Source organism: Vicia villosa, unplaced genomic scaffold (assembly GCF_029867415.1).
Source record: "Vicia villosa cultivar HV-30 ecotype Madison, WI unplaced genomic scaffold, Vvil1.0 ctg.001489F_1_1, whole genome shotgun sequence".
NCBI lineage: Eukaryota > Viridiplantae > Streptophyta > Magnoliopsida > Fabales > Fabaceae > Vicia > Vicia villosa.
In genome coordinates, this window is record NW_026705639.1 from 404,184 (window position 1) to 476,272 (window position 72,089).

Sequence of the window (72,089 nt, forward strand, 5' to 3'; positions counted from 1 at the left end):
ACATAAATTTGGAAAATTAAAATATCCTTTTTAAAGGTTTTACAAAAGAGAGTTGTGTCTACTTTTCCTCTTGTGAAACCATTATCCAGAAGGAAAGACCTTAATCTTTCATACCAAGCTCTGGGAGCTTGCTTCAATCCGTATAATGATTTCTTTAGTTTAAAAACATGTTCTGGAGACTTAGAGTCTTAAAAACCAGGAGGTTGGTGGACATAAACTTCTTCATCTATATAACCATTTAAAAAGGCACTCTTAACATCCATCTGATACAGAGTGATGTTATTCTGAGTGGCAAATGAAATTAATAAATGAATAGATTCTAACCTTGCCACTGGTGCAAAGGTTTCTGTATAGTCAATACCTTCTTGCTGACTATAGCCCTGAGAAACTAGTCTGGCTTTGTTTCTGATGACTTCACCTTTCTCACTTAGCTTGTTTCTGAAGACCCATTTTGTTCCAATGATATTAAATCCTTTAGGTCTTGGAACCAAATCCCAAACATACTTGAAACATGTACTTGAACCCCAGGGTACAGGGTTCGATTCCCACGAAAGGCTAAAACTCTACTAGTGAGGGGGGGTAGAGAAGATCGTGAGGTGACAGTGCCGGGAACGCCGAAGGCTCGGGCTGTTACATAAAAAGGCACTATTCTAACACCCTTCTAAACCCCGCGGAAATTAATAAAATAATTCAGAGTAAAACATGAAAACAAGGGTGCCACAATTCAATTTAAAACAAATTATCATAAATCAATTGTCATGCTTCACTTAGGGGCAAATCATCCATTTAACAAAATCATGTTTCTATACAGCGGAACATTAATCAACAGATAAGCATAACATCATCTATGCAATATCTCACAAAATTACTCCAATAACAACAAAATAGAGTATCATCATCAAATATAAGCTACCGTTCCCCCAGTGTTACAATACCAGAGAATGACACCGACGCTATACTAAACAAACTGACTCATGAGCTAATCCTCACCGAGCCAAAAGCCGCTATCCTCAATCTGAAAATATCAACAGTAAGGGTGAGTCTCATTCACAATTAACAAATGTTATCGAATCATAAACAATAACACATCATAGTCACATTATTCATCCAATTTCATTATATTCAGATTGTCAGGAAGTACTCATCAACACACAACAACAAATAGAATACATTACCAAGAGATAACACCATAATTCATCCAAACAAATCATAACCATTACACAATCATCACATATTATAACATTGGACAATCTTCCATTCATGTTATAATAACACAAGTAGAGTAATGCAAATGCAACTATATGCATGTGGTACCAAAATCTGGGATAACCCAACTCACCGATCCACCATCGTCAAGGATACGGCAACACCCACTCACTAATTCCATACAATGGGAATTATCTACCACTGATCCACCATCGTCAAGGATCAGCCACATAATGATTATGAAATGCATGTATCAACCATAACATGCTCATCATCCACATAAACCATCCAAATGTCATAATCATCAACCAACACAATAATCAATAGCCACACACAATTATGCTATTTCTCAACCATAATAAAATACATATTTTACACCAACAATATATGTATAACAAACACCAATTACAACCACAACATCATAGCAGGTAAATCATTCATTAATGTGTTTGTACGCATAAACCACCACACAGTGCAACAACAATAGCACCTCTCACCATCGCGTACCAAGTACAACAAATCAACCCAACAACAACAGAGCATTTACATCATCGTTCATCAAAACACATGATAACCATATTTACCATGAACAACATCCATTTGCATAACAAGCAGAAGCAACCACATTATCACAGCACACATCATTGCACCTATTCAATTATGCAAACAACAATCATTGCACCTCATCAACTATGCAAAACCAGAATAAACCACATTTGGAGAAAACGATAATTTTCAAAATAAACTCAAGTTATTGTTGTTTTATTTATTTCATATGGTAGAGTATTCAATTTAAGGAACAACGTCCAAAACGGCGTCTAAAACAGACTTACGGTTTGAAAGTTACACATCTTTAACTTTTTACAAGAAAACAATTATCGCTACAGCACGCGGCGCCACACCCAGTCCGCAGCGCGTAACGAATAGAAACACGCCTTCGCGGCGCAAACAAAGGTTCGCGGCGCGGAACGAGAAAATCACTACGCCTTCGCGGCGCGCACCTACCTTCGCGGCGCGAACTGGCAAAAGTCAGAGCTTTCATCGCATTTTACAGCATTACGGGATTTACCCCAAAATCCCCAAAAACCAAACCAAGTTATGTCATGAACCTCAAATACCACCATATCAGCCACATACATGTTATAACACAAATATAACACATAAAGAGGATCATTTAATCATCATAACAATCATATAATCATACAATTCATCAAATCATACAATTCCTCTCAAAATCATCCCAAAACCCCAATCCATCATATAACCAATTGACACAAACAATGCATCTAAATCAGTCCTATTATCTATGATACGATAAAAGATATTAACCGGAAGAGTCCCCCCTTACCTTAGCCAAGGATCTTGATTAGCCCTCTTCCTCTTCTGTTCCTCTTTCACGTATCAGCACTTCTACTCTTCTGCTCCTCTTCCACATCTATTTTCCTTTTTTCCTCTATTCCTTATTTTTATGAAAAATAGATTTTAATTTAGTAAAAGGCCTGCTAGCATAGCACCCCCTCTTTACTAACACCACATCAAGCCCAATAACCCCTTTTTCCATAATTCTTCAATTAAATCCAATCAAATGCCAAATAATTTCAAATAAATAATTTAATTCCAATTTAAATCAAATAATGAAAATATAGGGTGTTACAACTCTCCCCCACTAAAAGAGTTTTCGTCCTCTAAAACATACCTCAAGTAACCAGCTCGTATAAGAGTCCTCCACCTGACTATTCAGCTCCCAATTAACATTACCATCGGTCAATCCTCAAAATCCATCTGACATAACCAACAGGAAACATGTTTCATACATTCAAATCCCAGTTCTTACGTCGTATTTGACTATCCAAAAGTATACCACTCGCTATAGCTCCAAAAGATTAACAACAACAGAACATTGAGGTACAACCTATACAATACGCTCAACAACTGAGTAATACCATTACACAGTCTATAGTATGATCACACTGATCAACACTGCAGTAATGCATACCATCTACCAAACATACCAACCTTAGACATACTCTTCCATCTGAGCGATAAAATAATACTTACACTTTTCACCAACCGCTTCCTTCAAGAAACTCAATACTCATATTCCTATACCATTGGATTCCAATTATCTGACTCCTCTTAAGTCAAGCCATCGATTATCCAACACTTTACATTCCGTTTTTTCCGCACTACTCTGACTACTCATCACAATCATCTATACCAATTAGACTTCTGAGCTTTACCCGATCCCGACTCTCTTTACTTATTCGTTCAAGAATCATTCTTCATCATTCATGGTACCAATTTACCACTAAGTGATACTTACTCGCACTCATAAACAATTTCCAGAGTTACTACATCTATTGAAACATCTTAACCATCAGAACGAGTACACACACAAGTAATTATAGTCACACTCATCAGCTTCAATATATTGTTTCTTACAAAATAGCTCAAACTGAGTCACGCTCTCTACTAAGAATTAAATCGATTTCTCCCTTCATACAGTATAATTCCTCATTATATATGGAAATCTACAATAACCCTTAACAACAACACCAAATTATTATAGCATCAAGTAGCATTAACTCTTCGTTTAAATTTCGTTGAATACATACTCGTTAATTACGTACAACCGTAATAACATATTCATCATCTCGGTAATTATTCAAAAGGGTTCTAATTCTTCGATACGACATCATTACCTCCACTAGATTCTAAATCCAACATATAAATCAATACATATTCTCTCTGTAGGCTTCCGACATATTAATTCCTCACTGCTCACGAATAGTACTTGCACACTACTCCACATCATACTTTTGCTGTGCGACTCCGATTACCCGTCTTAAGTCACCGTCCAATATGCTGCACTCTTTCATATTCACTTCTTCATAAGTTCACACAACATAGTGAGTGATTATTCTCACGGCTTAGTATTCATCACATCTTAAACCTTTAAGGTAACAAAACAAGCTTATCTCTTCTATATGATTTCATCTACTACCAACAAGAGATTTAGGGTGATCAAGTCCTAAATTTGTCAATATTAGTTGAAAATCATATTTAAGCATAAACCGTCGTTACTACATAATAGTGTCCCTTTCCGAGTTTGCACCCAAACTCATTAACATCGTCATAGTCCAATAATTCACTACGGTGTCCTTCTAGAATATCCTTCTGAAGCTCAAAACATCAGTTACACAAATCCAATCACTCAACCTCATTACATCGTTTTCGTCGATTCTAAATTCACCGTCTTTACTTTGGTAATTCAAAGTCAACCTATCGGTCAACTCAACATCGTCTTTCTGACCTTCTCTAATCTCGTCAAGAATACCACTAGTCATCTTCTAGCATACTCAATCTAAAACTATTAGGAGTGCCTTCACATACTAACTCAAGTCTCTAAATTGTCCAATTAAATCCAACTCATTCATCATTAGCACCGACATTTTTAAGACTTCTTACGCAACACAATAGCACAACATTTTCCTCATTAGGATGGTAATTCAAACCAAAATCCTAATCCTAAAAAAATATACTCTAATCATCTCTACTGCCTCATATTAAGCCCTTTCTGATCAAAGAGGTACTTCAATTCTTATGATCACTAAACACTTCGAATTTTGAACCATACAATTAACCTGCAAGACCAAGACAACATTCATAACTCGTGGTTTTAATCCAAATTCTATTACATCCTTCACGTCCAAATATCATCCCATTCAGAATCTCAACAAAGTCTTCCTCACGTCAACAAATGTTAGAAATTCCCGACAATTCTTCTTTTATACTTATCGTTACTTTGCCATCACAAATACGATTCCAAGGGTTCTAAAGTTTACTTCACCTTTACTACTAATTTACTCATTCACTAAAATCCATCGGTATTCAAATCATCTTTGTGACTGAACATCTTGTCGACTTATTCATCAACAACATGCTCTACTCCACGTCGTTTCAAACAGTCGCGGTAGTAGGCATTCTTATTCAACAAGTTTCACGCTTCCATAACCGACTTCAGAACCTCTCCTCATAGGGTCACTCTACTGTATTTATAACTCTTCCATAAATTAGAACACACTCCCTCCTCCTCGTAGGTTCAAACGACACATTAATCCGACACTCAGAACTCAAGATATGAATTTTCCAATCATTGCCCGAAAATGCAACACTGACATCATGCAGCGACACTCTATACGATATATCCAATACTCCTCAATTGGTACATTCAATTCTTAAAATTACTCCTCAACAAACCTTCTAATTATTCCTTTGATCCATTCAACGCTGACACTGACATCCCGTGCAGTACCAATAAACAAGTCTAGTTATAAGAACAAGAGTAACCGTAACTTCGCCTCCTTCCAACGTCATCCTGTCACAATTAATTACGTTACAGCTGCTGCAACCATTTTTATAACAAAGTTCATCTCATTAGCTTTCCGACGCTTCAAACGGAACTCAATTCGGATGTCCAGAACTCCAGTTATGAATTTTCGAAGTTCCGCAGCTATTCAGCAATTTTTCTGCGTTTTGCTTACGAAAATCTCTCTCCAAAACTCATTCTCTTCAACTCTATCACATTCCAAACAGCCCCTTATCGTATCTCTTCACTTCCAAACATTCTTATGACTTGAGCAACACATCCTATCGCTGAAGTGCGATTTCTGAAACATTACAACATCAATCCTCTTTGCAACTTGCAGCTGAATCTCTTCCGAGGTGTAAGTCTACACAACTGACAACTTCGCAACACACCAGCAGAGCTGACACATTGCAACTCTCTAATTTTCCCCTCCTCCAAATAATCATCAATTACCTCTAATCATCTTCTTTCAAGATGTTCCAACTCAATTACCAGTCAAGTCTTAATTCCAAGTCACCTTCTATTCGGGAAACAACAAACTCCAACAACGCTTGCACTGTTGCCAACAACAGCCTACTGAATCAATCATCTTACAACTGAAACATAACTGAGAAGCGAAGCTTCTCCCCCACCTGTTTCAATCCAACACCTGCAACAAACAACCAAGTACCGACAGTGATTCACTCACATATCGCGTACCAAGGAATAAAACGCCAACAATATACAACTGTCGCGCAACTCAACTGACTCAACAATTGGCCGGACGGACCGACCTGCTCTGATACCACTATTGTAACACCCTTCTAAACCCCACGGAAATTAATAAAATAATTCAGAGTAAAACATGAAACCAAGGGTGCCACAATTCAATTTAAAACAAATTATCATAAATCAATTGTCATGCTTCACTTAAGGGCAAATCATCCATTTAACAAAATCATGTTTCTATACAGCGGAACATTAATCAACAGATAAGCATAACATCATCTATGCAATATCTCACAAAATTACTCCAATAACAACAAAATAGAGTATCATCATCAAATCTAAGCTAGCGTTCCCCCAGTGTTACAATATCAGAGCATGACACCGACGCTATACTAAACAAACTGACTCATGAGCTAATCCTCACCGAGCCAAAAGCCGCTATCCTCAATCTGAAAATATCAACAGTAAGGGTGAGTCTCATTCACAATTAACAAATGTTATCGAATCATAAACGATAACACATCATAGTCACATTATTCATCCAATTTCATTATATTCAGATTGTCAGGAAGTACTCATCAACACACAACAACAAATAGAATACATTACCAAGAGATAACACCATAATTCATCCAAACAAATCATAACCATTACACAATCATCACATATTATAACATTGGACAATCTTCCATTCATGTTATAATAACACAAGTAGAGTAATGCAAATGCAACTATATGCATGTGGTACCAAAATCTGGCATAACCCAACTCACCGATCCACCATCGTCAAGGATACGGCAACACCCACTCACTAATTCCATACAATGGGAATTAGCTACCACTGATCCACCATCGTCAAGGATCAGCCACATAATGATTATGAAATGCATGTATCAACCATAACATGCTCATCATCCACATAAACCATCCAAATGTCATAATCATCAACCAACACAATAATCAATAGCCACACACAATTATGCTATTTCTCAACCATAATAAAATACATATTTTACACCAACAATATATGTATAACAAACACCAATTACAACCACAACATCATAGCAGGTAAATCATTCATTAATGTATTTGTACGCATAAACCACCACACAGTGCAACAACAATAGCACCTCTCACCATCGCGTACCAAGTATAACAAATCAACCCAACAACAACAGAGCATTTACATCATCGTTCATCAAAACACATGATAACCATATTTACCATGAACAACATCCATTTTCATAACAAGCAGAAGCAACCACATTATGACAGCACACATCATTGCACCTATTCAATTATGCAAACAACAATCATTGCACCTCATCAACTATACAAAACCAGAATAAACCACATTTGGAGAAAACGATAATTTTCAAAATAAACTCAAGTTATTGTTGTTTTATTTATTTCATATGGTAGAGTATTCAATTTAAGGAACAACGTCCAAAACGGCGTCTAAAACAGACTTACGGTTTGAAAGTTACACATCTTTAACTTTTTACAAGAAAACAATTATCGCTACAGCACGCGGCGCCACACCCAGTCCGCAGCGCGTAACGAATAGAAACACGCCTTCGCGGCGCAAACAAAGGTTCGCGGCGCGGAACGAGAAAATCACTACGCCTTCGCGGCGCGCACCTACCTTCGCGGCGCGAACTGGAAAAAGTCAGAGCTTTCATCGCATTTTACAGCATTACGGGATTTACCCCAAAATCCCCAAAAACCAAACCAAGTTATGTCATGAACCTCAAATACCACCATATCAGCCACATACATGTTATAACATAAATATAACACACAAAGAGGATCATTTAATCATCATAACAATCATATAATCATACAATTCATCAAATCATACAATTCCCCTCAAAATCATCCCAAAACCCCAATCCATCATATAACCAATTGACACAAACAATGCATCTAAATCAGTCCTATTATCTATGATACGATAAAAGATATTAACCGGAAGAGTCCCCCCTTACCTTAGCCAAGGATCTTGATTAGCCCTCTTCCTCTTCTGTTCCTCTTTCACGTATCAGCACTTCTACTCTTCTGCTCCTCTTCCACATCTATTTTCCTTTTTTCCTCAATTCCTTATTTTTATGAAAAATAGATTTTAATTTAGTAAAAGGCCTACTAGCATAGCACCCCCTCTTTACTAACACCACATCAAGCCCAATAACCCCTTTTTCCATAATTCTTCAATTAAATCCAATCAAATGCCAAATAATTTCAAATAAATAATTTAATTCCAATTTAAATCAAATAATGAAAATATGGGGTGTTACACTTATGTTCTCACAATGATCGTAACTTGGAAAAAAGGAAAAACAAAGAGAATAAGTCAAAATTTGGTCTCAATAAGAGTCACAAAAACAATGAGAATATTCAATATATTCAATTTTCTAAAGAATAATATTAAGAAAAAGAAGAAGAAGAAGAAGAAGAAGAAGAAGAAGAAGAAGAAAAAGAAGAAGAAGAAGAAGAAGAAGAAGAAGAAGAAGAAGAAGAAGAAGAAGAAGAAGAAGAAGAAGAAGATATGAACAAGGATTCTAGGTTACATAGTGATGAGAAAGGATGCTTTATCAAAGAAGGAACAAAACTCATATGTACCAAAAAGTTAAATATATTAAAATTAAAATCATATAAATAAAAACAAAACAGGATCCAAAACGAAGAAGGTTAAATCAGTACCTTACAATAGAAATCACACCTACTCCGATAACACTAAGGAAAAGACCTTCAACTCAAAGGGGAATGAGAATCTCATAAACCACATCAATGAAAACCATAAGGTAAATAGAAGAGGGAGATGAGAATGAAGGAGTTACCTTGGTTAAATTGAAATATACATTGTGATCATTAGAGAAATTAAAAAGTAAACAAAGTAGGTATACATCATCGTGAAGACCAAAAATTGAAACCTCCAGACCTAGGATGGATCAAAGTAAATCGAATGCATCTTTGGATGTAAAACGAAAATGAGGGCTAAGAGCTATTTTCTTAGATGAAAAGGAAGACACCATGGTAGCATGCACTCACTTTGTGGGGTGAGGAATGTAACGCCCGTTTATTTTATTTAATTATTTAAATTTGTGTTTGCGAACTATTTGGTGAAATGGTGATTTATTTGTGAATTATTAGTATTTATGCTATTTTAGTAAATAGTTAACTAATTATAATAATAATAATAATAATAATAGAATAATTGAATAAATAGATAATTGGGCCTATTTTGGGTTAGCATCAAAATTAGTGGGGGTGTGGGTGTTAAGCCCATTAGTGAAGTGATCGTTAGTAAGGAATTAATAAAATAAGAGAGAAAAGAGAATTGGGAAAAAAGAAAAGATAGAGAATTTTGGAGAGAACGTGAAAGAGGAGAAGAGGAATAAAGAGGCTAGGGCAAGACTCCATTGATAGAGTAGAGCACCTTCAATCCAAAGGTAAGGGTGGGGTTCAAACTCTATAATGTTGGTATGATGATTTGTATGTAGGAATGGGTTTTTGGGTTTGTATAGATAACTTAAGTTTTAAAGAGGAATTCACATGAAATTGATAAATTTTCGAATGTTTGATGACGATCCTTGTTGCTATATGTTGTATGTGCATTGTATGACTTATATTGCATGAATTCTGGCTTTGTTGTGGTGTTTCATGAAATTTCGTGTGTTGACCGTAAATTCGGTGTCGAAAGTGACGTTGTTGAATTGCATTTTTAAGGTCCCAATAGATGTTATATGAATAGGGGAACATGAATATATGGTTCTTTCGTAAAATTGGACTGTGTAAGATGGGTTTATGGGGGACTTAGGGGTTGTGGCAGTAGCGAACCAGTTGTAGAATTTTTCTCCATAATCGCAGGCCGGCTTAGCGAGCACTGTTAGGAAAGGTTTTATTTTTGAAAAACTGAATTGGGTCTTGGACAATAGTGATTTATCATGAATTTTAGTGAATTTTCTAGAATTTACTGGATTCGTTTGAATGGTTTTCGAACCAATTTTTGATGATAACTGATGACTTGAATTTCTATGTTTTTGCATTAGAATGGATATTTGCTTGATGAAGACTTTCTAGTCGTGTTTGCTAACTGTTGTTTGTGATCGTATGATGTGATTTTACGATGACGAAGAAGTGATGTCCTATGTAGGCGTTTGTTGAAGGCTTATGCCTGGTGGTTGCATAATTGTTGTCGTTGTTGTTGTTGCATGTTGTGTCGCATACATTGCATTCATGATGGGGCTTACGCTCTGTAAGATGACCTGGATTGGAAAGTTAAGATGAAGGCTTATGCCTTGTTGCTGTTAGAACATAGTTTGGTTCTAATCATATCTTAGTGTTTTGATGATACCAATTAAATAAATTTTGTATAAGTAAATATGGTACTCTAATTATATGTTTCTCATTTTAAGAAGATGCTCTAATACAAAGTACCATTAGAACATGAACTTTAAAGTTGAACAATCACTGAAAGGAAAAATCACGCTGAAGTTCTAATGAAGTAACTTCTGAATGCACCAACCACTGAATATAATTTATAATAGAATTTATATTCACAAGTCAGAACAGAAGTTATGAATATATGCAAAGTTCTGAATCAATATAAGATTCCGTTAAAAACATAATAATTAAAAGGCGGTTGAAACACTCAAATGGAACAATTCCCAAGAATGATTGAAGAAGCAACGCACATGCAGTTCGTTGGAGAAACAAAAACAAAAAGCAACACGCAAAAATTTAATGCTCTCTCCAAAGATCAAGACAACAGACAAATACTTGAAGCTATAAATAGAAGATCATTTGAAAAAGAATAGACGGTGAAAATTATCAAAAACCAACGTGAACTCTTACGCTGAAGAAAAACATTTTCATTTTAATATACTGAGTTCATACTCCTTGTACTAAAAACTTAGTGAAAAATCACAATTGTGATTAAAGCTTATTAGAAGCAATCTGAAACACTATTATTTGAAGCTATTTTGTAATTGTTCCTTGAAAGACCAGTTGGGTCAGATTTCTCAAGAGGGCTAGGACTAGTCTTAGAGGTGTTAGTCACTCGCAGTTGGCTTGTGCATTGTAGTGTTAGTCACTTGCAGTTGGCTTGTGCATTGTAGTGTTTGTCACTTGCAGTTGGATTGTGCATTATATTGTTAGTCACGACAATTGATTGTGCATTTGTAATTAGTTTTGATTATAGTGGATTAAGTCCTCGATTGAGAGAGGCGAGATCACCTTGGCGAGTGGACTGGAGTAGTTTGAGTTGCAAATGAACCAGGATAAAAATAATTGTGTTTTGTCTATTGTTGTTACGAAAGAAAAAGAAAACTTTATTCCACCCCCCCTTCTAAATGTTTTCCAAACCTTCAATTGGCATCAGAGCTCTTGGTTATGGGTGCAAACACTTAACCGTGTCAGAAAAAGATCCAAAAGGAAAACACTATGGCAACTGATCAAAGCAACAACAACTACACAAATCCTCCGGTCTTTGATGGAGAATATTTTGAATATTGGAAAGATAGACTAGAAAGTTTCTTTCTAGGTCAAGATGCTGACTTATGGGATGTGGTCTTAGATGGTTACACGCATCCAGTAGATTGAGAAGGAAACAAGATTGATAGAAATATCATGACCAAACAATAGAAGGCATATTTCAAAAATCACCACAAAGAAAGAAATATTCTGCTCAATGTTATCTCAAAATGAGAGTATGAAAAAATCACCAATAGAGATATTGCACTTGATATGTTTGAGTCTCTCAAAATGAATCATGAAGGCAATGCTCAAGTAAAAGACACAAAAGCTCTGGCTCTCATCCAGAAGTACGAAGCTTTCAAAATGGAAGAAAATGAGTCCATTGAAACGATGTTCTCAAGATTTCAAACTCTGACTGTTGGCCTAAGAGTTCTAAACAAAGTATACACCAAAGTAGACCATGTCAAGAAGATCATCATAAGTTCACCCAGAAGATGGGCACCAATGGTTACTGCACTCAAAGTTTCAAAAGATTTGAAAAGTGTATCTTTAGAAGAACTCATAAGTGCACTAAGAAGTCACGAGATAGAAATTGATGAACATGAGCCCCAAAAGACAGGTAAGTCTGTTGCTCTTAAATCTACTAAAAATTATGAAACTAACGCTTTTCAGGTTAGAGAAGAAAGCTCTGAGGACTCTACTTCACAAGAAGAAGATGAGTTATCTCTTCTCTCGAGAAGGATCAACCGGATGTGGAAGCACAGACAAAAGAATTTCAGAAACTACAAAAGATCAGAAGATAAAGCAGAATCCTCTAGACATAAGAAGTCAAACAAAAGAAGTGTCATCTGCTATGAATATAAAGAACCAGGACACTACAAAAATGATTGTCCTAAGCTGCTAAAAGATAGGTCAAAGAAAAAGTTTGAAAAGAAGAAAGGTTTAATGGCCACATGGGATTATTCAGATTCTTTTGAAGATGAATCCAGATCAGAAGATGAACATGCCAATTTAGCTTGTATGGCTACTACAACAGATTATTCTGACACTGAATCAGAATCTGAAGAGGTATTCTCTGAACTTACTAGATCTGGACTTGTAGAAAGTTTGTCAAAACTTCTTAAAAACTACAGTCAACTCAAAATCAAATACAAGAAAATTGAGAAGAGTCTTGTATATGAAATTAAGGAACTTAAAGTAGAAAAATATGATCTTAAGGAAAATAATATTAAACTCAAAGAAGATTTACATAAAGCTCAAAAAATTTCTGTTTCGGAAACTGCTTCAAGTTCAAAAAATATTCTTAAGGAACATGACTTTATCTTTCAAAAATTCATCTCTAAGAGCATAGATAGAAGCAAAATGGCTTCAATGATCTATGGTGTGAGTGGAAACAACAGAAGAGGAATTGTATATGAAACTCCCGAAGGGAAAGAAACATACCAACCTAAACCTGCTGATAAAATGAATATCACATATAAACCACTGCATAAATAATTTAGCTTTGTCTCACACATGATATCAAATATACATCTTACTTTGAAAATTTTCATGCTAAACCAAAGTTAAAAATAACTTTAAAAACTCTAACCAAAGAGGACCCAAAAATATGTGGGTACCTAAGGAGAAAAAAACTTATGTTGTAGGTGTCCTTCACAGTAAAGTTGAAACACCAGTCATGGTACCTGGACTCTGGATGCTCGCGACACATGACGGGAAGAAAGTCCATGTTCCAAAGCCTAGAGCTTAAATCTGGTGGAGACGTTAGGTTTGGAGGAAATCGAAAAGGAAATATTATTGGTTCTGGAACCATTGGTAATAGTAACTCTCCCTCCATAACTAATGTTTTATTAGTTGAAGGATTAGCACATAACTTGTTGTCAATAAGTCAATTAAGTGACAATGGTTATGACATAATATTAATTCAAAAATCCTGTTAAACCGTAAGTCAAAAAGATGGATCAATCTTATTTACTAGCAAGAGAAAGAACAACATTTACAAAATTGATCTTTCTGATCTTAAAACTCAGAAAGTAACTTGTCTTCTGTCTGTTAGCGATGAGAAATGGGTCTGGCACAGAAGATTGGGACATGTTAGCATGAGGAAAATATCTAAGCTTAACAAACTCAATTTAGTTAGAGGACTTCCCAATCTGAAGTACAACTCAGAAGCTCTGTGTGAAGCATGTCAGAAGGGAGAGTTTTCAAAACCCTCTTTAAAATCAAAGAATGTTGTTTCTTCCTCTAGGCCATTAGAACTTCTGCATATTGATTTATTTGGTCCAGCGAAAACTGCATCAATCAAAGGCAAGAAGTATGGATTGGTAATGGTTGATGACTATAGCAGATGGACATGGGTTAAGTTTCTAAAACACAAGGATGAGTCACAAGGATGTTTCTTCCTCTAGGCCATTAGAACTTCTGCATATTGATTTATTTGGTCCAGTGAAAACTGTATCAATTAAAGGCAAGAAGTATGGATTGGTAATGGTTGATGACTATAGCAGATGGACATGGGTTAAGTTTCTAGAACACAAGGATGAGTCACAGTCTGTATTTGTTGACTTCTGTAACCAAGTTCAAAATGAAAAACAGTTTACAATCATAAAGGTTAGAAGTGATCATGGTGGAGAATTCGAGAACAATCTCTTTGAAAATTTCTTTAAAGAAAATGGCATTTCTCATGACTTCTCTAGTCCTAGAACTCCTCAACAAAATGGAGTTGTTGAATGAAAGAATAGGACATTGCAAGAAATGGCAAGAACCATGATTAACGAAACTAATATGGCTAAACATTTTTTGGTAGAAGTAGTGAACACAGTGTGTTATATTCAAAATAGAATCTCTATAAGACCTATTCTTGAAAAGACTCCTTATGAATTGTGGAAAAACAGAAAACCCAACATTTCATATTCCATCCTTTTGGATGTACTTGTTATATTTTGAGTACTAAAGAACATCTGAACAAGTTTGATTCTAAGGCACAAAAGTACTTTCTACTTGGATACTTTGAACGTTCAAAAGGTTATAGAGTATACAATTCAGAAACTCTAATTGTTGAAGAATCAATCAATGTTAGAGTTGATGATAAGCTTGGTCATCAAAAGCCAAAGCAAGTTGAAAATTTTGCAGATATGGAAAATCAACTTACAAACACTTTAGAAGCAAAAGACAATTCAGAAGATTCTAAAATTACAACATCTATGGAGAACCTGAGAAACTCTAAGGAACACTCACATAAAAGATCTTCTAGACTCAACTCAGCACATCTTGAAGATGTTATTCTTGGAAAGAAAGAAGACCCCATAAGGACTAGATCATTTCTAAGGAACAACGAAGAATCACTAGTTGGATTAGTTTCTATGGTGGAACCAACTTCTATAGATGAAGCTTTTCAAGATACTGATTGGATTATTGCTATGCAAGAAGAACTAAACCAATTTATAAGAAATGATGTATGGGATCTGGTTCCAAAACCTGATGGATTCAATATCATTGGAACTAAATGGGTCTTCATAAACAAATTGAATGAACAAGGAGAAGTTGTCAGAAACAAAGCATGACTGGTTGCACAAGGATATAGTCAGCAAGAAGGTATTGACAATAATGAAACCTTTGCCCGAGTCGCCAGGTTAGAATCTATCAGATTATTAATTGCCTTTGCTGCTCAAAATGACATTACCTTGTATCAAATGGATGTTAAGAGTGTGTTTTTAAATGGCTACTGATCGGTCCCCATTTCTACTTAATTTCGTCATAAATTCGGCATAAGATCGTCATACTTGGTAACACTTTGTGGTTGTTTTCAAGAGTTTTTCGTTGATTCCTTTAATATTAGTTAATTGCTTGCATTATGTTTTTGTGCCCTTTATAATGTATTTTTAGATGCTTTTGATCTCTCTACTTGGTGGTTGTAGGTTAATTCTGGATCAGATGGAAATTGCACAAGTGTTGGTGTAAAAGAAGTTGGAAATCGTGACATGCGTGTAGTATTTTGATCATAACCGGAGCTTCGTAACTCGGAATGACGCGGTTCCGGGGGAAAAATTTCGCTAACGAAAAGGGCTACAGCTTTGATGTTGAAGTCAAAGCCAAAAGAGGCAGAGGCGGACACGGTCAGACCGTGTCAAGTGACACGGCCGTGTCCAACCTGCTGAAGAATTCTCCCCAAAAGTGATAGAAGCTGACACGGTCAGCCCGTGTCAAGTGACACGGCCGTGTCAGCCTGTGCGGACAGAATTTCTGATTTTCTATGTTTTTACAATTTTAAAGTTCTGGGGGCAATTTGGGTATTCCGGCTGAGATCTGAAAACCTAGAGGGATTAAAAGAGGCTTGAGAGACAAGGAGATGGAACTTTTGCATCATACGATAGAAAACACCAGAGGAGAGAAGATAGCTTCATCAAGGGTTCCGGAGACGGAGAGATTCAACGGTGGACACCATTGAAGATCAAAGTTCCCAATTATCTTTGTAATGTCTAAATTCTTTACTATGTCTTTCTTGAATATTATGAGAGGCTAAACCCCCCAATGTTAGGGGGGTGGTCCTGATTTGGTTTTTGTAATAACGATGAATTTGTGATTTCGTCAATACATTGGTTTATGTTATTCAGTTAAATTATGCAGTGTTCTTAATATTTTCTTTATCGGTCAAATAAGGATTAATCTACGGCTAACAATACAGGACTGTAGTTGTTAGGGTTTGTGCATAATTTTATTATAGTAGATATCACCTAGGACTAGGGATACCCTATAATTACCACATAATCTTGATTATATAAAAGCTTGGTTTCAATTTAGGTTCCTAAGGACTTAGGATTTAGGTTGGAAGACCAAAGGTTTTCTCACTAAGGACTTAGGAGAAAACACCCTAAAGATGTGGTAACTGAGTGTTATGAACTTGTTGAAGAGATCTTAATTCTGAGTGTTGCATGCCAAATCAACCACTCACCCTAGCATCTCATATATTTGATAACAAAAATCAATTTATTTTCTCATTAATTTTTCTTTGCATGGATTTAATCCACCAAAACCAAAACATTAGTTTTTGTTCAATTGAATTATACTTTAGAAATCTGTATTTCCTACGCAGTCCTTGAGATCGACATTCAGGGAATTTCCCCTATTATTACTACAGAGGCAAAAATAGTACACTTGCTATTTTTCCGATCAAGTTTTTTGGCGCCGTTGCCGGGGACTGCCAAAATACAGATTTTTAACTTAAATTCAATTGAAATTTTACTGCTCTACGACTAAAATTTTATTTTTTGCACTTTTTATTTTAACTTTTCTTTCTAATTATTATATTTGTCTAATCTCTGTATGCGAGGTAAGGCCTCAGCTGAATTTCTTTTTGACACAGAAATTGAAAGAACTTTGCACGCAAGGCGTAGACAAGCTCGGTCGGCTAAGCGGGAATCTGAAGAAGAAATTGTTATAGTTCATTCAGGTTCATGTTTTGAAAGTGAAGAAGAAGTCATGGGTGAAAATCCTCCTCCTCCTGAGAGGCTCTTTAGTGACTACGGTGTTGCAAATACACCGGGGGGGAGACAAACAATTGTAAACCAACTGGTAAATGCTGCCAACTTTCAACTGCACCCAAGCACCATTAATCAGCTTGAAAGAAAACCTTTCACCGGAAAGGTTAACGAAGACGCAAACAAGCATCTGCAGAGATTTTTGACCATGAGCACCACTCTAAAAATTGACGGTCACACGGAAGAAGCAAAGAGGCTTAGGATGTTTCCTTTCACTCTAGAGGAAGAGGCAGAAGAGTGGTTCTATTCTCTACCAGCGGGTAGTATCACGTCGTGGGAAGAGATGGAAAAGGCTTTCCTGAATGAATATTTTCCAGCGTCAGTCTTTTTACGAAAAAGGTATGAAATTCTGAACTTCAAGCAAAAGGAGGGTGAGTCTTTGGGCGATGCCTATAAAAGGTTCAAGAGGACTCTGGTTGCATGTCCAACATACAATATGGACAAAACTGAACAGATGCAAATTTTTGTCAACGGGCTCAGAATCAAGACAAAGCAGTTGATCGATACAGCAGCTGGAGGCTCAACAAATTTCACAACAGCCTCTGGTATCATCAAGATCATTGAAGCAATAGTTGCAAATGAGCATTTGGAGTTGTATGACAGGTATACGAGCAAACCTGAAGGAGTCATTGATCTGAAGCTAGACACCAACAAAATTCGGGTTGAAGATGCTATAGCTGCAGAGGTAGAAAAGAGATTAAAGGCTATGAATATAGGTAACCAACAGGTTACTCAAGTCCAACACGCTCAACCTGTAATCTGTGAAATTTGTAATGGCCCTCACCAAACTGTGTATTGTGTTACTACTCCCAAGCAAATTGAAGAAATCAAGTTCTTAAGGCAAAATAATCTGTATTCTAACACCTATAATCTAGGGTGGAAGAATCATCCCAACTTCTCTTGGAAAGATCAACAACAAATTCCTCAGAAGGCGGAGTGGGAAGTAGCTATTGAGAGATTGGCTGGACAATACTCTCTGTTTCAAGAAGAAACCAGAAACAACCATAGGAACACCACAGCTTCGATAAAAAATCTGGAAGTTCAAGTGGGTCAAATAGCACAGCATCTCACTCTACAGGCACAAGGTACCTTTCCGTGTTCAACTGTGAAAAATCCGAAAGACGAAGAGAAGATTAATGTTGTTACTACAAGGAGTAAGAAAGTGGAAGAACCAGAAAAAGAAAAAGAGGAAATAGATGATCCTTTGGTGATTGAGGTAGATTTGGAGATAAGAGAGAATGTGAAAGAGCCCGAAATTGTGACACCGCCGGTTACGCAACTTGAAGAGAAAAATAAGAAAGATGCTAAACCGGCAATCAAGCTTCCTTTTCCTTCTAGAGTGACAAAGAAGAATTCAACAGAAAAGGATTTTGAGAAGTTTGCATCCTTGTTTAAAAAATTAGAGGTTAATCTACCTTTGTTTGAAGCACTTGAGCAAATGCCTTTGTACAAGAAGTTTATGAAGGAGGTTATCGGTAAAAAGAGGCCAATGGGGGGAGAACCAAAAATTGCAACAGAAAAGTGTAGTATAGTCTCTCCAGCAAGGAAGATCCCCATTAAGAAGAAAGACCCTGGAGCGGCGGCGATACCATGCACCATCAAGAACAGAATGTTTAAAAAGGTACTCATTGATTCGGGTTCTAGTGTGAGTTTAATGCCACTATCTATCTTTAAAAAGCTTGAATTGGGAAAGATAAGTGAAAGTGAGACAAAGTAGAAGTTCGCTGATCACACCATCAAGAAATCATATGGGATAGCTGAAGACGTACTAGTGGAGATTGACAAGTTTGTATTCCCTGTTGACTTCCACATCATGGACATTCCTGAAGATGAAGAAACTCCTATCCTTCTTGGGAGACCATTTTTGTTGACAAGTCGTTGCAACTTTGAAATTGAGAAAGGGACTCTGACGGTGAAAACCTTTAATGAAGAATTAACCTTAAAGATGCTAGAAGTCAAGAAACAAAGTGAAGGTGTACATGATCAAGCTTCTGTTGGTATGATCGAAAGTGAGGGAGAATACAAAAACCCTAAACATCTCCAAGAAAAAGTTTCAAGCATAACTTCTCAGGTGGTACTAGCTCATGTTTCTATCAAAAGTCCTAAGGTCGCTATAGAAGTTAAGAAGAAAAAGAAAGAAGAAAACCAAGGCGAGAAGATGAAGGTTGAAAGTGAGTTAAAGAGAAAAGTGGTCCATGCTTTTCATCTTCGTGAGTTCTTGGTGGAGAAAGTAACAAGCAACAAGGTTTGGAGAAGGAAATACCCTCCATAATAAAGGGTAATGGACCGTCGAGCCATGCGACGTTAAACGAAGCACTTCGTGGGAGGCAACCCACAGTTTTTAATAATTAATTTCTCTGTTTGTTTGTTTTATTTTCAGGAAATAAAAGAGGGCATCTCTAGTGAAAGCTCGGAAGTGAACATTGGAGGTTACCCTCTGTAAGTAACCTCTCAAATGCTTGTTCTAAAACATTGAGGCCAATGTTTAGTTCAAGTGTGGGAGGGGTTCCTTTCATTTGCTTTTAGTTGTTTTCCATTTTTGTTTGTGTGTTGTGTTGACATTGTGTTATAGATTGAGTGATGGATGCCGAATGAATGATGATTGGTAGTTAGTGGATGAAAGGTGCAACCTGAACTTAATCTCTCGAGGTACTTTGGAAGTGGACATAGCCGAAAGTGTCAGACGCAACTTGAAGAACTGGACTGAGAAGGTAAGTGGTGAAATCGAGCCGGAAAGGAAAGTCACATGACATAAAGGGTGTGTTGAAGCTGCAAACTTAGCCTACATGGTGAGGAACATAAAGTGCCAAACACATGTAAAGATCATCATGAGAGTGAAATCAGGTATGACTTTATCTCTCTAATTTTGCGTTTGTCCTACCGACACAGTACAAATATGAAATCACACACTGAGGCACTTGTTTGTTCTCCCCAGAGCCTTTCCGTCCTTCATTTTTTTTATCCCTCGTTAAACTCGTTGAGCCATCCCCCCTTGTTTGTTTAAACCCACACATGTCATCCTTAACCATAATTCTATCATTTTTGTTTGGCACTTGTGTAATTATTGTTTCTTTTGAACTTGTGTGAAATTGTAAGTTTCGGGTGGTGCTTAAGAAAATAAAGGGCAAGTGTGATATGAAAAAAAAAAGAGAAAAGAAAAGTGTGTAAAGCACAAGAAAAAAAAATAGTTTGAAACACTTGCCTAAAAAGATTTGAAAGACTCGAATGATGTTGATTACCCGGTAATTAGGTAAAAAGGAGAGTCTAAGAAGAAACCCCCTCACACAAAACCGAACACAAAGACAAGAAAAATAACATAAGTTCTAGTTCATAAACCATTTGCATATCAATCTCTTGTTTATCCTTCCTTCCACCTCAGCCCCGTTACAACCTAAAAAGTCCTCAAAAGTGTGTGAATTCTTTTTGTGTAGTGAAAGTAGGATGTATGCAAAGTCAAGGGTTGATATTGCATATCGTGATGTTGAGCGAAAAGCACTCTAACCCCGAGAGACAATGTGAGAAGTGTAAAAAGTTTGTAGGTGAAATACACTTTGTTGTGAAGTGTGATGGACAACAAGGTTCGATAAACCCAAAAGCTTAATCAAGAAAGGGAAGTAAGTTGCGAAAGACATCGACTATGTTGTGGAAAAGAAAAGTTTAAGGTGACCTCGGTTTGATCTCTTGCATTACTTGAGGACAAGCAATGAGATAAGTTTGGGGTTGTGATCGGTCACCATTTCTACTTAATTTCGTCATAAATTCGGCATAAGATCGTCATACTTGGTAACACTTTGTGGTTGTTTTCAAGAGTTTTTCGTTGATTCCTTTAATATTAGTTAATTGCTTGCATTATGTTTTTGTGCCCTTTATCATGTCTTTTTAGATGCTTTTAATCTCTCTACTTGGTGGTTGTAGGTTAATTCTGGATCAGATGGAAATTGCACAAGTGTTGGTGTAAAAGAAGCTGAAAATCGTGACATGCGTGTAGTATTTTGATCATAACCGGAGCTTCGTAACTCGGAATGACGCAGTTCCGAGGGCAATATTTCGCTAACGAAAAGGGCTACAGCTTTGATGTTGAAGTCAAAGCCAAAAGAGGCAGAGGCGGACACGGTCAGACCGTGTCAAGTTACACGGCCGTGTCCAACCTGCTGAAGAATTCTCCCCAAAAGTGGCAGAAGCTGACACGGTCAGCCTGTGTCAAGTGACACGGCCGTGTCAGCCTGTGCGGAGAGAATTTCTGATTTTCTATGTTTTTACAATTTTAAAGTTCTGGGGGCAATTTGGGTATTCCGGATGAGATCTGAAAACCTAGAGGGATTAAAAGAGGATTGAGAGACAAGGAGATGGGACTTTTGCATCATACGATAGAAAACACCAGAGGAGAGAAGATAGCTTCATCAAGGGTTCCGGAGACGGAGAGATTCAATGGTGGACACCATTGAAGATCAAAGTTCCCAATTATCTTTGTAATGTCTAAATTCTTTACTATGTCTTTCTTGAATATTATGAGAGGCTAAACCCCCCAATGCTAGGGGGGTGGTCCTTATTTGGTTTTTGTAATAACGATGAATTTGTGATTTCGTCAATACATTGGTTTATGTTATTCAGTTAAATTATGCAGTGTTCTTAATATTTTCTTTATCGGTCAAATAAGGATTAATCTACGGCTAACAATACAGGACTGTAGTTGTTAGGGTTTGTGCATAATTTTATTATAGTAGATATCACCTAGGACTAGGGATACCCTATAATTACCACATAATCTTGATTATATAAAAGCTTGGTTTCAATTTAGGTTCCTAAGGACTTAGGATTTAGGTTGGAAGACCAAAGGTTTTCTCACTAAGGACTTAGGAGAAAACACCCTAAAGATGTGGTAACTGAGTGTTATGAACTTGTTGAAGAGATCTTAATTCTGAGTGTTGCATGCCAAATCAACCACTCACCCTAGCATCTCATATATTTGATAACAAAAATCAATTTATTTTCTCATTAATTTTTCTGTGCAAGGATTTAATCCACCAAAACCAAAACATTAGTTTTTGTTCAATTGAATTATACTTTAGAAATCTGTATTTCCTACGCAGTCCTTGAGATCGACATTCGGGGAATTTCCCCTATTATTACTACAGAGGCAAAAATAGTACACTTGTTATTTTTCCGATCAGCTACATAGACGAAGAATTTATGTTCATCAACCTCCTGGTTTCGAGGATTGTAAATATCCAGAACATGTTTTTAAACTTAAGAAATATTTATATGGTCTGAAACAAGCTTCCAGAGCTTGGTATGAACGATTAAGTTCATTTTTTCTAGATAAAGATTTTACCAGAGGAAAAGTGGACACAACTTTATTTCGCAAGACATTGAAAAAATATATTTTAATTTGTCAAATATATGTATATGACATTATATTTGGAACTTCTAATATCTCTCTTGGAAAAGAATTTGCTAAATCTATGCAAGCAGAATTTAAAATGAGTATGATAGGAGAACTTAAATTCTTTCTGAGAATTCAAATTAATCAAACTTTTGAAGGAACATACATACATCAAACAAAGTATGTCAAGGAACTTCTGAAGAAATTCCATCTATCTGAAAGCAAAGAAGCCAAAACTCCAATGCATCCTACATGCATTCTGGGAAAAAATTAGGTAAGTAAAAAGGTAGCTCAGAAACTTTACAAAGGTATGATTGGGTCTCTTCTTTATTTAACTGCATTTAGACCAGATATTCTGTTTAGTTTATATTTATGTGCAAGATTCCAATCAGATCCAAGAGAATCTCACTTGACTGCTGTCAAGCAAATTCTGAGGTATCTGAAAGGTAATACGAATGTTGGACTATTTTACAGAAGATCCAAAGTTTTCAACTTAGTAGGATATTGTGATGCTTCTTTTGATGGAGACAGAGTGGAACGTAAAAGCACTTCTGGAAGCTGTCAGTTTCTGGGAAGGAACCTGATTTCCTGGTATAGCAAGAAGCAAGCTACAATTGCACTATCAACTACATAAGCTGAATATGTGGCTGCTGCAGGCTGTAGCACTCAAATGCTATGGATGAAAAGTCAATTAGAAGATTATCACATCTATGAGCGTAAGATTCCTATTTTCTGTGATAATACTTCAGCTATTTGTCTTTCAAAGAATCCTATTTTGCATTCTAAAGCTAAGCATGTAGAAATTAAACATCACTTCATTAGGGACTATATTCAGAAAGGGATACTAAGTCTAAATTTTATTTATACAGACCATCAATGGGCTGATATATTCACACAACCTCTTTCTGAAGATAGATTCAACTTCATACTGAAAAATATTGGTATGGAATCATGTCCAGAATAAAGTGTTGTTAATTATCTAAAATGCTTTTAGAACATTCCCTTGCTTAAATTGAACTATCTGATTTATAACTTTCCATAAGATTAGAAGTGAAACCATTTATAAACACCTGACCTAATTGGTTTAGAAGATCATTTTCTAAAGTGGTTCAGAAGTTCATTACATAAAACTGTTGTATCACGATAACCCTAGGATTTGAACACGTGTTCAAATCTCTGAAAGGTCACGCGTGCAAGCTATTAAGGCACGGGTTCTTGGTAACTGTTGTATTAAATTTTTACGTTTCCCTTAATATCATTAATCATGATGCTTCTATCCTTTGCGTATTCCAATATTTCCTCATCATTTCTCTTAAGCATGCAAATTCTTGCATTAACTGCATCAGGTTATACGTTTGCGTTCGTCCTTCCTTCATTCCTTTATAAATATTCACATCCATTGCATAATCTTTATCTCTTTCTAAACCTAATTTTTGTTGCTATTCTCAAAACTTAATCATTTTCTTCATGTCTTCCCAAACAACCCTCACCGTCCTCAAAGAGAAATTTCTATGGCTAGCTCAAAGTAATGATTACTACGTTGCTTGCTTCAGTAAACAAGGATGGGAAAAGTACAACATCCTTCTCTGTGGTCCCATCTTCACAAATTTAGTGAAAGAATTATGGAGAAATTCTTCTGTCAACAATGACAATCTAAGCATAACTTCGACCATTCATGGAATCCCATTTACCATAACTGAAGCATCCATCGCTGAAATCATTGGCTATCCATCCAATCCAAATGCTGCATGTTTAACATACTTTGATTATGTTAATGCATTTGGTGTCCCAAATGATCTAAACAAGTCTGTCTGACGTGTTTTAAACAATCCATTCTTTCTGTCTTCTACAAAAAGGGTAGTGTTTCGCCTCGTTCTCCTCAACCTGTTGCCTCGAGGAAACTTTCACAAAATTTTACAATCAAGAGATCGTTTTCTCATGCCATTTAGCTAATAAGCCCGTAGATATTGAGGTTCCACAAGCGGCCGCCTTGAAAAAGGATGACCAGTGAACCTTTCTGCCATTATCTTCGGTCATTTAAGAGAATCTCTCTTGGCTTTCAAATGCAGTCAGAACTTCTAAATTCCCTACGGTCGAGTCCTATCAGCTCTATTCGAGTCTACACGAGCTGTGGAAATCCTTCGAAACGCAGACTTTTCAAATAGCGACAAAGTCCTATTTGCTAAGCCTTGTGAAGCTTTTTCCTTCACTAGTGAAGACTACGACATTAACTATTAGGAGTTTCTATTTGTTTGAGCTATTAGTGAATGTACCTTTTTTTATCATTAATGAAAAACTCCCCTGTTTCTGCATTTTGTTTATTGATATAAGGGGCTACCTGTTGTAACCTAAAATTTGCCCTCCTGATATTATTATTAATTGGCTTAGTGCTTCACAATCATTTGCATCATATCATTAGGACATTAGCATATTTGCATTCCATTCAATAAAAATCAAAAAAATATATATCATCATGTTGCACTTTGCATTCATTCAGAAAATAAAAAAAATTTCATGTACATATTCATTTTGTGGTTTATAGCTTTTTACTAACCTTACACAGTTTTATAATTCTAATTTCTAATTCAATTTAGTTTAAATTGTATTTTTAATTAGGATTAATAAGATCATTTTATCATATATTTTTTTGAAACGGCAAAGCAAAATAATATAAAAACGAAAAGGCATGAGACATGCCAGAATCCTTACAAAAAAGGGATGTGGTAACAGGCTAATACATCCTAGCCAAGAAGCCACTGAAATTTGATACAAGACTTAAACAAGATAACAACTAAGAAATACACCAAAACTAAAAAGCATCAAGACAGCCTTGTCCCAAACACCACTGACTAGGAGACAACCCAACAAGGAAAAAATAAGAACACCAAGACTGCTACAATAAACCAAAGCTAATGCTGAGTCCAAGGAACCTCGAACCGCACCGATCTAAATGATGGCCACCAACCAGAAACTTCAAACACCAAAGCAAAAGGAATTGCTGCCAGTGATGCTTAGCGATAGAGAGCAGCACCTGAAAAGACAGACAATTAACAGGACCACAACCGGAGCAGAACCGAAAAAACAGCTTAAAAATCTAGGCCGAGACAGGGCCTAGGGTTAATCCTCCATTGAGCATAGTTTAGTTGTACATTCCCATCAATTGACGACAACCATCTCCAAGAACACTCAATAATATCTTCAATCAGCTTTACTATTTCAACTTCTATGTTGCGGAAGATTTTGGCGTTCCTAGCTTTCCAAATGCTCCAAACACATGCATACCAAATCACACGAGCTTTTGACGATATTTCCTTATCTCCTCCAATCAGACCTTCAAATTGAGTAAAATGAGCCATACTTTCTCTGTGGAGAGCAGTGGAGATCTGAAGCCACTTACAAATGGATTGTCAAATACCTGAAAAAAAGGAACACTCGAAAAACAAATGAGATATAGATTCATCGGCGCTGCATTCCCGGATACAGCTAGTGGAACCTTGACCTATAACATTCCTTCTATGTAGGTTGTTCTTAGTAGCTAAAGTATTATGAAACAACCTCCAGCCAAAACAAGAAATTTTTGTTGGTGCCGCTTTGTGCCAAATCTTATTCCACGTAAACACTGAATGAATAGGCCCGGAAAATGTAAAATCCTTATACATCTCCTTAACAGAAAAGTAACTTGAGTTTTCCCATTCCCCTATTTCTAAATCACAGAGATTTCTCCACCAAATTGAGTCTTTTCTACTAGCTTCCCCCTCATGACCTCTAATTCTCCATATCTATTCTTCAACGCCTTTAACCACAATCCGTGTCTTTCCGATTTAATTTTCCATTTCCACTTTCCTAATAGAGCCAGATTAAACAAATTCAATTTCCTAATACCCAACCCTCCCTCCTCTTGAGGAGTACACAATTTCTCCCAATTGACCCAATTGATTTTTCTATCATTCTTGCTCCTGCCCCATAAAAATTGTTTACATATCGATTCTAACTTAGAAATGATACCTGTCGGAGCCTTGAAGAACGAGAGAAAGTAGACCGGAAGCGCATGAAGGACTGATTTGATAAGCACTACACGACCACCAAAAGACATGAACCGGTTTCTCCATCTCAAAAGTCTGCCTCTAACCGCCTCTATAACAGGCTGCCATGTTGCATTTCTGTTCGGGATGGCGCCAATGGGAAGGCCTAAGTATTTGAACGGAACAACACCTTTTTGACAATTCAGAATATTTGCCGCCTCTTCAAGCCATATGTCGTTAATGTTTAAGGCTACAATCGAGCTCTTGTTGAAATTAACTTTTAGGCCTGACATTACTTCAAACAACAATAAGTTCTCCTTGATAATCCTGATATTAGACCACCTTTTCTCCCCAATAATCAAAGTATCATCAGCGTATTGCAGATGTGTGAATCGATCGGATCCTTTCTCGAATTTGAATCCTAGGAACTTGCCGCAATCAACCGCCTTTTTCATCAACATATTGAAGCCTTCCGCAACAATGAGGAATAAGAATGGAGACAACGAATCGCCTTGCCGTAATCCTCTTTCCATCCTAAACTCGTTAGACGGGCTGCCATTAATTAAAATAGACACCGCTGTAGATTTTAAACATTCAGCTATCCAACGCCTCCATTTTTCGTGAAAACCCATCTTTGCCATCATACAGTCCAAGAAACTCCATTCCACCGAATCATACGTCTTCTCGAAATCTACTTTGAACATAATCAATTCCTTTTTCTTCCTCCTCGCCTCATCCACAATCTCATTCGCAATTAGGATGCCATCAAGGATCTGCCTGCTAGATATGAAGGCTGACTGAGTTTCAGAGATTACTGATCCAATAACTTTCTTTAGTCTATTAGCAAGGACTTTGGATAGCACCTTGTAAATACAACCTATTAACGCTATCGGTCTATAATCTGGAATTTTCAAAGGGTTGCTCTTCTTAGGGATCATCACAATGAACGAACTATTCGCTCCTTTCACTATCATGCCGTGTTCATGAAATTCAGTCATAACCCTCAAGAAGTCTTGTTTTATTTCCTCCCAAAATTCTTTCACAAACCCGAAATTAACACCGTCCGGCCCTGGACTTTTGTCGCTGTCACATTCCCACACCACTCTTCTGATTTCTTCTTCTGAAAATTCGCGCACTAATTCTTCGTTCTGAACGTCATCGATGTAGTTAGAGATTAAGTTCTCCGGAATCGCATAAGTTCCTCTACTTACAAATTGGCGGCTGAAATGGTCGAAAATTTCCTCTTTAATATCCTTCACCTCCGTAACCCTTCTTTCGTTGACGTCAAGGCATAATATTTCATTGTCTTTTCTTCTCTTGTTTATGCAACTATGGAAATACTTAGAGTTTGCATCCCCTTCCTTCAACCATTTCGATCTAGCCTTTTTCCATTGAATGCTACAGTTGAGGTTGGATAATTTGTGAATTATTGATGAGATCTCGCTCCTGGCTTGCAATTCTTCCTCGGAATAGCCTGTGCTTTCTCCAATGACCTCCAATCTGTTAAGCTTTTCCTTTTCCTCTTTAATTCTACCTTCCAAGTTTTGAAAGTGATTCTTATGCCATTCTTTAAGACGATCTTTGATCTTTTTAAACTTTTCCTTCAGAACATACATGCCCCACCCCTGCACCTTAATATCTCTCCAATTTCTAATAACAAAATCATGGTAACCTTGCATCTCCCTCCAACATTTTAGCATACGGAAAGGCTTTGGCCCCCAATCAAGGGAAGATTCACATAACATGATAGGACAGTGATCAGATAACCCTTTGTCCAGACACCACTGCGTGCAACTCGGCCAAGTTCTATTCCACTTCTCTGAGAATAAAAATCTGTCTAACCGGCTCATTACCGAACCCCCAAGTCTCTGCCAAGTTAAGCTTCTGCCTAGGATGGGAATATCAATCAGTTCCGCATCAGATATAAAATTATCAAATTCCTCTATCTCATTCATATTACAAGCTTCATTTCATCCTCTTCTTTCCGACATTTCTCTGATAGCATTGAAATCCCCCAATATGCAAATACTAACCACTCTATTTCGATTGATTCTGGTGAGAAGATCAGACCACAAAGCAGATTTACTTCTTCTCTCACATGGTGCATATACCGTAACCAAGCTAACAGCGTTACGCTCCATTCCCCATTCTCCTTCCAACCAAAGTGCATACTCTAAAACATGAGTGATCCTTATAGAAAGAATGTTTTTGTTCCAAATAGCTAGAATACCCCCAGACCTGCCATTCGATGGTTTGAACGCGAAGTCGAAATCGTTAGAGCCCCGTATAGATAGGCATAAATTCCTATCTATATTTTCTAACTTTGTTTCTTGGATACAGATGAATGTAGGTCTCTGCCTACCTATCAAATTTTGCACTTCTTTCTTTTTAGCCAAACCCCCAATCCCTCTAATGTTATAACTAATTAATCTGATGGACATAATAATAACAACACTTAGCAGCTCCTGTCCCAGACGACCCTGCTAGAATTATTTGACCCCTGCCCCCCCTGCTCACCCCAACCTCCAGCTCTTGAACAATTTCTCCTTCCCCCTTATGAATTAGACCGAAATCTTTACCTAAATCCCACACATCCTTTGCTATTTCTTTAGCCTCCCCATGAATTAATCTCCAATTTATTCTATCAGTCTCATCTCCTATGATGTTGAAATTAACAGAATCAGATACCTGCTTATGTGTGCCTTTCTTATGTGTTCCTTTTAATTGTTTTTAGGTGTGGTGCAAAGATTGATTAAAGGAAGGAACATTTTGATACAAGTTTGTGGCAGACCCATATCATTTTGAGCCCAATTCATCTAAGTCAATTTGCAAGTTTTATTGTTAGTCCCATACAACACATTGATTCACGTTCTATGTAGCAAGAAGAGCAAAATATCATTCCAAATTGATGACATCACCCAAATAACAATTCATGACATCACTACAATAAGACAAAACTCAAAACAAATTTCTCCTCACCAATTCTCCACTCGTTGCACCATTCCACTCTCCACTTTTTCAGCTTGCAATTTCATTCCACTACTAACAGAATTGTTCCCTTCATTCTTATCCAAATCTCTAATGAATTCTCCACAATGCCCTCATTCCATTCCATCTATAAATAGAGCAGCTTGATTCACAAAGAGAGGAGGAAGAAAATTGCATTGTCACTCTGTAGAAATTACTCAGAATCTTCCTCCATATAAACCCGTCAAAACTGTGTCGCTGCAAAAATCTCACAAACCTTAGACCATTTCCACCACACACAACTTACCTTCATGTTCGTACCTACAAACAGTTTCAAAACTATTCCATAAATCTCATCCAGACTCTCACCTTTCATCAAATTGAACCAACTCCATACTACTCAGCCAAGCCAAAATCAACACGCCGAAATCACCTTTACAACCATGACATAAACTTCACTATAAACCTTCATATTTTCCTTCACACAGATCCATGACCTTCGTACCAATCCACCTTCAATATTCCATCGGCAGAAACTCTTCCATATCTTCGATCACCAGTGCATCACTTCAAACTTCGACATCATTCACAATCCAACAGCCAAAAGCATCATTTCATCATAATAAACCACTTTCATCACCTCTCATTTGCACTTCAATCTCCATAGATTAGCCTGCAAGATCAGAACAACAAATCAACACAGTCTCAACAACTCAACCGAGTTTCATCGATTTGCTCTCGTCGCAAACAGTGGCATCACAAACCGACTCCTCTTCAACGCATCATCAACAACAAAGCGACATCACCAAATCGCATACGACGTCGCATCCACACGCACCTTCATCGACCTTGCAACATTACGGATTCAGAACAACAACCTCGACGTTACCATTCAACGCAACAACGCGCCAAGCAGAAAGAAGAGGAGTAGACGAAGTGGAAGAAAGCTGAGAGAAGGAGGATTCGAGTACTCTACCTCATTGATTTCTAGAAAAATGTCATCTCCGTCAGTATTTCGTTCATCTTCCTTCTTACTTTTGCATCATTGTGGTTCATGTTTTGTGTTTGTTTGCATCAGATGTTTTGAAACTTAGATTTAGTCTTTGATTTTCATGAATGTTGTAGTCATTGTTGATGTATTACCATGCTTGACTTGTAAATCGTTTGTGTTTGGTCTGATTGAGAGAGATTGAGGGGAAACAGAGGAAATTTGAAAGTTGAGAGGAGGAGGCGGACTATTTTGTTTGTCCTTTAGGGTTTCTTTTTCTTATATTTTTGTTATGGACCTTTCTGATTAAGCCCAAAGATTTCACTTGCTGCACAGCCTGATCCGGTTTTACATGCCACACACCCCCATGTTTACTTTCATTTAAGCCCAACTTGTTTTACTCATCTACACCACACTGCTAGCGCCCATACCCCCTGGAATAGACTTATATGACTTTTGGGCCTGCATTTCTATTGGGCCCAGCGCCCCATTTCTGTTTGTACCACCCTTTTAACTTTTTATTTTAAGCCCAATTTACTTTATTTTAATTGTTTCTATGATAATTTCATTTTGCTAATTTTTTTATTTTCTTATATATTCAAAATCCCAAAAATATTATTTTAGTCTTTTAATCCCAATATTAGGTAGAATTAGTATAATATTAGAAATTAGAATTCCCCTTACAATTAGGTTTCTTTTCTTCTTTTCTTTTTCAACCTTTAAAATACCTAATGAAGATTAATAAGTGGAGAAAGTGTGAGTATCCTTGCATTGGGATTTAATTCACAACTATCCACGTTCCCCCCTAAAAAATACCTAACATAAAAAACACTTAAATCACTTAATAAATATCAGACACTTAAAAAGTGGAGAAGCGTGAGTATCCTTGCATTGGGATTTAATTCACCATTATTCACATCAAAAAACACCAACCAATCATTTCTCTTCTCTCTCGCCTTCAGGGCTTTCTTAACGGACATGTTGCTTCCATTCGATCGCAAACATGTAACGCCTAAGACTCCACTCAGCGAGCTGTTATCCTAACGCTAGAATGCGAATGTAACTTCGTCCACTAAAAAACACAAAACAAACTAAAAATTTTGTAACACACCCTTAGATTAGAAGCAAGCATAAGTGGATCATGTGGCTCTGACTCCTGAAAGGGATACGTAGGCATCAAGTCGCGGGGCTTGAACGAGCACAATTTTGTAAATACTTCTTTCTTTTCCCCGCATTTTCTCTTCTTTCTTTTTCATATTTCTTTAGCTTTAGCATTAGATAACACACCCTTAGATTAGAAGCAAGCATAAGTGGATCCTGTGGAGTACCACAGACGTGAGGGGTGCTAATAACTTCCCCTTGCGTAACCGACTTCCTTACCCAATCTCTGGTTGTAAGACCTTTTTCTTATCCTTTCTTTCTTCCGGGTTTTCTCGATATTTTCCCTTCTCTTCGGAGATAAATAAAGTTCGTTGGAGACTCTGTTTTCTTTTTTTCGAGCCAGTTGGTTGGCGTCTGCGTTTTTTTCGCGAGGGTGCGACACTACCATAAATTATTTTGATACCTTAACAACTTACCAGAACTCAAAACCTCAAACATTTTTCGTTCAAAATACTCATTATGCACAGAATCAATCCTTATCTATTTACGCTTTTTGAGTTATGACAAAAGGGGGATAATTAGTAGTGAAATTTTAACCTGATATTAATTAACAAGTTAAAAGAATAAAAAACCCAAACAATTACTGACAAGTGTACAAAGAATTGTACCTCTTTTTCTGAAATTTGCAGGATAATCACATTTTGAAAGAAAATCTTATAGATCTTCTAAGAAGCGCTTTAAAAGAAAAAGTTAATCTTCTGAAGAGATACGCTGAAGAGAAAAATATACTCAGGGAAGTTATCATCTAAATTTTTCTTCTAAGTATTTATTTCAGGGGGAGATTATACATCTCAGGGGGAGATTGTCTAAATTATATACAAAATTTCTGGTAAGAACTTAAATTTTTTGTCATCATCAAAAAGGGGAAGATTGTTAGAACATAGTTTGGTTCTAATCATATCTTAGTGTTTTGATGATAACAATTAAATAAATTTTGTATAACTAAATGTGATACTCTAATTATATGTTTCTCATTTTCAGAAGATGCTCTAATACAAAGTACCATCATAACATGAACTTTAAAGTTGAACAAACACTAAAAGGAAAAATCACGCTGAAGTTCTAATGAAGTAACTTCTGAATGCACCAACCGTTAAAGACAAATTCTAATAGAAGTTATATTCAAAAGTCAGAACACAAGTTATGAATAGATGCAAAGTTCTGAATCAAGATAAGATGCCGTTAAAAACATAATGATTAAAAGGCGACTGAAACACTCAAATGGAACAATTCCCAAGAATGATTGAAGAAGCAACGCACATGCAGTTCGTTGGAGAAACAAAAACAAAAAGCCACACGCAAACATTTAATGCTCTCTCCAAAGATCAAGACAACGGAAAAATACTTGAAGTTATAAATAAGATCATTTGAAAAAGAATAGACGAAGAACATTATCAAAAACCAACGTGAACTCTTACGCTGAAGAAAAATATTTTCATTTTAATATACTGAGTTCATACTCCTTGTACTAAAAACTTAGTGAAAAATCACAGTTGTGATTAAAGCTTATTAGAAGCAATTTGAAACACTATTATTTGAAGCTATTTTGTAATTATTCCTTGAGAGACCAGTTGGGTCAGATTTCTCAAGAGGGCTAGGACTAGTTAGTCTTAGAGGTGTTAGTCACTTGCAGTTGGCTTGTGCATTATAGTGTTAGTCACTTGCAGTTGGCTTGTGCATTGTAGTGTTAGTCACTTGCAGTTGGCGTGTGCATTGTATTGTTAGTCACGACAGTTGGTTGTGATTTTGTAATCAGTTTTAATTATAGTGGATTAAGTCATCGATTGAAAGAGGCGAAATCACCTTGGCGGATGGACTGAAGTAGTTTAAGTTGCAAAAGAACCAGGATAAAAATAACTGTGTTTTGTTTATTGTTGTTACAAAAGCAAAAGAAAACCTTATCCACCCCCCTTCTAAGTGTTTTCCAAACCTTCAGTTGCTGCCTCTATTTATTGGCAATTGAGGTGGGGACTTATGCCCTATTAGTATCACATGCATTCGCATAGTTGTTGGTCTCATTGCATTTTACATAGTGATGAATGATGATGAGCTATTTGATGATGCATCTTTGTATAACTGATGATGTGATGATGAGCTGTAGTTGTTGAATAATTGTATACTACTTGTTGATTAATGATATTGATGCTTTGTGAAGAGGTGAATCGTGTATGAATTTATTCTTCATATACTTGTTATGATACGCTCCTTTATATTGTTATGATATCTCACCCCTTCTATTTGAAAGTTACTACTATGTTGGTAACGTGCTTGTGATCATGAGTGAAGGATGTTTCCTTCTGTTAGTTCGAGTCGGTGTCGTTGCTCTGATACGTAACACTAGAGGGGGATGAACTCTATTTATTTTCGTTGTTGGATTTTATATGATTGTTGAAGTATTTTTAAATATTGATGTTGACTATGTTGAACTTAGTTGACATGTTAGCTTTTATTTGAATTATGAATGATTTCGCTACGTAATAAAAGATGTATTTGAAGACTATATTGTTTTGATCGATTCATTCGTCTTAAATGTGTTATGTATCTGTTATTAATTACGAGCAAGTGTTTGTATTATGAAGAAATGTTACATCCTGATTTATGTTGACTGGAATTTTATTACTCTGATTTTATTAGTAATCGACAGGTAGATTAGGGTGTTACATTAGTGGTATCAGAGCAGGTCGGTCCATCTAACCACATTGTCGAGTCAGTAGTGTTTTCTGACAATCGGGTATTTTTTATTTAGTTTCTAACCGTTGTTTATTGTATGGTGTGAAGTAGAAGATAGCTGGAAGGAATGATGCTTCGATTGCTGCTGCCTTGGAAGTGATGGCTCTGGCTATGCAGAATCACCCTAACGCTGATGCGCATGATGAATCCCACAGTTTGGCGACTTGTTAGAGGGAGAATCCTCATACCTTCAAGGACAAGCATGATTTTGACGGAGCCATGGCTTGGCTCAAGGAGATAGAAAGGATTTTTCGAGTGATGGACTGCATCCCAGCGCAGAAGGTGCATAATGGTGCTCATATGCTGGCAGTCGAAGCTGATGACTGGTGGCTAGAGACTCGTCAAAGGTTGGAGGCTACAAGTGAAGTTATCACCTGGGTTGTATTCAATAGGGAGTTTATGAGGAAGTACTACCCTGAGGATGTCCGCGGGAAGAAGGAGATTGAATTCCTCGAGCTGAAGCAGGGAAATTTGTCGGTTATAGAATATGCTGCGAAGTTCGTGGAATTGTCAAAGTTATATCCTCACTATAACGAGGCAACTGCTGAGTTTTCGAAGTGCATCAAATTTGAGAACAGGTTGCGTCCTGAGATCAAGAAGGCTAATGAATATCAAAAGATTTGCAATTTTCCGGATTTGGTGGATAGTTGCAGAATTTATGAAGAGGACAACAATGCTCATTATAAGATCATTAATGAGAAGAGAGGTAAGCTTCAACACAACCGTGGGAAACCTTATGATGCTCCAGCTGGTAAGGGTAAACAGAAAGTTGTTGATGGTTAGAGGACTAGTGGGGGAGACGCTCCTTCCGCTGTTGTGTGTTTCAAATGTGGGAAACCTGGTCATAAGAGTAATGCATGTACTACAAAAGTACAAAGGTATTTTTGTTGTGGTAAAGTAGGGCATACAGTAGCTGATTGTAAGCATTAGTGTCATACCCTAATTTTTGACCCCCCTGAGATGTCACATTTCAACTACTTCATCTACTCAAAGTAGATACCCAGAGCAGTCACTTGTTCACCAATAACTCAAGTTAGGGGTTTCAAGTCAAGAAATTCAGGCAAATGATCAATCAAAGATGGAATTGATCCTCAACACAATCATATGGATCAAGGTGTTTCATCCATCTACATATGATATCAAGTCTCAAGGCATCAAGCCTCAGATCCATCAAAGGCCCCAAATTAGGGGTTTTGAGCACATCAGGGACTAAAATTAGCGTTTTCATTTGGAAAGACTCACAAAGCTTCAAGACGTGATTCAAAGAGCTCAAAAATTCTCAAATGATTCCTACTTTAATATCATATGCAAGATGTACTTCAATTCAAGTTCAACAACTCCCGATTTCATTTGGTCCACAATTAGGGTTTTTGACCTAATCCACCTGGAAAGTTAACTTTTGTCCAGGACAAGATCCCATGGCTCAAATAATAAATCAAGGACCTCTAATGCTTCAACATAATCCACTTACAACATTCATTTGAAGAGGGGAGCTTGATTCATTTGAAATCTCCAAGAATACAATTCATTTGGAAAAGTCAACTGCTAAAGATCACCTTTGAAGTTTTGGAAATTTGGTCAACTATGGACTTTTGAAGATCAAAATCATTAACATATGATTATTGAAGTCATTTGATCAAAGAAATTCAAGAAAATAAATCAAGAATAAAAAATTCAACAAAAGTCAAAGTTGGAAGTTTCGAAGACTTAGAATTTTTCTAAGTGTTTTAAGCATTTTTGTCATAACTTCATGGGGCAAGTAACTATAATTTTCAAGTACAAACTGCAAAAAACTTTCAACATGAAAGTGATAGATTTTGATCCAATAAACAACTTTGTCACAAACAATATTTCCTCAAACGATCAACCATTTGGGAGATATGGGTTCATAAAGTTCCTGCCAAAGAACACTTAAGTGTTTAACCCTAATTTTTTCTTAACTTTATGGCCAATTTTCACCAAGACCCAAGATGAATCCTTCCAAGACCTTGACAAGTGAATTAAATTATATCCTCTAAGATTTCCAAAGAGTCCTAAATCACTTCCTAATTCAACTTGAGCAAGGAGTTATGCATGGGGAAAGTAAGGCATTTGAAGTTGGATTTAAGGCATGACCAACTTTGCATTTTGCCAATTTTGTGAAATTGCCTCTACAATTTGGTGCATCATAACTCATGAAGTATCAGAAGAGATCAAATGGAATCAAATGAATCATTGCATCATCTTTGCCAATTATGAGAATTTTCAAAACCATGTGATTATGTAATGATTACAAAATGGAATTTATGGCAAATTGGTGAATCATCAAGGAATCTTCTCAAAACAAAATTGGTTGCCCCTACACATCATAAATAAGCCATAATATTAGATGGAATCATGGGCTAGGTTTGGATCAAAAGGAATTAAAAAAAATCATCATTGCATTATGAGATATATCTCATATTTCTTCATGCTTAAGTTTCAAAAATATGACATCACTATGCATACCTCATCCTCTTGATACTTCAGTCCATTTGCCTATAAAAGGAGATCTCACTCTCATTCAAAATCACACTAAAGCAACCTTCAATCTTGCTTTCTCACTTCTCCCTTTTATCTCATATTTTCAAAAGATCTCTTGGCAAGAAGAAGTGAATTCTTCAAACCAGAGCTTCTTTTTTAATACTATTTTCTTTAATATTTTTTCACAACTTCAATTAATTATTTAACCTATAAAAATTAATCATTTCCAATTGATTTTTTTCACACTCCTCATTTAACATGAATATTTTATGAATATCAAAAATAATATTTATTTGATGTATTTTTAATTAGTTGAAGAAGCCATATTTTTTAGTATTTTTAATACTTATAAAAATCATAATTTTGATTCCTTTTCCCATCTAATTATTTTCAAACCTCTATGTGATTAAATACTTTTGTTTTAAACAATGTTTGATGTATATATCATGTTCACTATGATTTAAATGTATATACACTTTAAAACAAATTGATTGTTAGGATCGATCGATAGAACGCTCAGGGTTTTCAATCAACAAAACTCTTCATGTTTTAAAACTACTAACAAACCATTTGGGTCTCTTGATTTTTAAAGAGTGTAAGACCCAAACCTTTTTTTTTCATTTTTATTCATTTTCCATTTTTCAAATACATACAATTTTATTTCAAATACATCTGGGCATCTCCCTGAGTATAAGCCCCATCCTTTGTTCTTTTGTCTGTTTTTAAAAGAACTTTGTTTTTTATAAAACCTTCTCATCTTTTTAATCTCTGGTACTAAGAGGGGCATTATTTCTGGTGAAACTGCTCTTAACCATTTGGGCCCCTCTTCTAAGGTATAAGTCTCAAGCCTTCTCTTCTATTCTTCATCTGTTTTTCAAAAAAAAAACTCTGGTACTAAGAGGAGCATTATTTCCGGTGAAACTAATCTTAGACCTTTGGGCCCCTCTTCTGAGGTATAAGTCCCAAAATTCTCTTCTTATTTTTCAAATAACTATTTTCAATTCAAACTTCAAACAAATTTCAATTCAAACTTTCAACTGTTTTCAAAATAAACTTCTCATCTGTTTTCAATTCAAATCCTTGGGCTTCTATTACAGTATAAGACCCAACACCTTTTGTACATACAGTAAATAATCTTCTAGGCTTCTCCTTGAGATATAAGACCCAACAACTTTTCTTTTCTTTTCAATAAAAACACTCAATTGTTTTCAATAAAATATTCAACTGTTCAATAAGGCTCTGTACATACATTAATCCCGGGCCTCCTCTTCATACTATGAGTTTTTATAGCTTTTAATTACTGCTTTAAATACCTTGTCAAATATAAACTGTGAATATATATTGTTTAGATCTCCATCAGAGAAAAACCTTAAGACAACAAAATTGTATATATATATATATATATATATATTATAGGACTATGACCTGGGATTGAGGATTACTTTCCGGTGAAGCCTCTCCTAATTAGACAACATAGATTTTTTCCACAAGATGAATTATTCCCGGTGAAACATCTTGAAACCCTTAGGTCAAACAATAGGGCACATCCACCCAAGAGGAATTATTCCCGGTGAAACCTCTTACCCCATTTTCTTAGAGCCAAATTAGGCAAGCAAACATAGCTTTCTCTTGTGCTATAACAAGGACCCTCGATGACCCTCGATCAGCCTCCTCTTGGGCTTACAATGCAAGGACCCACAAGCTTCTTATAAGCATTTCCCTTCAGCTTCCTCTTGAGCTTGTATACAAGGACCCTCAGGCTTCTTAAAATCATATGACAAGTCTTTAGTCACCCTTACTCCTGTGAAAATCCAAATCCTTCAAATACACAATCACAATCATTCAAGTATTCAAAACCATTTCACTGTGTCAATCCTTGGGACCAAGAGACATGGAAAATCTCATCCACCCATATTTCCCCAAAAGAGTCAAAAGGATTCAAATCTCTGAATCTGTTTTCCCAACTGTGTCAACCTCTAGATTCTTCCTCAGCAAGAGCTAGCCTCAACCTTGGGCTTTGTACAAGGTAGAAAAACATTCTTTCAATAATAAAAAATTCAAACCCTTGGATCTTTCCCCAGTAAGTTAGCCTCAATCTTGGGCTTTGTACAAGACACAAATTACCATACAATATTCAAATATACTCCTCACAGAGTTAGCCTCAATCTTAGGCTTTGCACAAAACAAACTGTCATACAGTCCTTCAAATTCACTCCCCATTTGAGTCAGCTTTAATCTTGAGCTTTACACAAGAAGTACTCCTCTCCCCTCGGAGTTTACCTCAATCATGGACTTCATGCAAGAAAGGAAATCAGTTCCTCAATAAGTCAGCCTCAATTCAAGGCTTAGTATAGAACATACAAAATTCACCAGTCTCCACTCAATAGAGTATCCCCTCTGAGTCACCATTAACTCTGGGCTTAATACAGAACACAAACAAATACCCTTAGTAAAAAAAAATCCCCAGTGGAGTCATCTCCAACAAAGTCAGTTTCAAACTGCCATTTAAGCCTCAAGCTCGGGCCTTGTACAAGCCAGTCAAATTCAGATTTTCTATACAGGAGTGAGATATGATTCATCTCTACAGAAGAGACATTTCTTCTACTACACCACATTCAAACATACAAACATTATCTATCATTTTCAAAATCATTTCCCCATCTAGGCGATGTAAGTGGCATATTCTGTTGATTTCAAATCCAAACTTGTTGTCCTTCCCTGATGGTTGAAAAGTTATTCTTTCATTCAAGAGATTGTGACTGGCATACTTGCTTCATCCAAGTAAGGTCCCTCTCTTATGAAAGAACCTCCTTTCTGTCACTTCAAAAGAATGTTTGTGGTGGAATAGTAGAGATATTTCTCTGTTAAGATGACGACATGTCTCTTTCTATAAATAGGGATCCCTTTTCAGCTTCAACCTTGAGCTTTGAACAAGGCACATCAAATTCAATCCATTTCCCTATTAGTTCCCTGAACTACAAAAGCTCTGACTTTCACTAGGGATATGTAGGCATGAGATTCACAAGGAGTCTTTGCGAGTAAACAAAACAACAAAAGCAGTCAGTTCATATGTCTTTCTTCAATTCATTCTCTCTCCTATCACAAAGGAGAAACTTTCCAATAATTAAGCAACAAATAAACCAAAGTCAAACACAAATAATACAGGGCTAATACCTTCCCTATGTATAACAAACCTCTCGGACCGCAAATCACTATTAGGTGATATTCCCAAACCTAAGCACCCAGGGTAGATTGAGATCTTTTTTCCCTTCCTCCTTGTTAGGATAAATTAAAAGTTCATGTAACATAGGAAACATATCCCCCAAGGCTGCCTTCCTCCTTCCAAATTTCGCGTGAAGGGTTATGCGTGCCGTTTCCTCACAAAACCGGTTACAATAAGAAGGTAATTTGCTTCAACCATGGTGAAGAATGGCATACTAGTAATCAAAATCCGAATAAGGCACAAGCTTGTGGGAAAGTGTTTGCTTTAGAAGGTACCCATACAGCTCCTAAGGACAGACTAATACTAGGTACATGTTTCATTAATAGTACTCCTTTAATTACTATTATTGATATTGGCGCTACGCATTGGTTTATTGCTGCTGATTGTGTGGGAAAGTTTGGTCTGGTGTTGTCTTCCATGAATGGAGAGATGGTCGTCGATATTCCATCTAAGGGATCAGTGACTACCTCTCTAGTGTGTTTGAAGTGTCTTTTGTCGATCTTCAACAGAGACTTTGCTATTGATTTGATTTGTTTACCATTAAGTGGATTGAATGTGATTTTGAGTATGAACTGGTTGTAATATAACTATGTTCATATTGATTGTTATAACAAGTCTATGCGGTTTTCTACTCATGATGAGGAAGAGGAAACTGGTTTTTTGTCTGCTAGACAATTGCGGAAATTGATGCAAGATGAAGCTCAGGTATATTCGTTGATGGCATCGTTATCGGTGGAAAATAACGCTACGACTAATGAGTTAAAGGTGGTACGTGAATTTCCTGAAGTTTTTCCCGATGAGATTCTCGATGTACCGCCAGAAAAAGAAGTTAAATTTGCTATTGATCTTGTCCCTGGTATGAGACCTGTTTCTATGGAACCATACGGGATGTCAGCATCTGAGTTCGCAGAATTCAAGAAGCAACTAGAGGAGTTACTTGGGAAGAAGTTTGTGAGACCAACTGTATCGCCGTGGGAAGCTTTCGTTTTGCTAGTGAATAAGAAAGATGGAAGAATGAGGTTGTGTGTTGACTATAGACAATTAAATAAAGTAACAATCAAGAACAAGTATCCACTTCCAAGAATAGATGACTTGATGGATCAATTGGTGGGTGCACGTGTGTTTAGCAAGATTGACTTGAGATCGGGTTATCACCAGATTAGAGTAAAAGATGGAGATTTTAAAAAGACGGCTTTCAAAACTCGTTATGGATATTATAAGTATTCAGTGATGTCTTCCGTGTTACCAACGCGCCGAGAGTATTTATGGAGTATATGAACCGCATATTCTACACGTATTTAGATTGTTTTGTAGTGGTATTCATTGACGATATTCTGATTTACCCTAAGTCAGAAGAAATTCATGACGAACATTTGAGAGTAGTATTGCAAGTTTTGAAAGAGAAGAAATTATATGCAAAGCTGTCCAAATGTGAGTTTTGGTTAGAGAAGGTTAGTATTCTTGGTCATGTCATATCAGGTAGTGGCATTATCGTGGATCCATTCAAAGTAAATGCAGTGTTGCAGTGGGAAACCCCAAAGTTAGTCACAAAGATTAAAAGCTTTTTGGTCTTGGCTGGTTAATATGGGAGATTTGCCGAAGGCTTTTCTAAGTTAGCACTTCCGTTAATGCATTTGAATTGCAAAGGTAAAGAATTTGTGTGGGATGTTCAGTATGAGCTTGGTTTGCAAAGGTAAAGAATTTGTGTGGGATGTTCAGAATTTATCGAGTTGAAGAAGATATTGACGATGGCTCCGATTTTGATATTACCTAATCCTGAAGAGTCGTTTGTTGTGTATTGTGATGCTTCTAAATTGGGTTTAGGTGGTGTGTTTATGCAGAATGATAAAGTAGTAGCTTATGCATTAAGGCAATTGAGGATTCATGAAAGGAATTATCCTACACATGATTTGGAATTAGCCGCAGCGGTATTTATGTTGCAAATTTGGAGACATTATCTTTATGGTTCTAGATTTGAATTATTCAGTGACCATAAGAGTTAGAAATATTTGATTGACAAGAAGGAATGGAATATGGGGTAACACAGGTGGTTAGAATTGTTAAAGGACTATGACTTTGGCTTGAATTATCATCCTGGTAAAGCTAATGTTGTAGCCAATGCTTTGAGTCGGAAGGTGTTGCATATGTCAACAATGATGGTTAATGAATTAGAATTAATTGAGTAGTTCAGAGACTTGAGCTTGGTTTGCGTGAGGACACCGCAAAGTGTTATGTTGGGAATGTTGAAGATTAATAGCGATTTCTTAATTAGAATCAAAGAATCTCAGAAGTTGGATGTGAAACTAGTAGATGTCATGGTTGGAAGTAGTCAACCTGAAGATGGTGACTTTAAGATGGATGAACAGGGTGTGCTGAGGTTTCGCGGTAGAATTTGTATTCTAGATGATGACAATATGAAGAAGATGATTCTTGAATAAGGACATTAAGGCAGTTTAAGTATTCATCCTAGGGCTACTAAAATGTTTCAAGATTTGAAGAAGTTATTTTGGTGGCCTGGGTTGAAACGTGATGTAGTACAGTTTGTGTATACGTGTTTCACTTGTCAGAAGTCGAAAGTTAAACATCAGAGACCTGCAGGATTGATGCAACCATTTGATGTTCCGGAATGGAAATGGGATAGTATATCGATGGATTATGTGACGGGGTGCCTAGTACTCCTAGAGGTTATGATGCAATTTGGGTGATTGTTGATCGATTGACAAAATCATCTCATTTTGTTCCAATCGATATCATATTTTTGGTACCAAAGTTGGCGGAGATTTATATTCGTATGATTGTGAAGCTTCATGGTGTTCTGTCAAGTATTGTGTCGGATAGAGATCTGAGCTTTACTTCTGAATTTTGGAAAAGTTTGCATGACGCGTTGGGTTCTAAGCTAAGATTGAGTTATGCGCATCATCCTCATACGGACAGTCAGATTGAGAGGACTATTCAGTCATTGGAGGACTTGTCGAGAGCCCGTGTTCTTAAGTAGGGAGGTTCGTGGGATACTTACCTTCCACTAATAGAATTTATGTACAATAACAATTTTCAGTCTAGTATTGGAATGGCTCCTATTGAAGCTTTGTACTGTCGGAGATGTAGGACTCCGTTGTGTTGGTATGAATCTGATGAGAGCGTAGTTCTTGGACCAAAAATTGTTTGACAGACTATCGAGTAATTAAAACTGATCCGTGAGAAGATGAAGTCGTCCCAGAGCAAATAGAAAATTTATCATGATAAGAGAAGGAAAGATCTGGAATTTCAAGGGGGAGACCGTGTATTTTTTAGAGTCACTCCGGTGACAGGTGTGGGTCATTCCTTGAAGTAGTGGAAGTTGACGCCTCGGTTTATCGGTCAATACCAGATTTCTGAGAAAGTGGGAGCTGTTGCGTATAAGGTGGCGTTGCCGCCTAATCTTTCGAATTTGCATGATGTATTTCATGTTTCACAACTCCGAAAGTATATTTCCGATCTTTCTCATGTGATTCCGATGGATGATGTGCAAGTAAGAGATAACCTTACCATTGAAAGGGTACCTGTACCGGTCGAGGATCGTGAGGTAAAGAAGCTGAGGGGCAAAGAGATTGCTTTAGTAAAAGTTGTTTGGGGAGGAGCCGCTGGAGAGAATGAGACGTGGGAAATAGAAAGTAGGATGCGAGAGTCGTATCCAGAGATGTTTGTATCAGGTAAATTTTCGAGGAAGAAACTATTTTAAGTGGGGGAGAGTTGTAACGCCCGTTTATTTTATTTGATTATTTAATTTTGTGTTTGCGAATTATTTGGTTAAATGGTGATTTATATGTGAATTATTAGTATTTATGCTATTTTAGTAAATAGTTAACTAATAATAATAGAATAATTGAATAAATAGATAGTTGGACCTATTTTGAGTTAACATAAGAATTAGCGGGGGTGTGGGTGTTAAGCCCATTAGTGAAGTGAAAGTTAGTAAGGAATTAATAAAATAAGAGAGAAAAGAGAATTGGGAAAATATAGAAGATAGCGAATTTTTTAGAGAACGTGAAAGAGGAGAAGCGTCACAAAGAGGTTAGGGAAAGATTCCATTGAAAAAGTAGAGCACCTTCAATCTAAAGGTAAGGGTGGGGTTCTAACTCTATAAGGTTGGGTATGATGATTTGTATGTAGGAATGGGTTTTTGGGTTTGTATCCATAACTTTGGTTTTGAAGAGGAATTCACATGATATTGGTAAATTGTCGTATGTTTGATGATGATCCTTGTTGCTATATGTTGTATGTGTATAGTATGGCTTATATTGCATGAATTCTGGCTTTGTTCTGGTGTTTCGTGAAATTTCGTGTTTTGACCGTAAATTTGGTGTCGAAAGTGACGTCGTAGAATTTCGTTTTTAAGGTCCCAATAGATGTTATATGAATAGGGGAACATGAATATATAGTTCTTTCGTAAAACCAGACTGTGTAAGATGGCTTTATGGGGGATTTAGGGGTTGTGGCAGTAGCGAACCAGTTGCAGAATTTTTTTGCATAATCGCAAGTCCGCTTAGCGAGCCAAGGGCGCTTAGCGAGCTCTGTTATAAAAAGTTTATTTTTGAAAAACTGAATTAGGTCTTGGACAATAGTGATTTATCAAAAAATGTAGTGAATTTTCCAGAATTTACTGGAGTCGTTTGAATGGTTTTCAACCAATTTTTGATGAAAACCAATTACTTGAATTTCAATGTTTTTTGCATTGGAATGAATATTTTCTTGATGAAAACTTTCTAATCGTGTTTGCTAACTGTTGTTTGTGATCTTATGATGTGGTTTTACGATGACGAAGAAGTGATGGCCTATGTTGGCGTTTGTTGAAGGCTTATGCCTGGTGGTTGCATAATTGTTATCGTTATTGTTGCATGTTGTGTCACATACATTGCATTCATGATGGAGGCTTATGCTCTGTAAGATCACCTGGATTGGCATTTTATAATGAAGGCTTATGCCTTGTTGCTACCTCTATTTATTGGCGATTGAGATGGGAGCTTATGCCCTGTTGGTACACATGCATTCACATAGTTGTTGATCTCATTGCATTTTACATAGTGATGAATGATGATGGGCTGTTTGCTGATGAATCTTTGTATAACTGTTGATATGATGATGAGCTTTTGTTGTTGAATACTTGTATACTACTTGTTGATTAATGATACTGATGCTTTGTGAAGTGGTGAATCGTGTATGACTTTATTCTTCATATACTTGTTATTATACGCTCCTTTATATTGTTATGATATCTCACCCATTCTGTTTGAATGTTACCCCTATGTTGGTAACGTGCAGGTGATCAGAAGTGAGGGATGTTTCCTTCCGTTAGTTCGAGTCGACGTCGTTGCTCTTATACGTAACACTAGAGGGGGGTGAACGCTATTTTTTTCATTGTTGGATTTTATATGATTGTTGAAGTATTTTAAATATTGATGTTGACCATGTTGAACTAAGTTGCCATGTTAGCTTTTATTTGAATTATGAATGATTTCTGTTGCGTAATAAAAGATGTTTTTTAAGACTATATTGTTTTGATTGGTTCATCTGACTTAAATGTGTTATATATCTGTTATTAATTGCAAGCAATTGTTTGTATTATGAAGAAATGTGACATCCTGGTTTATGTTTAATGGAATTTTATTACTCTGATTTTATTAATATTCGATATGGTAGATTGGGGTATTATAAGAAAAACCCACTAATGGCTGAAATGGTGGCGTTTAATAGAGAATTGTTGTTTCGTAGAGACTCGTCTCAAAACTGAGAATGAGACATTAGCTAGAATGATGAACGATAGTGATGAAAATAGAATGAAAAATGGGATGATGATTTGGGCCATGAGAAGGAAGCTGAAGGGTTTTCACAAAGCTAAGGTTTATTTTGGAGAGAGACAAAGTAACAAAGTTGTGCATCTTTTAGCTAAAAATGCAAAAGAAAATAGTATTTGGTTAGAAGAGAACCCAGTGAGTATTAAAGCCCAAATAGACATAGATAGGCACGTTACGTAATTTTGGTTATCACCCTTTAGTAAAAAAACACATAAATATATAACACATATAATATTATGTAAATAGGATATAAATAAATAATGAGTTAAATATGTTTTTGGTCTATTAGCACATATATCATTACTGCTTTACATCTTTAGGCCCAATACATGTATCGGGCAAGGCCCACATAGGCACATATATATGTAAACATTGTAACTGGGCTAGACGCCGTTCATTGAATTCAATTTTCATTTTCCCGCGCTTGCGCTTTCTCTCCTTCTTCTTCATTGCTCTACAATTTTCTTCCGCATGATAACATGATAACATGTAATATGGTATCAGAAGACTAAACCCATTCATCTATTTCCTTTTTCTTCCATTTTTATCACTGCATCTCCATTCTTTTCATGGCCTTTGACGGAAGGGATTCTGATTCTTCACACAACACCGATCTCCTCAATCCAACCCAAGATCCATCCATGAATCCACGAAATCCGTATTATCTTCATCCTGGCGAAAACCCTGGAGCTATCATTGTTGCACCACCTCTTGATAACAACAATTACCACAATTGGAGCAAATCGATGAAACACGCCCTTACCTCCAAGAACAAGGCCTGCTTCATCAATGGCACACTCCCCAAACCCTCAGAATCCGACGTCAATTTTGAACTCTGGGAACGCGCCAATAGCATGGTTCTCTCATGGATAAATCGCACCTTGTCATCGCACATCGCACAGAGTACTATTTGTTTCGAATCTGCTTACGATCTTTGGGAAGATCTTCGCGAAAGATTCACTAAAGGTAACCACTTTAGGGTTTCTGACCTTCTTCGCGACATTCACTCCATCCAACAAGGTGACCGATCACTATCCACTTACTTTACAGATTTAAAGTTTATCTGGGATGAACTAGAAATCCTACGACCTACCCCTTCTTGTTCTTGTTCTGTAACCTGCACTTGTGATTTATCAAAAGTAGTGCGCAATTTCAAACAGATGGAGTATGTAACCTGTTTCTTGAAAGGATTGAATGATGTTTACCAAAACATTCGCACTCAAATCCTCCTTCTTGACCCACTACCACCCATTAGCCGTGTATATTCGTTAATTGCACAACAACAAATCCCGACCACACCATCCTCTACTGTCCTTTATGCCAACAACACAAGCTTCAAAGGTAAAGGCCGTGGATCAGGGAAATCTCAGATAGTGTGCACTAATTGTAGCAAAACCAACCACACCATTGAAACGTGCTACTTCAAACACGGATTCCCACCGGGGTATCGCAATAAGAATCCAAAAAACCCTTCTGAACAAAAACAAAAACCGGCTGCAGACTCTCTTCCCTCTATCTCCAAAGAAGATTATCAACTCCTCTTGAAGCTTCTACAGCAATCTAAGAAGGACACTCCCACAGAAGACAAGCCGGCAATCTCAGGTATGAATACCACAGGTAACACTCTCTCTAATCCATCTATTTGGATTTTAGATTCAGGCGCATCGCATCATGTATGTCCTCATATTGATTCTTTTTCCTCTATATATGCCATAAGACCTGTTTCTATTAATCTGCCCAATGGTCATCACCTAATTGCTCATTATTCTGGCACTGTAAAATTCAGTAATTTACTTAGTTTAGATAATGTATTCTATATACCACAATTTCAGTTTAGCCTTATATCGATTTCCAAACTTTGCCAACATTCTCCTTATAGTGTAACATTCTTACACAATTCCTGTTACATACAGGATGTGTCTACCAAGCAGAAGATTGGCCAAGTTACTCCTCTTAACAGCCTTTACATTTTATATAGAACTCCTGTTTTCATTCCTAAACTTTCCAATACTTGTAATAATATCATCTCTGCACATTCTGTTAGTAATAACAATAACTCTTTGTGGCACCATCGTTTGGGCCACCCCTCCAATGAGATTTTATATTCTATGTCTAAATACTTTACAGATATAACATTTCACAAACATTCTCCATGTCATACTTGCTATCTTTCAAAACAAACCAAGTTACCATTTCCTACTAGTACCACAAAATCATCTAAATGCTTTGACTTACTTCACGTGGAAATTTGGGGGCCTTTTGCTATTCCCTCCCTAGATGGATACAAATACTTTCTCACTATTGTTGATGATTTTTCAAAATACACATGGACTTTTCTAATGCACAATAAATCTGAAACTAGGCAGCATATTCAACACTTCATAACCTTTTGTAAAACACAATTTTCCAGCATAATTAGGATTATAAGAAGTGACAATGGTCCTGAATTCATTATGCCATCTTATTATGCTTCCCTAGGAATATTGCATCAAAGAAGTTGTGTTGAAACTCCTCAACAAAACTCCATAGTTGAAAGGAAACATAGACACTTGTTGCAAGTCACAAGATCTTTACTTTTTCATGCTAACCTATCTAAATGTTTTTGGTCATTTGCTATTTGCCATGCTACATATCTCATAAATAGATTATGCAGTCCCACCATCCATAACAAAACCCCTTATGAAATGTTATTCCAAGCACCTCCAACCTTTGACAATCTTAAAACCTTTGGATGTCTTGCATATGCTTCTACTTTGGATAGGAACAGAGACAAATTAGATCCTAGGGCTACAAAATGCATTTTCCTAGGATACACAATAGGAATCAAGGGCCACTTACTCTTTGATCTCAAAACAAGAGCCCTGCTAACTTCTAGAAATACTGTATTCCATGAATCTTCTTTTCCTTATAAGGCCTTGGAAGAATATAATGCTCCCATTGCAAACACTGATTCCAGCAGCCAATCCACTATACCCTTCTTATTTGACATTACCTACAGCCCCACAACCACACCTAATAACACTCATACACCAGATACTACATCATCACACACTAACCAACCTACTGTGCATAACAATCCAACCAATTACCCGGTTCCTACTCACAACAATGCTAATGATCCCAATGATGCCAATGATCCCAATGATACTACAACTCCCTCACCTGCCATAACAGGCATTAGACAATCCACTAGGCTAAAATCCACACCTGCATATTTGAAAGATTTTATATGCAATATTAACAAATGCACTATTCAGTATGATATTTCCAAATATATGTCTTATAACAATCTATCTGCTGCACATCATGCTTATATTTCTGCCATAACTACTGCATCCGATCCCACCTCATATAAAGAAGCATGTTCCCATCCACATTGGATCAAGGCAATGAATGATGAAATCCAAGCCGTAACAGCAAACAAAACTTGGATTATCACAACATTACCTCCAGGTAAGAAAACCATAGGTTCCAAATGGGTCTTTAAGACCAAATTCAATTCTGATGGTACTATAGAAAGGCATAAGGCCAGATTGGTTGCACAAGGATTCAAACAAAACAAAGGTATTGACTTCTTTCATACTTTTTCCCCTGTTGCAAAACTAACCACGGTAAGGATAATTCTTGCCTTAGCTGCTTCTCTAAATTTATATCTTTTTCAAATGGATTTTCACAATGCATTCTTACATGGGGACTTGGATGAAGAAGTATACATGTCTTTACCTAAGGGGATGCATACCTCTACACCAAACCAAGCTTGCAGACTCCTCAAATCTCTATATGGCCTAAAACAGTCCAGTAGGCAATGGTTTGAGAAGCTCTCCCAAGTCATCCTAAACAATAAATTTAGACAATGTGCTTGTGATCATTCCCTATTTATTCACAATTCTACAGAATATTATACTTTTATACTCATTTATGTTGATGATTTATTAATTGCAGGGAACAATCTTAGCATCATCAACCAAACAAAACAGCTTTTACACCAACACTTTCACATTAAAGATCTTGGTCCTTTGAAGTAATTCTTAGGACTGGAAATTGCCAGAAACAGTAGTGGAATCAGCATCAATCAACGGAAATACACACTTGATTTGCTCAACAATACAGGGAAGCTAGCTTGCAAACCAGCTCCTACACCAATGAGCCGTGATACACGACTCTCTTTAACTGGCATCCCTATGACAGATCCTACTAGATTCAGACGCCTTATTGGACAGTTAATTTATCTTCTTAACACACGCCCAGACATAGCATACTCGGTTCAACAACTAAGTCAACACATGAGTTCACCCACTGAAGATTATTATAAAGCTGCACATCGGGTCCTACGATATTTGAAGTCTGCCCCTGGACAAGGTCTTCACTTCCCCAACAAACAACCTCTACACATCAAGGCATTTTCTGACTCAGACTGGGCCACCTGCCCCAACACACGTCGCTCAATTACTGGATTTTGCATTTACTTAGGCTCAGCTCTTATATCATGGAAATCGAAGAAGCAAGCAACAATTTCTAGAAGTTCAACAGAAGCAGAATACCGCTCCATGGCTACCACAGTCTGTGAAATCCAATGGATAACCAACCTTCTCCACGACCTCCATGTTCCTTTTCAAAGTCCTGCAAACTTATACTGTGATAACGCATTAGCTAGGCACATTGCGAGCAACTCTTCATTTCATGAAAGGACAAAGCACATAGATCTTGATTGCCATCTTGTACGCGAAAAATTACAACAAAAACTATTCCAGCTTCTACCTGTCACTTCTGAGCAACAACTCGCGGACGTGTTTACTAAACCGCTTGACAATGCTCCCTTTCTGCAGAATATATCTAATCTAGGCTTACATTCCATTTACCCCTAGCTTATGGGGGGCTATTAGCACATATATCATTACTGCTTTACATCTTTAGGCCCAATACATGTATCGGGCAAGGCCCACTTAGGCACATATATATGTAAACATTGTAACTGGGCTAGACGCCGTTCATTGAATTCAATTTTCATTTTCCCGCGCTTGCGCTTTCTCTCCTTCTTCTTCATTGCTCTGCAATTTTCTTCCGCATGATAACATGATAACATGTAATATGGTCCTCTTAAATTTTAATTTTTGTTTTAGTCTCTCAAAATATTTTTATTTAAAGAAGGGTCTTCTTAAAATTTTTAATTTTAACTTTTAGTCTCTCATGTAATTTAGTGACGTTTTTTTGCAATTTAGCGACAGAATTAATGACAGTTTTAGTGACGGTTTTTTACATAGCGATTGAATTAGCGACCGTTTTAGTAGAGAAAAAATTAAAATTTTTAGAGAGATCATTCTTTAAAAAAAATATTTTGAAGAACTAAAAATGAAATTTGAGATATTTATGAGGACTTTAACCCTATATTTTAATGATAATCATATTTTAAAATAAATTAGTAAAAGAATAAAAATACTGATATTTAAATTTACGAAACTCCAATTTTAATCGATGAATGTAACAAAATAATAGAGAATAGAAGTTTTCCAATCTAAAAAAGGAGACTTTAAAAAGTTTTAAAATCCAATGACAATGCTTCAATTAGATAAGTATATATTCTTGCTTGAAAATCTCAATAATGATCAATATTAGATAAACAACTACTTTCTTCTAAAAAATCTATTCCAAAAATAAGTGTTTTTTTCCATCATTGAAATGGAATCAAAATTTATATTTGTTATAACTAAAAATTAAAATTAGACACCGATGAAAGTATAAATTTCCATAATGTATAGTCTAATTTAAATTGCAAAGAAGATACGAAGCAAAGGAAGAACAAAACATTTCTAGAATTTTCAAAATATTATCATCATGAAAGCATTGTTCATTTGTTTTCTTCTTTTTATCATGGTTATGTTAAACCATAACACATTGGCTGATAGACACATTTCATTTGATAAAATCAAAAAACCTGATAGAAATGCATATGAAAGATTCAAGAAGGCTGTTGAAAGAAATAGTCCTCCAAATAAAGGTAGAGAGGAAGCAAATAAGTATAGTCGAGGTTGCTCCCATTTAACTAGGTGTCGTGATTAATCTGATTAACTAATAATTATGATAAGGGTTATAATATAAGCGAAATTTGCTTTTTTTCTATAAATTTTTTTTTTCCGAACATTCCTTTAAAATATAAAAATACTATGTTTTTTTGCCCTCTAAATGTAAAGTTTATTCTCTGTAATATTTTTTTTATTTGATTTTTTTCTTTAGATTTGGTATTTAATTTGCATGTTTAGGGGGTAATCCAAAAAAAAAAATTTACACAGAAGAAAGTAAAGAAAAATTATTACGAAAGAAGTAAATCAAATATCGTCTATATTACAGAGGTGAAAAGTGGTATTAAGTCATACGATAATTATGTAATGTATCTCATATAAATATATGTACCTAAAATATAAATAAAGTAAATAAATTATTTATATGACTTCTCTTTATGTTAAGTTTATGTAATTTTTAATATAAGTAACTCTTATTTTAAATTGTTGTCTTATATGTAGTTATTTAGACGTAGGGTATATTGAAGTAATGTCTTGAATTATTCAAATGTAAATCTAACGGGGGGTGCTTAAAACAAGTCTATTATTGGCTTGATTAACATAGGTTTGAGAACTTATTTTTGTATCACTTTTTCATTATAAAAGAAAATATTTTTAGTGTCTGGCAAGTGATTTATTTTCTTCAAGTTGATCTTCATCTTTCCCTTTTATTTTATTTAATTTTGAAACAAAATTGTTTCAAATTTTATTTTTCTCTTATTCTAGACACGTGTACAAGGAAAAATGGTAAATTCTTAGGTACCAATGATAATTAATTAGATATGGGTACCTAAGTGCAAATTAATTTAATATTTAAATTTATATTAAAATAAAATAATTATAAAAAATGACGGGTCATATTTGATTGGATAAGGGTAGCAATACTCAATTAAACTCAAGGGTATCAAAGTGTTCACTTAAAAAAAACCAATAACTACAATAAATTGAATCACTCTATTATTAATTTGTTATATAACGGTTTAGAAGACATAGCAAAAAACAAAATTAATTTAAAAAATTTAGTTTTTAATTTTGTAATTCCTATAAATAAATTTTGGAGATAAACTATAAACTTAAAAGTGCACTCTTCTCAAAATTAAACTTTTTCAGTTCTAGAAAATTCTGTGGAAATAAAAACTAAGATTAAGAACTTGTCAGTGCTATGAATACCTTTAATTTGATGATATGTTGTTGTTTCTGATTTGGTTGTATTTCTTTAATTTTTGATAAATCTATGTGTTATGTCTTAGATACTTCTCAATTATAGATGTGATTTCACTACAAGAAAATCACGTTTTAGCTGCGACCTTTTAGCGTCGGCCCCGACTCTCACGCTAATAGCGTTGCCATTGCGACTGCCCAAACCGACGCTAATCAGGTATTTTACTTATTTACTTGAAAATTAATATTAGCGTCGGCCCAGGCCTTGGCTAATGTTGGTGGGAAAAAAATTTCATTTCCCCCCATCAATTTCGTTTGCGTGCCTATTTATTACATTATAAATATTTATTTATTTAAGTGTAGCGGCGGCTTTGGCCGACGCTCAAGTTGGTGGGAAAAAAATTTCATTTCCCCCATCAATTTCGTTTGCCTACCTATTTATTACATTATTATAAATATTTATTTATTTAAGTGTAGCGGCGGCTTTGGCCGACGCTCAAGTTGGTGGGAAAAAAATTTCATTTCCCCCCATCAATTTCGTTTCTCCATAATTTTTTTATTGTTTTAATTATTTTTAATCATTTTTAATTATTTATTATATTAACAAAATATATAAATTTAAACTATAAACTATAAAATTAATAAACTAAAATCAAAACTATACTAAACTCCAAGTTATAAAATAAAAAAAATAATATAAATGATAAAGTAGAATAAGTTTACTAAATTAATAAAAAAAAATCAAAAGCAAATTAAATTAAATTAGTAAAATAAAACTTAAATTATATATTAATAAAATAAAATAACAATAAAATTAAAACATAAACCTATAACTTCATAATAATAATAATAATAAAGTAAAATAAAAACAAAATAAAAACTAATAAAAAAAGCGCTCAGTCTCAATATCTCTTTTTCTCTTTCAAAGAAAACGAAACGAGGTTTGTTGAAGGAAGACGAAAAGCGCTCACTCTCATTTCTTGCGTCTGACTTCATCACGAAAATCATCATGTCAAGTTTCTCTTTCGATTGAGCTTATTCTCCTTCGCAGTAACGATACACGGTAGAATCACTCTCTCAATTTCGTCGCGTTTCTCATCTTATTTTCGTTCTAACTCATTTAGGGTTTTTGGCAGAAGCGCTCTCAGTCCCACACGAAGCTCAATATTCGTTTAATTTGGTGTAAGCAGTTAATCTCATATGGTTTAGGGTTTTTGTGTAATCTTATGATTCCTATCTTCTCATTTCTTTCTTTTCACGAAATTTCAAGGGATCACTTCAAGAAATAACTTCAAGGATTCAATTGTAGTTCTCTTCATCAAAGCTTTAAGGTTCGAATCTGTCCTTCTTCTCGTATTTTCAGATTCTGTTTGTTGAATTGATTGAAAGAGAATTAAGAATAATTTCGAATTTGTGTTTCTTCTCGTATATTCAGATACTGTTTGTTGAATTGTTTGAATGAGAATTAAGAATTACCAATGATGATCCATTTTCTATTTGCTAATTTGTTTGTTGTGAATCTCTTGCTCTGATAAAGGAATATACACCAGTTTCATTAATATTGGGGTATTGCTTTAATCCCTCAAACAATGCAACAGGGAAATAATATTAAATGCAATGCTGTGGATGCTTACTAGGATTTTGTTATTGGCATGTTTTCTTACTAGTTATTTGAAAAAAATGTAGCAGTTGGATTAAGTTACTGTCTTAAGAAGAAGGAGTTGAAAATTGGATTAAGTTACTGTCTTAAGAAGAAGTAGTTGGATTAAGTTCTGAGTATTGTTCTATTGAGAAAGAATATGTAGCCAATTGAAATTGTTTTGATAGTTATGCCTGATTCTTTAATATCTACAATATGATTGGATGAAAGGAAATAGAAGAAGTGAAATAATCATTCTCATTGAAATATTCTGGAATATAGAAGTAAGAAGAAAGATTGTAATAAGAAGTAACTGTCTTAAGAAGTATACCAGTGTCAGTTTGTGTTTTTATTAATACTTTGATTTTAATAAGCCAATCAAAATAAGCACCTAATTGATTATTTTATTTCTGCCAATTTTTTTTTAATATAATCTCTTATTTGAATCACCTTTTATACTTGGTTAATGTTGACCTTTACAATAGTTAGCCTTAATATTTGGACTATTGTAATAGAAATCATACATTTTTTATTCAAATCATTAAATGATTTCAAACTATTAGAATCATAAGCGTGTTGTAAATACCATTAGAATCATAAGCGTGTTGATTGAACATTTTACAAGTTTTTTACTTTTGCATTGGATACATCAAAATCTAATAGATTACGTATTTTAAACTACCGCAATTTTGGTGTATATGTGGTTATGTCAAATGTGACTACATTGATTCTAATATGTTGTTTTTTCGCTCATAAGTATGCTTTTGGTTTTCACTTTCCAGGACAGAAATACAGAGATTAGCGTACATTATCTTTTGGTTTTTCGGTCTGCTGCTGTCAAGTTCAAATTTGTGGCTTATACAGGACAGGTGTGTTGTGTTTTAATCTGGTTAGCATATTGATTTTACCCACTTTGATATATTATGTTGATCATATTTTTGAATACGTGGTTTAGCCGATGAAGGTTTAATTGATGTGGTCGATCCAGTACTAGTGACAAATGATCCTATGATTCAAGATGAGGAGAACAATGATGTAGATTAGTTGTAGTTTTAGTTTATAATAGGCCATGGTAGATTAGTTGTAGTTTTTGTTTCATTATTGTTGCAATATATTGTGTTTTGTTCTAGTACTGAATATATTGTGTTTTGTTCTAGTACTAAAAATGACTGAAGTTATATATGTTGTGTTTTGATTGATCTACAATGTTTTCATGTGGCAATTGAATTTTTTTATCTATAATCATGGTTATATATGCAAAAGAACTTGCTTCTATTGTGGTGCAATGCTATGCTATGATTTCAATTCCTATAATTTATTTTGCTGCATATGATTTCAATCACTTTGTTTTAATTTTTTTTCGTTTAATTGGTGTAGAAATTGTGTAGATTTTTGTGTAAGTTGAAATGACAGGAGAAGGGTCAAAGAAGAGAGAACCAATGAACAAAAAACCGTAAGTTCTTTAAAACTTTCACTATTTGGTTTCTTTACAATTTAATATTTTTTGATGCATTCTTGCTAATGTCAATTGTGTAAAAAAGAGTTGTTGATAGGTTTTGTCGGACACGACATATGCCACCTGGGGCTCTAGCTGTAAACACATCTCGCTTTAAGCATGACACAAGGAACAAAAGCACTACTTCTAGAAAGCGTCAAACAACGCAAGCACCACCACTGCCTCAAACAACCACAGCACCACCACCGCCTCAAACAACCACAGCAGTACCTCCACCGCCTTAAACAACCACAGCAGTACCTCCACCACCTCAAACAACCAATGCAGCACCTCCACCGCCTCGGACAACCGAAGTAGCGTCGCCGCCTCAGACAACCGAAGCAGCACCACAAACTACTGAGGAATGCACATTTGTTCCAACCCCAGGAGTGACACAATATGTTTTGCAAGGTCCAGCTGTCCGTCAAACCACGGTAGCGGTGGAGGATGAGGGGAGGGACCAAACATTTTCTGGTGGGGAAGAGGAGGCTGCAGAACAAGCCTTTTCTGATGGGCAACTGCCGATGATTAGCATTGGCCCGGGAGATGGGTAAGAAATTTAGTAGTTTATGCACACTTTATGATTGATTCAGACTTTGCAATGCATGATGGAGATAATGCGAAAGCTCTGTTTCGCAAAGGCCAGGTTGGCATCTTTCAATAAAGAAAGTAGTATAATCAATGATGAATGTGATTGATAATGGCTAGTAAAGCATGTCATCTATCTGCCTGCCTTTTCATTCTGTCAATGTGCTTTTGAATTTGAGGCAGTGCTTCCCACTTCTTATAATTCTGTTTTGTTTTATGATTATTTTTATTTGTCATATCCTATGCAAGTAGGTATCATATTCATACTTGTATTAACTTCCTCATGCTGTATGCTTATGTAAATTGTGGAATACCTTTATGATTGTTTGGGAATTTGGAGGGAAAGTAACTGGAAGGGATTAGGCAGGACAGGGTATGGAAAAGAAGGGTAAAACCTTATTCTTGTTAGCATGTTACAAATTGACAAAAGGACCGAAGGGAAGGAAATTTAGAGTTAGTTTAATTTTGATTATTAATAAAAAAACTTACACCTTTTCCTTCTAAAGTACGAAATTGTAATTTGCTGTATGCTTATTACAATTTTGTTAACTTCCTCATGCTGTATGCTTATTACAATTTTGTTAATAAAAAAACTTACACCTTTTCCTTCTTGAAGCTATAACCTTTTCTTGATTTCTGTTTTACAGGTTAACTCCAAGCGGTTTGGTTGCTGAAGTTATTAGAAAAGTTTTTATAAAACTTTATCGTGGAAACTTCTTGCGGTATAGTGAGCTTAAAGTATACAATAGAAGACATGAGAGAGAGGCATACTTTGAACTTTTTAAAGTAAGACATGTAATTTCTTTTTTACTATAGTATGATAACAATGCATATTATTTACAATTTAATCAACAATCCTTCTTTTTTGGCAGTCTCTTGTTCAGTGGGAGTCGTGTGATGAAAGAAAAATGAAAAATTTGTTTCATAAGGCTTGTGGTAAAAGAATAGCTGATATGTTTGGTAAGATTAGGAAAAAGGCGAAAAAGCCGGACTGGATGGGTGAAAAGGTTTATGCGTATCTTCTTGACGGGTGGAAAAGCGATGAATTCAAAAAGACCTCACAACAAAATAAGACTAATCGAGCGTCAACTAGAGGTGGGGCGGTCCATACTACAGGACGTAAAGCTCATCACGATGTTGCTAAAGAATTGGTGTGTATTCTATATGTAATTAAAATGCGTCTAGATATTTAAATTTGATATTCATTGTAACCATATATATTTTGTCTTTATTTATAGGAGAAGAAGTTACGCCGACCACCAAATCCTGATGAGCTATTCATGGCCACTCACAAAAAGAGGAATGGGCAGTGGGTTGACCGTCGTGCAGAAAAAACACATGTAAGGCCAACCATTCCATATGAATTATATGTGAAGTATTTCCCATATATCTGTCCCACATAATTGCATGTGCCTTAGCTTCCAAACTCATTAAAATGCAACACCTTCAATTAAAAAAGTGTTGGTAGTCTGTCATGAATTAGGTCACCATCCAACAACATGTGTTTAAGATGTCTTGGTCCATAATCACATGCCTTTCCTGGGATAATTTTGAGTGTGGGATATATCTTTTCGCCGTAGTGGATTGTGACGTGGTTGAGATTTTATCCATTGCCTTCAACCCTACTAGTGGTTGCTGCCAGCATCTCTTCCTGTGCACTTTCAGCTCTCGCTCTCATCGAGTGTGAAATTACTTGAAAGCTCATTCTTGTACTTTTGGTATAATTTTTATAAAACAAATCTTGTAATTTCTTCAAACATTTCAGCATAACTTTGACAAAAATATGAAATAGTTAATAGTGGTTTCAAATTTGAATGGCAGCCAAAGGTATACTCCAATTCATCATATGAATCTTTAAATTAATTTGCTGCCAGCATCTCTTTCTGTTAAATGTTGTCTGTGAAATATGTTAAATGTTGTCTGTTAAATGTTGCTATGTTAAATGTTAAATGCTGCCAGCATCTCTTATTGTTTGTTAAATGTATGTCTATTAATTTGCTGCCAGCATCTCTTTGACAAAAATATGTTGTATATCTTGATTCATAGAGTTTTTTCAATCTTTGAATGATTGTTAAATGGTGTGAGTTTCGTTGTGTTGTTTATTTGGTCATTATGATTAGTTTAGATGTATAATTCATGGTGGTTCTGTTAAATGGTGTGAGAGTTTTGTTTGAATTAGGAACTATAATAATGTGGCTGCAGGTGGATTTGAATTATATATGGCTACAGACTGACATGTTTTTCCTGATTATTACTTTGTATTGTACAGGAAGATTATGTGAATCGTTTGACACAAGCCACACAAAATGATCATAATGTGGATGGGTCAGAAAAGATACAATTATGGAAAGAAGCTGCCGGCGGTAAGTCACGAGGCCGGTGTTACGCAACTGGCCTAATGGCGGTTAACGTACAGTATGGAGTGTCTTGCTTGACAGAAGTGACCGTTTCAAACCCGAATAGAGAAGCGGATAGCCAAGCCATCGAGGCGGCTAAAGCTGAGGCTTGTAAAGCACGTGAAGAGGCTGCATTAGCTAATGCACGTGCAGACAAAGCTATAGCCGAGACAGCAGATTTGAAAAGGCAATTTGAAGAATTTCAGAAACAGCTGTGGGCTTTGCAAACGGGTTAGACAGGTCCTTCTCATGGCCATTACGATGATGATAATGATTCATTGGATCTAGAGGAAATGAGTGATGGATGTTGAGTCATATGCATTTTCTTTTTCTTAGTTTTAGAACTTGTTCAAACTATTATGGATTTTAACAAGTTTGATATTTTGTGTTGGTATTTTGATGTAGCAATACTATGGATCGATGGGCACAAGTTTGTTGTATTGTGTCAATATTTTGATGTATTGTGTCAATACTGTGGATGGGCACAAGTTTGGTTTATTGTGTCAATATTTTGATGTATAACTTTGACATCTAAATTAATGTAGCAATATTGGGGATTTACATAAGTTTGTTATTTTGTGTTGAAATTTTGATGAGATAATAATAAATGAATGGATAGTTTGAAATTTTAAACAGGTTTTGATAAATTTCATGTGCCAAATAACTTTGGTGTTAAACAGGTTTAAATTTAAAAAAAAACAAAAAAAAAAAACAAAAAAGATAGCGTCGGCTTGGACCGCCGCTAAAACACGATCTTAGAGTAGCGTTCACCTAGGCCGACGCTAACTAATTTCCCCAAAATTTGTGTCTCTAATAACCGACGCTACAAATGCAATATATTAAAGATATGTAGCGTTCACCAGGGCCGACGCTACCTAATTTCCCCAAATTAGCGTCTCTAATAACCGACGCTACAAATGCAATATATTAAAGATATGTAGCGTTCACCAAAGCCGACGCTGTAATGTAGTGTTGCGTTAGCGTTGTTGAAAACCGACGCTAGCGTTAGCGTCGGCCGGTCGCTATGCTTTGCTTCCACGTTTAGAGCGTCCGCCCCGACACTGACGTTAAACCGACGCTAACACGTAGTAGCGTCGGCTTTTCCCCATTTAGAGAGGGATTTTGGCCGACGCTATAACGCAGTTTTCTTGTAGTGTTTGTCCTATACCATAAATCTATTGTTGTTTGTAATGCCTCTTGACTTTTCTCTTAATGAAATAGCTTTTCCATATATATATATATATATATATATATATATATATATATATATATATATATATATATATATATATATATATATATATATATATATATATATATATATATATATATATATATATATATAAACATCTTCTTTTGTAAAAGTTTGTAACTTTTGATATAGAGTCGATCAAAAACAATCAAAAAATTGTATTTTAAACTTTTTTTTTTCCAAAGAATTCAATGATAATATTTAAGTGTATATAAAAAGTTTGATATAATTTCGATATATCCCTGTTATATTTTTATTTTAAGGTTAAAATAATATTTTTTTTGTAAAAAAAAACAAAATTGAAACTATTCTTACAAATTACATTGTTATTGAAGATTAAATATTCACAATATTTGCATCAGGACTTTTTACGATAATAGAAATTGTTTGGTAGAATCCATATTTTTTTTATTAAATCTAGTGGAAAAGAAGCACAAATCATCTCTCATTTACTACTCTTTTTTTATTTTTTTTAAGTAATGATTGGATAAAAAAAATTTCAGGTACTCAACTCCGAATACAAAAGTTAAAAATGAGGTCGGATAAAAGAGAAATTACAAACCAAATGAGACTTAAACTAAATAATTCAAAAAAGCCAAAACTCGTATACATTTGGTATAGGTAATTTCACCTACAAAAGACCACTTCCAAGCCCACTATTTAGTGTTCCAGACGATATCCGATACATCACAAATGCCTTCCTCAAACAAAATCTCATTCCTCGATCTCCAAAGGCTCCAACAAACCTCCATCCAAATAATACCTTCGTTGCCGATTTTGTCCTTCTTCCTTTTAAAAAATCTGAACCAATTTAAAAAACAGCACCACCCATGATTCTCATTGCGATTTTCCATTCCGCGCCAATTGGCTATCTCTCTCCAAACATGCTTCGCTACAAGAAGAGTACCCAAAAGATGATCTAGAGATTCCTCTTCCTCGTTACAATACAAACAGTTTGAGTCGAAATTGAGAATCACATCTCTACGAATTAATTGATCCTTTGTTGCTACACGATTCCAAAAATATTACCACCCAAAAGCCTTAACTCTGAACGAAATGTTAATTTTTCACAGCAACCCAAAAGCTTTCTCTCAAAGAGGTTCTGCCACTTGAACATACGATAAATTAAAGAGAGAATCATAACCGAACTTTGCCAAGTAACCCTTCTCCTCATCAGGGAGCTAGAAAACCAAGTCTTCTTCCTCCCTATCTACAGAAGCTTCGGCCAAAACCGAACAAAACAGATCTTCTTCTCTGAGCGTGCTCTCCAAAACCACAGAACCCTGAGCCCCACTCCCTCCTACCATCTATCCAAAGCCCCGACATTGCCACCATATTCTTTTTAGTAGAAGCCGCTTCGAAAACATCCAAAAACAAATCTTTCAGTGGCCCTTTTCCCACCCAATTCGCATGCCAAAACAGAATGGCAGAACCTTTATCCAACGAAAATGTGCAACATCTCGCAAAAATGTCACCCTGAAGTCTCTTTCCTAAAGAATAAATATCATTCAACCAAGTAGATTTAGAAAAAGCAGAAGAAAAATAATTGGGTCTGCTACCAGACAGAATAGATAAATTTAAATTTCCATACCTAGCCTTCAATACTTTGAACCACAGTGAATAATCCCCCTGCAGAATTCTCCACTTCCATTTCGATAGCAAGGCTACATTGAATTCATCGATTCATTTTAAGCCTAAACCGCCTCTCTTTAATGGTCAACAAATAGAATTCCAACCTATCCAATGTATCCTACTTTTATCCTCCGTCCCACATCATAAAAACATGTTTTGAATCTTGATTATATCTTTGCAAATAGCTACCGGTGCTCTATAGAACGAGAGTTGAAAAACAGAAAATTGCACAATATAGATTTAAGTAAACTGATTATGCCTCCTAAATTAAGATATCTACATGTCCAACTGGAAAGACGCCTCTTCAACTTAGCAATCAACTGACTCCTAGATAAGATGCATCTCGGGTTGGAACCAACCAATATGCCAAGAAAGAAGAAAACTTTCTCTTCGATCCTACAATGTAAGAAATTTGCTGCTGTAAGAAGAAAGTGTTGGATTTGGTTTATTCTGATAAGCTTGCTCTTGTAGAAATTTAATTCAAATCCCGAAACAATTTCGAATCCTCTAAGAACAGATTTGAGAGCCCAACATGTTTCTGTTAGTTGGAGATTTCGGTTGAGGGATATGTTTCTTGAAGAATTAGAGTTCGGAAAATAAAATGGCTTTCGATGGCCATTCTTGAGAATAAATGGTTTTTAAAGGCCATTTCTGAGGATGTTATTTATGATGAAGATGATTGAAATCGAAACTAAATCGAGATAGATCGTCTTTGAGACTTAAGTGTTTTTTGAAATACAAAGATTACTGAAGCTTAGCGTGTTTCGTTGCATTCTCACTAAAGATCACGTTGCCATGTATCGAAAGAGAATTCAGGCGGTAGGATTTGAATTTCGAAATATTCTGTATAACCGAACAAAGACAGATGGCGCCCCAGGGATTCGAAGCGTATGCATGTGAGCAACGTGGCATTTCGTTAGCGTAGGACTGTTAGGGTCGAATTAGTATAAATAAGGGTCTTAGTATCAGGATCCAGTGTGTTCATTTTGTACAAATCACTCACAAATCACTCAAGTATCAAGTGTTAAGAGAAAGAGTTCGCTGAGAAATGTACGTATGACACCACACTTTAATATGTTTGTATTTCTATTTACAGAATCAAATTGTCTTTAAGTTTCTTTTACTTTTCTCCCAGTTTTTTCCTTTAATTCTAGTTTTCTTTTCGATAAGTCTTTACATTATTGCACTTTACATTTCTGTACTTTACGTTCCTGAAAGTTACATTCCTTTATCTTTTCGTCAAAGTTTTTACTTACATTTATAACCAGTTTAAGTCGTGTACATTCTTTGTTAGTTTATCTCGCAAGTTATTTGCATGTTCATACTATAACCAAGTTTCAAAGCAAAAGACCAACAAATATGAGCCAAATTCTCTCGAAAGGCAACTATTTGACTATGTCCTAGGATCAATCTAGTCGATCCTGCGAGTAACCAAAGTATATTTATAGTTTGGAGGACTAGCGGTTGTTTACCAGAAATCACCGTAAACAAATTGGCACGCCCAGTGGGACAGTGTCAAACAGTTTGTCATTAATTTGTTGTTTTGTTTTTGTCTAGAATATATCAAGACCTTGTATGAACCTTAGAAACGGTAAATTAACCAACAGTGCACAACTGATTCCTAAACAAAGGTACAACTAGAAAATGGTCAATTCGACCAGTGGAAGGGGAAATCAAGATCCCCCACAAGGGTCAGGAACAGTAGCAGCAAGTACTACAAATTTTTTGACTTCTACGTCAGAAGCACAGGAGATACCCGCTTCGATAGGGTCTGCGGCCATAGTTAGTTCCCAGGCCATGCCCGAAAATACATCAGTACCAACAGGGACAATCCCAGTTTCCAGTTCGACCACTGTGCCTCACTTCACAGGCACGACAGAAATACCACATTTTACGGCAAATTTCGCAAATCAACAACAAACCCCAAGACCATCGTCATCATCACTCGAGGGTTGGAGACCTGGAAATCCTTATGGGATGTCGTTTTCATATTTGGCAGGATTACATGGTGCAGGACCTACATATACTCAACCTAGTGCGACGACATTTTCGCCTAACGCAAGTTCAGTAGGTCGAAGCGCACAGAATATAGGCCCATCAGGCCAAATGCCTCTCTTAACTACCAATAGTCAAGCAGTATTTAGGCATGAGATGGATGCAAGTAACCACGATATGGTGGGTATTCTTGCTAGAGAAATGGGATCGATTTTTACTCCCTTAGTAGCAAACATTATCAAGACTAACCAGGATAATGTAGAAACATACCAGAAAATATCTTCACAAATAGGTCGTATGGCAGATTTCTTAGGAGTCCCTCAAACATCTACTAGGCGAAGAAATAACCAGTCTACCTATCGAGAATGTGACCCAGTCTTAGAACGGGTTCAAGATGTAGTTCAGCCACCTAGGCAGGTACCCGTCGAAAGAAATCAAGTAATAGATTTAGAAAATCAGAATCGAAGGACCAATACTGGTCAACAAGAATTTCTCCAGGAACAACCTAGGCTAGTTGTAGTGGGCAGGGACGAACATCCAGAAGAAGTATTACACAGGGTTAGGAGAGACAATATGGCGACAGAAAATAACCTAACCTCCATGATAGAAAGAATTATGGTCAATAATGGCCTTAATACTGGACTTCAACGTCCAAATTACACTTCCCCTGTAGCGGAGTATATTATGCAAATGGAATTACCAAGAGGTACCAAAGTACCCAAACTTATGAAATTTTCAGGGGATACTAGTGAATCGACTGGGGAACACATAGCCCGATACTTGACAGAGGCTGGTGATTTAGCAGGCAACGAAAACTTGAGAATTAAATATTTCCCTAGTTCGCTGACAAAAAATGCTTTCACATGGTTTAGCACTTTACCCCCAAATTCCATAGATGCGTGGGCACACTTGGAGAGGTTGTTCCATGAACAATTCTATATGGGCCAAACCAAGATAAGTCTAAAAGAGTTAGCTAGCATTATGAGGAAATTCACGGAACCCATAGATGATTATTTGAATAGGTTCCGTTTGCTGAAATCAAGATGCTTCACAGTTGTTCCAGAACACGAATTAGTCGAAATGGCTGCAGGAGGTCTAGACTATTCAATTAGAAAGAAATTGGATACTCAATATTTGAGAGATATGGCCCAACTGGCAGATAGAGTTCGACAAGTCGAACGATTGAAAGCTGAAAAGACCAGAGCGAACAAGAATTATAAGAAGGAGAGAATGGCATATATTGAGGCTGAAGGCGAAGCCTTCGAAGATTCATACAGTTTCGAAGAGGTCGAAATAGACTTAGCCGAATTAAAAGAAGCACCCCCTTACTCTTGTAAATTGCTCACCCCTTCGAATGGAAAAAATCCTGTCGAGAATGACAAGAGTGATAAATTTCCAAAGAAAACTTACACTTTTGACGTCACTAAATGTGACGAAATCTTTGATTTACTAGTAAAAGATGGCCAAATAATAGTGCCTCCAAATTCCAAAGTTCCTCCATTGGAACAGCGGAAGAAGCAAGGGTTTTGCAAATATCATGGTTTTTTAGGCCATAAAACCTCACAGTGCTTTCTTTTCAGGGATCTAATTCAGAATGCTATCAAGGATGGACATTTGAAGTTCGCTGATAAGGGAAAGAATCACATGAAGTTCGATGCTGATCCCCTGAATGTCGCTGACACCAACTACTTTGAACCAGTTGACATCAATATGGTGGATGTGTCTGAAGCTGACATTGCTGAATGGGAGATGATTTCAACAGGAAAGCAGGCTACTGAGAGCCTAAACAACAATGTAATCTTCAATACTGATGTTGAAGAGTCACTCGAGACAGAAATCACTGAAGATCTTAAAGAGAAAACTAGCGAGGCCACTGAAGACCTCAAAGTGAAACTCCAACAGATAAGGATTTCTAAAGTTCCCTCAGCAGGCGTTAATATGGTGAATGTTGGGTAACCTTTATCTGAAATAGAGGAACTAGAGAAGTGTCTGCTGAAGGAAAGAAACTATGGGAATTCATGGGCAAATGAAAGCTTGAAAGATTATCTCTGGATGTGTCACGAGAAAAATGCTGGACGAATGTTAATATGTCCAAGGTGCTCAATTATGCTGAATCGAAGGGTCCAAGCTAACTATGAAACCAGTTGCTGAAGGTATACCCAAGGCCAGAAGAAAGCTTGGTGAATTTCTTGGTTCGATGTCACAAGGCCAAGATAGAGATAGTTATGTGTCCCAGATGTGGGGCAGTTTATGATAACTTGATGGCAGAGTCCTTCGAAAGAATATTATTCTCTACTGGTTGGGAGATTCAGGGACTCAGCCCCAGCATGTATATGTTCGATTATCGGACACCATCGAGAAGGCCTGATAGCCCTTATCCCAAGGCTCGCAGAGTGACATTCAAACTCCCTGCAGAAGTACCCATGGATAGATGGACACAAGCTGGCGCAGGAAATAATAAGTGGCGAAGTTGGGACCAAGGTGGACGAACTGCCATTGCTTATAGAAAGCAGTTCCAGGCATCAAATCGAGAGACGTACAGACTGGAGAATTACAAAGGAAGGAACCCAATGTCCAGATCTCAATGGAGAAGACACCAAAGAATGAAGAAAGCCCAGAAAGAATACAAGGCAAAGGAGGTTGGAGAGTCCAGCAGCACTAAAGTCCCAATGAAGGGGGCAAGGTCAAGCAAACCTCCGTTAGAACGCAAGTTATTCAGTTCTGAAAATGAGAAAGAAGAAGAAAAGATGCAGTCTATTCCTTGGAAAGAAGATGATAGGATGACTAATGATTTCGATTCAGACGGAGTGTCATCCATAAACTTCAACTGCAATGTGGTGTCTGTTCTTCCTGACGAATTTTACTAAGAGACGGAGGTTGAAGACTGCGAGGAAGCTGGCGCACAAGAAATGGCAAAACACAGACCTGTGTGTTACTATGTGTTGAATAATGGGGCAGTTGAAGAGCGGAATGCATTTTTTGAAAGACCTGACCAAGGTATGAGGAATCATTTGAAACCCCTTTATATAAGAGCTAAAATTGAAAACGTGGGCATTAACAAAGTCCTAGTTGATGGAGGGGCAGCAGTGAATCTAATGCCCCAATATATGCTGAAAAGGATTGGTATGTTCGATACGGATATAAGACCTCATAATATGGTTTTGTCCAACTATGAAGGAAAAGTAGGATATACCTTGGGAGTGATCCAAGTGAACTTAACTGTGGGTTCGGTCACAAGGCCAACTATGTTCATGGTTATACCAGCAAAGGCAAATTATAACCCTTTGTTGGGAAGAGAATGGATCCATGGGGTTGCTGCAGTACCTTCAACAATGCATCAGAGGCTAACTATTTGGAGAGAAGATGGTATAGTGGAAAACATAGAAGGTGATCAAAGTTACTATATGGCTGAAGTCAACCAAGTCAACAAAACTAGTTTCGATAGGAACTTAGCCAATATAGGGCCATGCAGTGCACTAGAAGATATAGACGCTCCAAATAAAAATGCTATGTATTATCTATCCTTACACCCAAACGGAATCCAGTGGAACAGAGAAATAATGGACGGTCCAGATGACATAGAACCTGCCGAAGGATTACCAGGGATACGGCCAACTGGCTGGGACGAAGACGTTGATTATGCCTGAGTCATATTTCTTCGAAAAGATTTCGGCTTATATATCCGAAAATAAAAGAAAAGCGGCTCTTGAAGCCGAACTAGCAAACATGGCTATCGAAGCCACACACAAAAAATCAAAAGTACCAGGCCCTGGGATACACTTTATCCCACAACCACCTGACGATGAAATTCATGACGAACATGTTTCAGGCAAAGAAGCAAGCCAAAGATTAGACGCAATTTATGATGAAGAACCTTTGGGGTTTGAAAAAAAATCCAATAGCACCAAATATAAAGATGTTAGCTCAAGATCCATTCGAAGAAGTAGATCTTGGAGACGAGAGTCGAAAAAGGGTGACATACATTAGTGCAAAGTTAGAGTCAGCCCTAAAGAAAAAAGTCATTGCGCTACTAAAGGAAAATAAAGATTGTTTCGCTTGGGACTATGATGAGATGCCTGGTTTAGGGAGAGATTTGGTCGAACTGAAGTTTGTAACATCCTATTTTTATTAGATTTTATTTAATTATGATTATTTGATATTTGATAATTGTTTGTCTGTTTATTTAATTATTGTTTGAGTAATAATTATTTGATTGTGTGGTAATATATTACTTAGCTAATTAATAAATGGTAGAATTTTATTAGAATTAGCTATTGGGCTTAATGGGAATTAGAAATAAGAATAGAGGATGGGTTAAGCCCAATGAGATAATGAGAGTTAGAAGAGAATTTATGAGTTAACCTAAATTAGATAGAAAGATAGAAAGAAAAGTAGAGAAGAGAAAAGAGGCAAAAGAATAGAAGAGAGAAGAGAAGAGGATTGTAGATTTCTTGAAGTTAGAAGGAGAAATTCAAGAGGTAGGGGTTTGAATCCAAGTTCTTATAGACTATATGATTGGGTAATGTGTGTTTGTGTAATCTTTTATCTCTTCATCTCATATTTTTGGAAAATGTTAGGGTTTATGATAAACAATGAGATTTTATGGTTTGTTCATGTTTAAAGTGTTGTATGAATGACCCATGGTTAGAAACATGATTAGGAACATCATATGTGTGCCAATTTTGCTTTTAATTGATGTATGGATTGTGTTTGGGTTAATGAGTGTTGTATGAGGGGAATGGGGAAGAAAATGGTGATTTTTTTGAGTTTTACGCAGCATAGGTCGACCTACACAGAGGTTTGCGTCGACCTGTGCAGCCTAAAAGGCAAAAAATCTGGGTTTCTGATGAATGCGTCGACCTATTGGGTCAGCATGCGCATACCCGAGGGTGGCAGGAGAGCAATGCGTCGACCTAATGCTTTCTTTGCGTCGACCTGCAGATTCCATTTTTGGCAGATTTTTGTAAAGGCCATAACTTTTGATCCGTAGCTCCGTTTTATGCGCCGTTCGAAGCGTTAGAAAGCTATCGTGATATTCTATATGATAGTATAGGATTTAATTGAACTTGATTGATTAATTGTGACGTTATTATATAGAATGTCATGTAATTGTCTTATGTGTGTTATGTTTGTATGTGATGTATAACAATTGTTGGAACACTTTGTGTAGATGTATTCATGATGTATGTGATTGGATATGTGATGGTTGTTATGCCTTGTTGCAATTGTTAATTGTGTTTATGAATGTTGTGTACAATTGGCGGATAATTCATAGAGTTGGATTATGGTGATATGCGGTAAGTTAAGATTGATGAGATAATCTTAATTGCATAAATTGTGGGTATTTGTACATACATTCATAGCATGGTCGGCTTTATGGTGGAAGCGGTGAAACTTGGGTTCACATGGTAAGAGACGTTGATCCTTGAATGGAAATAGGCGTAGAAGACGTGATCCTTAATTGGAGATAGGCGTATTGGCTTTGATCTTGTCTGGATCGGGAGCGTGGCTTGGATTCTAAATATTGAATCAGAAAGCGGTGAAACATTGGATTCACATTGGGTAGCACATGCATTGAGTCACATTTGTTGCATTTCGAGTCACATTGTGTGTTATGTGATTGTCTTGTATACATGTGATTTGTTTGGAGTGATGATTGGTATATGATATGTGAATTGCTTAATTGAGAAGTGTGATGAATAGTAAAATGTATGCTTGTTTTATGTTTACATTTCCCATTATTATGTTTTCTATAAGAAGTTGAATTCTCACCCTTCTGTTTGAATGTTATCCATCGTTGATAACGTGCAGGTACTGACGAATAGTAGCTTGTCCGAGGATTTAGCCAAGGAGTTCCTGAGTTTGTTATTGGATTAGGTAGCGAGTCATATGCTCTGATCATGTAACACTTAGGGGGATTTTATTTAGACTTATGATTATGTTTGGATATTGCTATTCCTTATGTTTTGTTGGATATTCGGATGTATTTGTTTGAGATCTCGGATATGTTGTTTAAGGCTATGTGGCCAAGATTGTGGATTTAAATGTTAATTCGAATTCGGTAGATGAATATAGTATGGGATATGTTCATTGAAATTTTAATAGCAATTCCATTGTTTTTTCCGCAAGCGTTTATGCATAATGTATGAAAGCATGAGATATACAATTGTGTTACAAATATGATCTTTGCGTATTAAGAGTGTTGGATGTTTTGTTTTAGGTTTTCATTGTGATGAGAATAACATGTGACGCCCTTTTTCCTTTATGCATGCTTACTCTGCTTGATTGTATGATATATTTGGGGTTAGAAAAGGGGTGTTACATTAGTGGTATCAGAGCATGGTCGACCAGTTGGTCAGAGTCGTTAATGTCTTTATTTCCGTTGTATTAGATTTGTGTATCTGACACGATCGATACTGTTTTGTCTGCTTTGGTTGTTGGTTGTCGTAGGACGATGGTTGCTGGAAGGAACGATGATGCCATTGCTGATGCATTGAGGATGTTGGCTGGATCTCTTGGTCAAATTCCCCAAGCTAATGCTGGAAATCGGAATGGTGATGATGATGAGTATCGTGCTTTGGGGAAGTTCCAGAGGAACAATCCTCCTACCTTTGAAGGAGAGCATGAACCGGATAAAGCTCAAGCTTGGTTGAAGGCGATTGAGAAGATTTTTCGGGTCATGAATTGCACCGATGCTCAGAGAGTGCAGTTTTGTACTCACATGTTGGAAAAGGAAGCTGAAGATTGGTGGGGCAATATTGCTCAGAGATTTGATGAGGAGGGTACTCAAGTTACTTGGGATCTTTTCCGCGATGCGTTTTTGGAAAACTATTTTCCGGAAGATTGCCATGGAAAGAAAGAAGTTGAATTCCTTGAGTTGAAGCAAGGAAATGGCACTGTTGCTGTATATGCTGCTAGATTTCAAGAGCTTATCAAGTATTGTCCTCACTACAATACTATGAATGCGGAGAGATCTAAGTGTTTGAAGTTTGTGAACGGTTTGAGACATGATATCAAGAAGGCGATTGGTTACCAACAAATTACTCGTTTTACGGAGTTGGTTAACAAGAGTCGTATCTATGATGAGGATAGTAGGGAGAGTGCTTCTCACTACAAGACTATGAATGAGAAGAAAGGTCAATTTCGTGGGAAACCGTATGATGACAAGAGGAAACAATTTGGTTTTGGAAAGAAGTCAAGTGGGGGAGGAACTTCTACTCCACTTAAGTGCTTCAAATGTGGTGGTGAAGGCCATCGTGCTGTTGATTGTAATAAGGATTCCGTGACATGCTTCAAGTGTGGCAAGATTGGTCACAAGGCAAACAAGTGTGGAGTTGGTTCGAGTGTGACTTGTTACAACTGTGGTGAGCAAGGTCACATTAGCACCAAATGTGATAAGCCAAAGAAGGAACAAGCGAAAGGGAAAGTGTTTGCATTGTCTGGAGCAGAGGCTTCTACCGATGATAGGCTAATCCAAGGTACGTACTTTATTAATGGTACACCTTTGATTTCTATTATTGATACCGGTGCAACGCACTCTTTCATTTCTTTGGATTGTGCTAAGAGATTGAATCTTGTGTTATCTGATATGCGTAGAAGTATGGTTATTGATACACCTGCTATGGGTTCTGTTTCTACTCCTTTTGTGTGTTTGAACTGTCCTTTGAGTATTTTTGATAGAGATTTTGGGATTGATTTGGTTTGTCTTCCGTTAGAACAACTTGATGTGATTTTGGGTATGAATTGGTTGGAATTTAATCGTGTGTATATCAA

The 72,089-nt window shown here is 36.3% G+C and overlaps 3 protein-coding genes across 3 annotated transcripts; all 3 read left to right on the top strand.

Annotated features, from left to right (window-relative positions):
* The first annotated feature begins 12,046 nt into the window (after positions 1 to 12,046).
* LOC131635456 (uncharacterized) lies at positions 12,047 to 13,255 on the top strand. The gene has a single exon (XM_058906072.1). It carries the CDS (start codon positions 12,047 to 12,049, stop codon positions 13,253 to 13,255), a length of 1,209 nt encoding a protein of 402 aa, XP_058762055.1.
* A 21,510-nt stretch (positions 13,256 to 34,765) lies between these two features.
* On the top strand, positions 34,766 to 35,329 carry LOC131635457 (uncharacterized). Its single transcript, XM_058906074.1, has one exon. The coding sequence runs from the start codon at positions 34,766 to 34,768 to the stop codon at positions 35,327 to 35,329; it is 564 nt and encodes a 187-aa protein (XP_058762057.1).
* Positions 35,330 to 57,597: 22,268 nt separating this feature from the next.
* LOC131635458 (uncharacterized) lies at positions 57,598 to 59,987 on the top strand. Its single transcript, XM_058906075.1, has 5 exons — positions 57,598 to 57,602; positions 57,689 to 57,827; positions 57,914 to 58,192; positions 58,280 to 58,381; positions 59,311 to 59,987. The coding sequence occupies exons 1-5, from the start codon at positions 57,598 to 57,600 to the stop codon at positions 59,671 to 59,673; spliced, it is 888 nt and encodes a 295-aa protein (XP_058762058.1). The 3' UTR covers positions 59,674 to 59,987.
* Positions 59,988 to 72,089: the final 12,102 nt, after the last annotated feature.

Bases quoted from the DNA above. Each gene is read 5' to 3' on its own strand.
- LOC131635456 (XM_058906072.1), top strand. From the start codon at position 12,047: ATGAATCATGAAGGCAATGCTCAAGTAAAAGACACAAAAGCTCTGGCT.
- LOC131635457 (XM_058906074.1), top strand. From the start codon at position 34,766: ATGGCTTGGCTCAAGGAGATAGAAAGGATTTTTCGAGTGATGGACTGC.
- LOC131635458 (XM_058906075.1), top strand. The intron at 57,828-57,913 runs GTAAGACATGTA...CTTTTTTGGCAG, and splicing joins CATACTTTGAACTTTTTAAA to TCTCTTGTTCAGTGGGAGTC. The intron at 58,193-58,279 runs GTGTGTATTCTA...CTTTATTTATAG, and splicing joins ACGATGTTGCTAAAGAATTG to GAGAAGAAGTTACGCCGACC.